This window comes from Homarus americanus, unplaced genomic scaffold (genome assembly GCF_018991925.1).
Source record: "Homarus americanus isolate GMGI-L3 unplaced genomic scaffold, GMGI_Hamer_2.0 scaffold42700, whole genome shotgun sequence".
Classification (NCBI taxonomy): domain Eukaryota; kingdom Metazoa; phylum Arthropoda; class Malacostraca; order Decapoda; family Nephropidae; genus Homarus; species Homarus americanus.
Window position 1 is genome coordinate 58145 of NW_024722432.1, and position 72089 is coordinate 130233.

Consider the following 72089-nt stretch of genomic DNA (forward strand, 5'->3'; position numbering starts at 1 on the left):
CTCTGTTAATCGGTTTGCGGATCGTGTTCCATGGTAATGGTTAGCCAGTGCAGTTGGTGTGTTGTCCGGTCTTCTTGGACTATTCCTTGACACTGGGTCATGCACCTCGTTAACTTAGGGTGTGGTTGTTGTGTTGGCGACAGCTTCTACACCTTAAACAAATTCACGCCAAGGAGGCCCTTTGGCCGGCCATCCTCGTTACACGAGGGGCAACCAACCATTATGTTGGGTTAGGGTGTGGTGTGGGTGTGTGATGAATGTAGGTTGAGTGTGGGTGTGGAGTATGGTGTGGGTGTTGGTATAGCGTGTTGGTATAGTTTGTGTTGGTGTGGTGTGTGTTGTGTTTTGGGCAGGAAGTGAGTGTGTTGAGCGTAAATATCAGAGTGTATTAGATCAGAGTAGAGTGTGTTAGATAATATGGCCATGTAGGAAGTGAGTGTGTGAGTGTGTTGAGTCAGATGGCCAAACAGGAAGATGAGTGAATGGATGAATGAATGAGTGTATTGGGTCAGGTAGCCAAGCAGGAAGCGAGCGAGTGAGTGTGTTGAGTCAGGTGGCCAAGCAGGAAGTGAATGAGTGAGTGAGTGAGTGTGTTGAGTCAGGTGGCCAAGCAGGAAGTGAATGAATAAATGAATGAGTGAGTGTGTTGGGTCAGGTAACCGAGCAGGAAACGAGTGAGGTGAGTGAGTGAATGAGTGAGTGTGTTGGGTCAGATGGCCACGCAGGAAGTGAGTGCCTCATGCCTCACCCCCCCCCCTCCTTCACTTCCGCCGCTCCACTGACCAGCTGTGAGGGTGAATCACTGTACCTCCTCTTCCCCCCCTCCCCCTCTCCTTATTATCCTTCCTTCCTCTCAGTGCGACGTTTAGTGAGTGTTTCTTCTTTCTTATTGCTCATCTCAGTTCACGTTAGCAAATTGAGATTGAGAAAGAATTAGTTAAGTGTAGTTGGCGTGGTAGTGGTCAAGTCCCGTAAACCAGTTGAAATTGAGATTGAAAATAACATTTGTTTTGGTTTATTTCTCGACTGGTAAGAATGACTCTACTCGAACTTTCAATTACTTTACTTTCTTGAGTCAAAAAGAAAAACGAGTCAAGGATTTTTTTTTGAGGGGGGGGGGAAGAGGAGGATTTATTTACTTATTAATTACACTATTGTGACGTTCGGTGGTTCTTATTGGTTGCTAAGGGAAGAATTATTACGTTCACTACGTATTTAAGCCATTACCGAGTACACAAACCTTTACTAAAATGGTCAAATAGTGCCGTATATTTTCTTAATGGCTGTATTTACACCAGTACCTGCCGAAGTTGTAGTAGATTAACTGTAGAAAAAGTGGTGGTGGTTCAGTATAAGCCTCAGGTGGACAGGTCATGGGCAGACACTTGGGGTATTTGGTGTAACAATACAACTCTGAGTCACCGTCTTGGGCAACTAGTTACTGAGCCACCAGTGACAGAAGTGACAGCATCAGTAAAGACAACAGTAACTCCGTAATAACAGTACCAATAGTAATAGCGGGACCATCTGCAGCACTAGCAGCAGGTGCTCTAACAGCAGTAAATGGTACTCCGTTCCTTTCAGTAAAGTTGTAAAACTAACGAGCAACAGCAGCAGCCTCGGGCCACCACCAAGAACACACCCAGCGTGGCGCCCTGGTCCATGCTGCCGCCTCGTATCATAACACCTACCAGACACAGTCTAGACCCAGGGCAGAGGAGGACCAAGCCCTGGCCCTTGCTGCTGAGTGATCCCCCTGAATACCATATTGTTTAGGGACGCGAGGGGCGCCTCCCTCCTGGCGCCACTGCCCTTCCAGTCCCCTCCTCCAAACAACCTCCCAGGAACACCTTCAGTAAATCACTCCCTAAGAATGATGAGAAGGGTGCTTACTACAGCTTGTGTATATATACAACATGACGAGGACTTTGTACCAACAAGAGGCAGCTACCACAGAGATCTGTTTAGTGGGGTCGAACTCTTGGCCTTTTAAGTAGCGTTTCCCATGAGTGTGTGTGGTGTGACCCAGGGGTGGAGGTGGGGGCGTGGCCACCAACAGATCCTCACTGTTGCCTTATCACCCGCCTGACTCCTGACTCACTCCTACGCCGCCTGTGGAAGGTGGGAGCGTACTGCTGGTGACTTCTGGGGATGGGGAGGCGGGGCTGTTCCTTGTATCCCGATGACTAATCAACTCCAAAGGTCGGTGGCCGGTAATAAAGAGCACATTAGTGACTTCTGATGTTTAAGAGCACTTGGCCTAATGCTGGTGACGTCTGCAGGTGTGAGGTCTGGCTGAAGTCAAGATGGGGACTTCAGAAGTAGTTGAAGTAAGATGGGGACGGTCAGTTAGACAAATATTTGGAATGTTTAAACTGGGGAAGTGGAGGATGGGGGGGCAGCTGGTGGAGGTGTGTTAGTGACATATGAAGGAGAGAGGAGGTTAGTGTGTGGCTAAAGTATGCTGGTTATCTTGTGGGGACAGACGGGAGGCAGTTGAGGATTTGACAACAGCTGGGGAGTTGTGTGTGTGTGTGTGCGTGTGGGTGTGTTTAGGGAGTCAGGAGGTGTAGACTGATATGATCAAATGTATGGCAGCTGTCACAGAGGGATGTATCGATCAGACTACACTAACGACAGGCAAGCATGACTCTGACACAATCTCTCTCTCAGCTGTGGTAGCACGTAGAGGACACTAAAAACACGTAATAACTCACACACGGCTAAAAACCATTTCACAACACTACAGACACACATTTTTATCATGCCTATTTAACATCACTTAACACCAAACACCATACCTATAAAATGCAACACTACCATAACTGTCATCCTCATTTTTATTAAAGAACAATTTAAAAAAGATATTAAAAGCGATTTGCAAAGATGATTTCAAGTTAACAGGAAATCTACCCCCAAAAAAGGTAAAAATAAAGTGTGAGAGGAGAGAAGGGTGACACCACAAGCACTCGCCTCGTCCATGCAAGGAACCAAATAAGCCATTGGGATTACCGTCAATGTATTCTTCTCCAATACACTTTTATCTGCCTTCTGTTATTCCCTACCTATCTGGGCCTCGTGAGCCCCCAGGAGGGATGAGATAGGCCGTGATCCTCCTTCTCCCCTCCCCTCCCCCCTCCTTCTATGCCTCAGGGGGAGTAGAAATCCTACCTTCCCTCTCCCCTGTGTGTATGTCCAGAGAGGGATAATGTTTAGGGTTCACCATAGAAACTGTTGAGCTATGCGAGAGAGAGAGAGAGAGAGAGAGAGAGAGAGAGAGAGAGAGAGAGAGAGACTACTTCTACAGCCTCCTCAATAGCCACATCTTCGACTACTACTACTATTTTTTTTACTACACGTAGCCTCCAGCCCTCTCCCAATAGCCACACCGTCGTCATTTTACTACTACTACTACTACTACTACTACTACTACTACTACTACTACTACACATAAGCAGCCTGAGGGGGTCTGGGAGATGTGGTGAATGTTCAGAAATTAAACAAGATTTATGAGACTGGTGAATAGGTCTCAATTTTCCTTGGTAACTGTGGGTAGTGTGTACGCTGTGACTCATCCGCACGTGAGGAGGGAGAGTGAGACAGAGGGGGGGAGGGGAGAAAGACTGGGGTAAGATGATGATGGAGGGAGAGAGATGGAGAGAGTGAATGGAGGGAGAAAGGGGGAATAGGATGGTAGAGATTGGGAGAGAGTAAAGAGGAGGGGGAAATTGTAGTGGGGGAGGGAAAGGAGAAAGGGAGAGGAGATGTTCTATGTTTGTAGGGAAGGGGGAAAGGAATTGTAAAGGGAGGGATGAAGACAGAGCATGGGAGAGTGGGGTGTGCTGTGGGGGAGGGATGGGGGAGAGGGGGCTACTATGAGGACAGGTGAGGGGAAGGGGAGGTTTGTATAAGGGGGTGAAGTTCGATGTGGGCAAAGATAGGTGAAGGGGTAGTGAAAATAATGTAACATAACGTCCTCCACTGGAGAACTAATAAATTCAGTTTGTCCAGCCAATACAGCCAAGTTGACGCAGATATTATACTCATAAACTCACACGGCCAAAAGGCGTCTGAGGAATTGAACATATTTGGTTACAGGATCCATAAATCCAATCTATCAGAGGAGCCAAGTGACGGGGTGGCCATCTCCATAAAAAGAGATGTCCACCACAGAATCATAGACGACTTCACCTCTGAAACTCTCGTTGTTTAAATCAACTTGACCACAGGGCCAAACATAATAGCCACAACCTACCTCCCACCGCGCAGGGACTTCCACACACTCCTATTATACCACCACCCAACCTACATCACTGGGGACATGAACGCCAGATATCCCCACGTTTTACAGTAGGAACTCAGCCACTACTCCAGATATAGCAATAACAAACGGCAGATGCTTCCACAACTATCTCTTTGAACAAGGCCCTGTAACCTCCAGCGACCACCTACCTATAATCATGACCATCTCAGCAACACCAATAACTATACCAGCTCCACCACGGAGGATCACCAAGCAGACCGACTGGGAACTATTCAACGAAAAAGCTACAGCCAAACTTGAGGCCAAGGACATGACAATCCTGCAGATCATAGACAATCAGCCGGTGAAAAAAATAGACGAAGAAATCAACACATGGTGTGAAGCCATAGGAACAGCCTACCAGGAGGCCACGCCTCTCAAACGCAACAGAACTCTCCCCCACCCACAACAGACTCCAGAACTCATAGCCCTCACAAACCTGTTCCAACTGCTACAACAGAAAGCCGAGACCCATGGTTGGGACATCGTAAGCTACAATACACACAGAAGGATACGGGAGGAAATAAAAACAAGATCTCTGGAACAAAGCAACCTTAAATGGGCCGAAATAGTTGAACAACTCTCACTACATTCAACGATCCAGGAGAGTTCTGGCGTCGAGTTAAGAGACTGAAAGGTTGCAGCTGTAACGAGTCATCATATATAGCTGACCACGCAATAATTAAAATATATGACGACCAAGACAAAGAACCCATATTCAGGGACATATGGAGGAACATCTTCCGAATCACAAATGAAGAGAACAGGGATTTGATGGTACCCACGAGTAACTCGTTTTTTATGAACTCCAGGGCCAGACACACCGCACTCAGCCTTCCCCTGAAATCATATGGGAGGATCTGAGAGTGGACAGCCCACTGTCCAAACCAATCACCTCGGAAGAACTCAACAGAGCCATCTCCAATACCAAAAATAAAGCCCCTGGCTATTCAGGCATCACCAAGGAGATCCTCAGCCACATAAACAACCCGGCCATGGAGTGACTGAGAACCACAATGAACGCTTGCCTGGCCTCGGGTTACTTCCCAACTAAATTCAAAGAGGCCCCTATTACCTTAACACCAAAACAAGGAAAGAACCCCGCCGTCCCACTAAACTACAGACCGATCTCACTCCTCGAAGTACCTGGAAATATCCTGGAAAAAACCATCAATAACCGTCTGAGAAATCACCTGGAAACAACCAACAGAGTCAACTGCAGACAATTCGGGTTCAGGAAAGGGAAGTCCACCACAACAGCGATAGCCCTGGCATGTGAAAACATAGCCAGAGCCGCGGCGAGTGGTAGACAATGTAATCTAACTCTCCGGGATGTAGCGAAGGCATTTGACAAAGTCTGGCATGATGGTCTAAAATATAAGATCATCCAACTCGGACTTCCCGCCAACATTGAAAAGTTGCTTTGCAACTTTCTTGACGGCAGAAATGCCAGACTGAGAGTAGGACAACACACAGGAGAGACCTTCCCACTCATGAGCGGAGTCCCTCAGGGCAGCGACCTCTCTCCCACCCAATATAATTATTATCTACATAAGTGACACCCCGCCTCCCTCTAGAATAGGTAACGAAGATATTATGTATGCAGATAACATCACTCAAATAACAACACATCAAGGAAAATCGCAAGCGTTACAGGCCGACAACACCAGGCGGGATTAGAAAGGGTAAATAATTACGAAAGACAATGGAAAATTCAAACCAGTCTCTCGAAATTCACAGTCATACCCCTATGCAGAAGGAAAACCCACCCATTAGTACCAATAATGACCAGATAGAATACAAACGCAGAGGCACCCTCCTGGGCCTGCATATATACACGACAGGTTACTCCCATCATGTCCACACCAGGAAGGAAAAGGCAAGAAGAGAGCTGAGAAACTATGCCGCTTTAAAGCGCTTCCTGAGAAAATAGAACTCCGCCTGGTGACATCATTTATCATACCGATATTAACTTAACCAGCAATACCTCTTCATACTGTGAGCACCACTCAAATATTAAAATTACAGGTGGTTCAAAATGAAGCCTTAAGATTCGTCACAGGTGAAAGATTCCCCTTCACCAGAACCACAGCCGAGATACACAGAGACCTGAGAATAAAACCCATCAACCAGCAGCTGCACACCCTGGCCAGCAGAATCTGGCAAAAGATAGAACGATCAGAGCAAGAACTCCTTCAAAGATTCCCACCAGATAACGACAACAACCATACATGGTTCCCAAAAAGTTACCAAATCTCAAAAGGTCCATTACCAACCCCGATCTACACGGCCAGGCAATAGACAACCTCCCTAGACCAGCATCCGCCAGTAGGGTCGGCGGAATATGAAATAAGGCCCTCAAAACACCCATATATGGGATAGTGTAGGCTGTCAAGTGTCATCCGAGCAAAGACTACGCTCCCTTCCTTTAAATCATCTCTTAAAAAATATCTATTGTCGAAGTATTAATATTTCTTGTAACACTTACTATATTTACAGTACCTGCTTTTATTGTACCATCAAAACCGTTTTATCGGAAATTATCATGCAAACAGATAATTAAATACCATTGCAATAAACATATTTGCCAACTAGACATAATCCTGACAGCTCTGTCCTCTTGTTCAACCTTATTACTGTACATCCCAGGTTGTACTTCTCCCCCATTATACTTATGTTTTCCAATTCCACTGTAATTTATGTATAAAAAAAACAAAAAAAAACATAATGAATAAATAAAATTAATAAATATTGAAGTGATAACCGTGGTAACATTATGAGATGTTCTTATTACCACCATGCTATTGTACTATTCCAGATGATACTAAATGTTACATAATACTTCCTAATGAGGTGCCTAAAAGAGAGCTCAGGTTCTCAACTGGCTCAGCCATGTTAATATTGTTATTATTATCCACTCTGTATCTGTGTTTTTCTGGCTAAATAAACTGTTTCAATTCAATTCAAATTCAATTGTGTCGACAGACAATAACTAACCCATGACACAACCCTAACACACCATTAGCTTAGCTAGGCGGTCAGCCCGCCCTCTCTTACCTCCTCCTAAATTTCTTCAATTTCCTAACTATAACTTCCTTCCCCCCACCCCTAAGCTTCTTTCACCCACCCTTTCTCTACAAAAAAATAGGGGGTAGGGGGGTAAAGAAGGGAGGGAGGGAGGGAGGGAGAGCCAGGACACAGCTTGAGGGATGAGTGTGATGGATGGTGTGAGGGAGAGGAGGGAGGGCGGGCGGGAGGGAGGGATGGTATATGTTTTGCCTGGCTCTTGTTTACGTCTGGCTTGGGGTATGTGGGTGGCTGGGTGGGCGGGTTATGTGTGCGAGTAGGTGAGTGGGTGGCTGGCTGGCATGGGTGGGATACATGGGCGGATAGGTGGCTGGGGTATGTGTGTGGTTGGGTGGGTATAAGGATGGATAAGGATTGTGTAAGGGTAGGAAATGTGTGAAGTGGTTGGTTATGTTAGTATATGGGTGTTTTGATAATGGCAGAATCGGTGGTAAGGAATGTCAGTATGTGGGAAGGCGGGGCATGGGGGTGGGTGAGGAATGTGGGTAGTGGGCGCGGCATAAGGGTGGCTGGGGTATATGCGAAGGCGGGGTGTGGGTGAGGAATGTGGGTTGTTGGCATAGGGGTGGGTGAGGAATGTTGGTAGTGGGCGGGTCTTGGATAAGAAACGTGGGTAGTTGGCGCGGGCATGGGCGAGGAATGTGGGTAGTGGTTTTAAGTGTTTGGGGTACGAGGGTGGATGGGTGGAGTACGGCGACGGTGGCGGCGTCTGGTGCTTGCCTGTGTGTTGTTCATTGTGGTGGGTGGCTGTTAAGTCTCTCTCTCTCTCTCTCTCATGACTCATACTCTCCGGTCACAAACAACAACAAGCTTCTCCAAGGTCCAGCCAGGTCTGAAACTCCTTTGTTGACAAAACTGGAGCAGAGTTATGGCTGACCCGCGTAGTTCAGTCAGGTGTTGCGACATGGAGGGAAGGAACTGCCACAGATAACCTCCACACAGTACAAGGAGGATCACAAGAGGGAGGAGGAGGAAACGCTTCAGAGCAACACAGTCCATACAAGAAAGGTAGTATAGTATAGTAGTGCTTGTGGATTCATATCCCTTGAGTCTTGTAAATCATTGGAAGAGTGTATCCGTGACGTCACCGTTGCGTAAGCCAATGAGACACGACCTCAAGGCCACGGCAGCACAACAAAGGCTTGTATTGGCCGGCACTTTTTGTAAACATCAACAAGAGTAACTCAGTAGGGAGAGATGATAGATGGAGGAGTAGAGGCGCGAATTGATGATTTATTGACATGAAGATTGTAAGTCGGTTTTGACTTTTCCTTATTTATTGTTGTTGTAGTGTTGTTGTTGCTGTTGTATTATTGATGTTGTATAGTTATTGTGTTATTGTATTTTTTATGCCTCTCCATACTCTCCCCTTTCTCCTCATTCCCCCCCCCCTCATATTTCCCTTGTTATTTTCCTTCCCTTTTCTTTTTCTCCTTCACTTTCTCCTTCTTTCCTATTTTCTCTTCTCCTTCCTCTCTTCCTCCTCCTGCCCCTGTCCTCCTCTTACTTCATTCCTTCTCTTCCACCTTTCCCCCCTTTTCCACTTTTCCCCCTCTTCCACTTTTCCCCCTCTTCCACCTTTCCTCCCTCTTCCACCTTTCCCCCTCTTCCACCTTTCCCCTTTCCCCTCTTCCACCTTTCCCCCTCTTCCACCTTCCCCTCTTCCCTTCCCCTCTTCCCCCTTCCCCTCTTCCACCTTTCCCCTCTTCCACCTTTCCCCCTCTTCCACCTTTCCTCCCTCTTCCACCTCCCCTCTTCTCCCCCTCTTCCACCTCCCCTCTTCCACCTTTCCCCCTCTTCCTCCTCCCTCTTCCACCTCCCCCTCTTCCACCTCCCCTATTCCCCTCCCCCCTCTTCCACCTCCCCCTCTCCACCTTCCCCTCTTCCACCTTTCCCCTCTTCCACCTTTCCTCCTCGTACACCTTCCCTCCTCCTCATCCTCGTACTCCTTCTTCTCCTCCCTCCCCCCAGACACAGGGGCGGAAGTCAGCCTCACTGTTTGTTTGACGCCGCTCGTGAAGGGAGGTGCTCGGGGGGTGAGGGTGAGGTGATAAGGGGAGGGGTAAGTTAAGGGAGATAGGGAGGGATGCTAGGGAGGAGGGGTTAAGATGGAGAGTGGTGAAATAAGATGATTTAGGAGAAGAGATAGGGGAGGAAGATAAGATGTTATATGGGAATGGGGAATTGTAGGGGAAAATGAGAGGGGGTGATGAACTTGTGCGGTGAGAGACTTCATATCTCCTCCTCCCCTCCCCTGCCCCCCTCCACCCCCTGCCCCTCTATCCCTCCCCCCTCTTTCTCGTTGAAGCCATGGCTCTCCCCTTACCCTCATTATTCATCTCCTTCTTCTGTCCCTTATCTCCTGATCTCCTCCCCTCTTTTCATTCTTCCCTCAGTTCCTCCTTCCCTTCCCATCTCCCACCCCCCCCCTTCTGCAACGCTCACCTCTCACAATTTTCGATGTCTCCCAGCCATCGTCATACCTCTCATTCTCCTTCCTCCCTTTCCTCTCACTTCTACCTCTCTTTGTACTCCTTACCCACGTCACCCTCCTCCCTAACTCTTTCTCTTCTCTTTACTTCACACTTTTGACGCATCTCTCTCTCTCTCTCTCTCTCTCTCTCGCTCCCTTCTTTTTACCTATTAAATCTCCTTCCCCTCTCTTCCTTCTTTCCTCACACGTCTCCCCCACTACAACACCCCTGCCCCCATCACCCCTACCCCCCACATCACCCCTACCTCCCCACACCACCCCCTACCCTTCTGATGCACTGGTTAGCTAAGTGTAGTTATCCTTCTATGACTTGAAGTGAAGGGCATTGACTGGAGTGGGGGTTTTGTGTGTGTGTGTGTGTGTGTGTGTGTGAGCAGTTGTCAAGCTCACCTGACTTTGTTTGTTTGTGTTGACGTGCGGCGATTATTTTGACGCGTGGTGTGGAGGCAAGGAACACACTATTCTAATTGAGTAGTGGGATTAGCAGCACACAGGGATTTGTCTGTGGATTTATTTACGCATCTCAAAAAGCACAACAATTAATGGTCTTCTCCATGTAGGTGGATGGTGAGGTAAGGAGAGTTGATGGATGTGTCAGGTGGCCTTGTCTATTTCTGTCAATATATCACGTGTCTTCCTAACCTACTTGACCTGGTTGAGTCATATGATAAGACGAGAGAAAATAATAAGAACACCTTTAGTTTATACCTGTATATACCTGTAATTATCCAGTCAATACATCACCTGGTTGGCGGGAATATACCTGTCTCACCTGCAGAACCTGAGAGTTACCACAGTTTGTTCATACACTCCGGGGTAGGTCTGTGTATAAAGCTTCTTGCCACAGTGAGTTTTTCCTGGATTGTAAAACCTCCAACAACTTATAACGTCTTCCAAATATCTTTAATGGTTGACAACTGGACGCCTCAGGGAAAAGGTGTTAGTCATATCTTAATAATAATAATAATAATAATAATAATAATAACAATTAAAAATAAAAAAAATTAAACATATCTAATTATTTTTTTTGTGATCCGTTTATACGTACATGTGGTCGAGGAAGTTTAATGATCATAGTTATTTTTTTACAACATAATTATTGTGTTTGGTTTTACTTCATCACATTTAAGTGAAATCTTCGGAAATAGAGAAATTAATGTTGTGAATTGTTTTCTGTTTGTGAGGGAAAATATTATCAAGGTAGTGTAAAGATGTTACGGTGTATGGATGAGTGAGTGAGCGATTGTATTAATTCTGACTAAAGTGTGTTTAAATGTTTGTGAGAGCAGTAGTGTATACTTAGATACTATATATATATATATATATATATATATATATATATATATATATATATATATATATATATATTTAATAATAATAATAATTAACGGTTTATTGAAAGAGCATAGCAACCGGAAGGCTGAAAATATACATTTACATAATTGGGGAATGGGTTTCGATTTACAATTAATATACAAATGTATGTATGTGTGTGTGTGTGTGTGTGTGTGTGTGTGTGTGTGTGTGTGTGGGTGGGTGTGTGTGTGTTCCTCTAGGTACAGGTGTGTGAGTGTGGTCAGGTGTACAGTATAGGTATTGACAATTAATTGCCGGGAGTGTAGTGACGTCATTGGCTTTAAATGATGTCACTTTATTTATTGAGAAATGTGTGAACCCAACGACACCAATACAGAATTAATTCACGTTGATTTCTATACACACCTACACACCATACATATTCATACACACTGCAGTCGAAGAAATAACCTTCATTGAACATAAGTATGAAAAACGGATATTCAGCGAGAACATACGAACATACACATTACAGGACTACAAAATTATACAAGTGTGCAAACTCCAGTATCAACACACACACACACACACACACACACACGAAAATAGTTGCATATCATATAATACAAGTAAAAATTTAAGTAAAAAATAGTTATAGTGTTTATAAAGTTGGTCGGTCACTGAATGTTAAGTACAGGTGTGAGTTTATTAAAGTACAGGTACCGCATACTTAAGGTGTTCCAGTACTCCACGAGACTGTTGTGTGGTCTCTGTCAATCCCTTGTTGGAGCTGATTGGTTGAAAGTTGATTTATTGTGTAGGTGAAGCAGTGTTGGCATCACCGAGCCTCTTGATGAAGGTACAGTAGAGTCCCCTTCACTGGTGCGTTTACAGGGGTTCGTCATATAAACAATCCACGAATCATTACATTGAGATATTTGTTTTAATATTGTTTTACTGTGTTTACTATTGCGAGTTTTCTTCTGTCAAATGTAAACAAACACAGGGATGCCACACTACACAAAACCTGACGGGCCCCTGTAAACACACTAGTGAAGGGGACTGTACCTGATAAAATACGGTACTTCAAGATTTATATATTGACACAGCTTTGGGTTATAGTATGAAACATAGAATATACACTGTGGATAGCGGGTGTGGATAGTGTATAGTGTGGATGGTGTAGATAGCGGGTGTGGATAGCGGGTGTGGATGGTGTAGATAGCGGGTGTGGATAGTGTAGAGTGTGAATGGTGTAGATAGCGGGTGTGGACAAAGTGTATAGCGGGTGTGGATAATGTGGATAGTGTAGATAACGGGTGTGGATTGTATGTATAGCGGGTGTAGGGGGTGTAGATAGCGGGTGTAAATTGTGTATAGTGTGGATAGTGTGTATAGCTGACGTGGATAGTGTGTACAGTGGATAGTGTATATATGAAGGAGATGTGTTTTAAGGTGAATATTTTAAAAGGTCTTGAAATGTAACGTGTACTAGTGTGTCTGGTAGTAAGCATGTCCACATTTACGCCTGACGTATAATCAAGGTTTAGTGACGTCAGTAGGTTTAGGTTATAACACGACTGACTGACTGACTGACCCGGATGTAATTAATTAGTGCTCAGGTAATTAACATTTGAAACGAAACAGGTGAGGTGAAACATTCTAAGGTCGATTTAGTTAGTATTGTTAATATTTGCGTGTATACCAGGTGGCTTTTAATTATAGTACTGATAAAACAGGTGTTCACAGTCTGTACAGGTGGCTAGGTTTAGATTAATATGAGACGTAACACCTGTGTGACCATGGGTATGTGCAGTAGACACACACACACACACACACCCACACACTCCATTCTCAACCTTCACTCCCCCTCTACCCTCCCTTATTCCTTCTCCCCTCAATTTTATCCTCGCCCTTTTTCTTTCATTATCCCCTTTTCCCTAAATCATCATTCTCTGCCTCTTCCTTTTTTTTAAATATCCTTCTTTCTTCCGCACATTTTCTTCTCTTCTCTCCTTCATTCTTCCTCACATTCTCCACTCTCCTTTCCTTCATTCTTCCTCACAATTTCCTCGCTTCTCTCCTTCATTCTTCCTCACTGTTATTCATGTTTCCTCTGCGACCTTCTATCATTCGCAACGGAATTTTAACCTTTTCCCATGACCTTTGACCTATGTTCCCCCCCTCAAAAAATAAGTAGTAAAGAACCTTGGTCAGTATCCAACCCACCCAACAAGTTTCATCAAAATATAGTGACCAGTTTTTAACGTTAGGGAAAAAGGTCAGGATCTTTAAACATGGGGATGATGTGACCTTGACCTCTGGGGCGATGACCCTGATGATCTCTGGATTCGTACGCGTACAAAAATCATACACACACAATACAACACACACACAATACAACACACACACACAATACAACACACACACACACAATACAACACACACACACAATACAACACACACACACAATACAACACACGCACACAATACACACACACACAATACAACACACACACACAATACACACACACACAATACACACACACACACAATACAACACACACACACAATACAACACACACACAATACAACACACACACACAATACAACACACACACACAATACAACACACACACAATACAACACATACACACACAATACAACACACGCACACAATACAACACACACACAATACAACACACGCACACAATACAACACACACACACACACACACACACAATACACACACGCACACAATACACACACACACAATACAACACACACACACAATACAACACACACACACAATACAACACACACACACAATACAACACACACACACAATACAACACACACACACAATACAACACAGAGAAAGCAATTGAGACTGGCAGGAAGTAATTAAAAAGAGACGAAGAACCTCCCCTTCAGGTACTACAGTAAGAGAACTGAAGAAGGCAAGGAGTCAATACTATTCAAGTCTTGTTCTTCGGTTCAAGAGAGGTCAGGCAGGTCAGTGTCTTCTGGATGAGAGAGAGAGAGAGAGAGAGAGAGAGAGAGAGAGAGAGAGAGAGAGAGAGAGAGAGAGAGAGACCACACCACACCCCTAGCCTCTGTGGTGTCCTATAGATAACACTCCCACGAGATTAGTTTTTACGACTATTTTCAATCGTAGGGGAAAGAAGCCTAAAAGTTTCCTCGCTGCCGATCACACAAATGGACGAATGTGGATTTTTTTTATTTTTTATTTCCTGTATTTTCCGTTTATTTCCTTGTTTATTTTTATTCGTAGGGGAAACAGGACCAAATTAATTAGATAATCACAGAATATAATGTTTTTATTTTTTTCATTTTTTTTTTCACTGTCTCTTGTCTATCTGTCTGTTTCTATATGTTCGTTTTATAGACAGCATATATCAGTCACTTAGTAGTTTGCATCATAGGAAAAAAAGAACACACACACACACACACACACACACACACACACACACACACACACACACCAATCAGAATATGACCAAATATTAACTCCGGGTCACCACCAGTCTACCACTTACTCTGGCACCTGCTGGAGCCTCTCGCGCCAGCTGGGCCTAATGACGTCAACAATTGGTAAGTAAACAAACATTCACGTCACAGAATGGTGAGCTGTGTATAAACTCTTAAAAGATAAAAGTGAATAATCTTTAATGTTCTGTGTTCTGACTAAGTAAATCGTCTCTCTCTCTCTCTCTCTCTCTCTCTCTCTCTCTCTCTCTCTCTCTCTCTCTCTCTCTCTCTCTCTCCTCCACACAATAAGAACAAGACTTACCATACTTTATTTAATGGTCTTAATTGTGTTAAGGTACCGTTGATGTAAGTAAAGGGGGTAGGGGTGGAGTGGAGGTGGAGGGGAGGGGCATTTTCATCCCCTTCCTCCCCTTCCCTTCGTCTGTCACCCATAAGTGGGACGAGGAAGTTCTGTATATGATGGCTGTTTTTTGTGATGGTGGTGGTTGTGATAATACTGGTTGTTGTAGTGATGGTGGTGGTTGTGATAATACTGGTTGTTGTAGTGATGGTGGTGGTTGTGATAATACTGGTTGTTGTAGTGATGGTGGTGGTTGTGATAATACTGGTAGATAATACTGGTTGTTGGTGATGGTGGTGGTGTGATAATACTTTGTTGTAGTGATGGTGGTGGTTGTGATACTGGTTGTTGTAGTGATGGTGGTGGTTGTGATAACTGGTTGTTGTAGTGATGGTGGTGGTTGATAATACTGGTTGTTGTAGTGATGGTGGTGGTTGTGATAATACTGGTTGTTGTAGTGATGGTGGTGGTTGTGATAATACTGGTTGTTGTAGTGATGGTGGTGGTTGTGATAATACTGGTTGTTGTAGTGATGGTGGTGGTTGTGATAATACTGGTTGTTGTAGTGATGGTGGTGGTTGTGATAATACTGGTTGTTGTAGTGATGGTGGTGGTTGTGATAATACTGGTTGTTGTAGTGATGGTGGTGGTTGTGATAATACTGGTTGTTGTAGTGATGGTGGTGGTTGTGATAATACTGGTTGTTGTAGTGATGGTGGTGGTTGTGATAATACTGGTTGTTGTAGTGATGGTGGTGGTTGTGATAATACTGGTTGTTGTAGTGATGGTGGTGGTTGTGATAATACTGGTTGTTGTAGTGATGGTGGTGGTTGTGATAATACTGGTTGTTGTAGTGATGGTGGTGGTTGTGATAATACTGGTTGTTGTAGTGATGGTGGTGGTTGTGATAATACTGGTTGTTGTAGTGATGGTGGTGGTTGTGATAATACTGGTTGTTGTAGTGATTGTTTGATAATATGTTGGTGTGTGTGATAATACTGGTTGTTGTAGTGATGGTGGTGGTTGTGATAATACTGGTTGTTGTAGTGATGGTGGTGGTTGTGATAATACTGGTTGTTGTAGTGATGGTGGTGGTTGTGATAATACTGGTTGTTGTAGTGATGGTGGTGGTTGTGATAATACTGGTTGTTGTAGTGATGGTGGTGGTTGTGATAATACTGGTTGTTGTAGTGATGGTGGTGGTTGTGATAATACTGGTTGTTGTAGTGATGGTTGTAGTAAATTTTGACATATTAGGATACTTATAAATTTACAACTAATACTCTTACTACCACTACAACTACTACTTTTTTTTTTCGTGGCCTCCAGCCTCCCCCAATAACACACCTTCGCCGCCATTTTATTACCTTAAAATTAAATATCCTAATACATAAGTAGCTATCCTAGCTGTGTTGAGTTAGTTGAGCCGCAGATCTATGCGGCATTCAGTGACTGTTGCCGCATAGTCAATATCTGCGACCTTTGTCGGTTTTGGGGGCGCCATTACCGTCGCCGTTGCCTCAAATATATAAATATACCTCTCATAGCGCCACTCATCTCATCACCCTAAACTACCTCCCATCACCTTCAACTACCTCCCATCACCTTCAACTACCTCCCATCTCTACCGTAACTACATCCCCCTTCACCCTCACCCCTCCTCACACACACACACACTGTCAACAGTTTATACCGTCTGTTAAAAAACAAAACAAAAAACTTGTACATGTTTTTCCATCAACAAACATTAAACAACTCCTGAAAAACACAGAGGTTGTAAGTAAGCTTTTATGACATCTAATGAAAAAAAAAACACTTAAGAAAACCCCATAAAAATACTTAAAGATGACACAAGAAAAAAAAAAAAAGCACGAAAAAAACCGCCACATAAAAATCCTTTAAGCAACACCCCCCAAAAAAACCTCCCCAAATCCCCTGCATCCCTCTCCCCATCCCCTGCCTTCCCTCCTGCATCTCCTCCCCCTCCTGCAACTCCTCCCACCCCATCCCTCCCTCCCCCCCTGCATCCCCTCCCTCCCCCCTGCATCCCCTCCCCCTCTGTGTAGGTATACATTACACAGCCACAAAATCTAAAAATACACCCTAGAGTTGGTGAGTGTATGACCTCTCTCTCTCTCTCTCTCTCTCTCTCTCTCTCTCTCTCTCTCTCTCTCTCCTCTCCCTCTCCCCTCTCTCCTTCCCTCCTTCTCTCTCCTCTCCCTTCTGGCGATGTTTACCTCGTGGCCCCTCCTAGGGTCCTCACTCTTGTGTGCCGCTCCCTCAGTGCACACACCCCTCTCTCTCTCTCTCTCTCTCTCTCTCTCTCTCTCTCTCTCTCTCTCTCTCTCTCTCTCCGAAAAGATGAGGTGTAGATAACGAAGGGATGTGGGAGGAAGAAAGGTGGAGAGATAAAAATGGGAGAAAGGGTTGAAGTATTGAGAGGAATGAGATGGGGAGAAAACGAAGGAACACCTTACTTTGGTTGCCATAGTAGCAGTAGGAGGAAGACCTAGACAAGAGTACAGGGACGCTGCTCTTAGGATATTCATTAGAGTCGGCGGCACCAGGGACGGGAGTAGTTGGCTTAGGTCGAAGGAGTAGAAGGACATACGGGGAAGGAGAGGAAGAATAAGGAAAGAGAATACAGAAGGTGAAGAGAAGGACGTATCAGGAATGGGAGGAGGGAAGACAAGGAAAATGGAAGGGATAGAAGAAACGAAGAGGGATAGGGAAAGAGTAGAGGAGGAGGAAAGGGAGGGAGAAGTGGTAGACGAATAGGAGGGAAGGAGAGACGATGAGGCCAAACAGAGAGATTTATATTGTACTGATTGTTTGTAAATTTATTAAGGGATTTGAGTTTACATAATTAACCTGAAGAAAGTATTTACAGGTTCTTCCAGTGAGGTGAAGGTGGGGATAAAAAGTGTGTGATGGTGTCGCCAGGTGTGGAGACGTTCACAGAGAGAGAGAGAGTTTATCATGTGTTATGATCCGGAAATACACACACACACCGATACACAAAATACATATATTTTCTCAACTCATAATTATACACGGATTTAAACACACACACACACACACACACACACACACACACACACACACACACACACACACACACACACACACACACACCTCCTCCCCTTCGTGTATACACTGCTACGTCATCACTACCTGTGTTCACCTGTCCACCAGAGATTCAATTAACTGCCATGGTCACCTGTGTATTGCTAGGCTGGTGGAGGTTATGTAACACTGCTGTAGGTATGGGGCCACCTCCAACCCCTCTGGCCCTCCAGCACCCCTCCCCGGCAACACTCAGCACCTCCCCAGCAACCTCAGCCCCCCCTCCCCAGCTCCCCCCCAAACCTCAGCACCCCTTCCCAGCAACCCTCCAGCACCCCTCCCCCAGCAACCTTCCAGCACCCCTCCCCAGCAACCTTCAGCACCCTCCCAGCAACCTCCAGCACCCCCTCCCCAGCCTCAGCACCCCTCCCCAGCAACCTCCAGCACCCCTCCCCAGCCACCCTCCAGCACCCCAGCACCCCTCAACACCTCCCTCCAACACACACCCTCCCCAACACCCCTCCCAACACACCCCTCCCAACACACCCCCCCTCCCCAACACACCCCCTCCCCAACACACCCCGCTCCTCAACACACCCCCCCTCCTCAACACCTCCCTCCCAACACCCCTCTCCCCACACCCCCTCCCCCAACACACCCCCACCTCCCCCCCCACCCCCCCCTCCCCAACACCCCCTCCCTCCCCAACACCCCCTCCCCAACACACCCCCTCCCCACACCCCTCCCCACCCCCCTCCCCACCACCCCTCCCCAACACCCCCCCCTCCCCGAACACCCCCCCTCCCCCCAACCACCCCCCTCCAACCACCTCCCCTCCCCCCAACACCCCTCCCCAACCCCCCCCATCCAACTATCCTAAATGATTTGGGATGAGAAATCGACGATAGGAAGAAAATCTATAATTGAAAATAAATCTTTAGTCCCAGTTTATTAGAGGGACACAATATTAAAACACACACACACACACACACACACACACACACACACACACACATATGCCCCCCCCAAAAAAACTATCTGTACTTGGGGTGATCGATGAATTTCAAAATGAACACTGTGACCTCTGTTGTCTCGGTAGGGTTGTCAAAATCCTTCGTCTGTTGTGTCGTATTGTCTCGCATAAAATCGTAAAGATACTTTTTTGGACGGGACGAGTGTATCATAATTGACGGAGAAACTAAAATTGACAGAACTACGTGTTAACATTATCAAAGAGAGATTGACGGATGGAAAGATGACAGAAAGCAAAGAGGGAGGGTTTGAGGAAAGGATAGATGAAAATGGAAAAATTATGGGATGGGTGGAATAGAGAGGTTGTGGATGTGGAATAGTTAACACATATATAGTGTTTTCATCTTTTTTTTTATATTGGTTATTTCTTTTTTGGCTCTTTCTTCTAGGTCTTTTATTTATTTATTATTTTCCTTCGTATTTTTGTCATATTTATATCTTCTCCTTTTCTTTAAATCCTTCTTAGTCTTCTCTTTCTCCTCCTCCTTTTTCCCCTTACTTTTTCTCCTTTTTCTTCTCTTCTCGTTTATTATCTCTCTTCTCTCCTTTATCATCTCTCTTCTTCTCGTTTGTCTTCTCTTCTTTTCTAATCTTCCCATCTTCTCCTCTGCTCTCCTCACTTTCTCCTACTTCCGTGTTGTGTGGTCGGGACAGAGGGTGGTGGTGACCCTCCACTATGGCTGGTGGTGAAGAAGGGAATCAAATTTGTGTAGTGTTGTAGGCTCACACCACCTGCTGCCTCCCTCTCCTCCTCTCTCTTCTCCTCTCCTCTCCTCTTTTCCTCCTCCTTTTACGCCTCTATTCCTTACCTCCATTTTCCATCTCGTTCCTCTACGCTCCACTTCTTCTTTCCAACTACACTTACTCTGCCGCATCCTCCTCAATGTTCCACTATCACTACTACTTTCTCCACCACCTCTTTCTCCACGTTCCACCTCCTCCTCCTCCATGTTCCACCTCCTCCTCCTCCTCCATGTTCCACCTCCTCCTCCACGTTCCACCACAATCTCCTCCTCAAGCTAATAGCAAATGTAATTGGTAAGCTTGTGTGGTATAGCTGAAGGTCACTGGCCCAGAGGGTGAGAGGCAGAGAACCATATTATATTATATGGGGGAGACTGGTGAGGGGAGAGTGAGGGGAGGGTGAGGGGAGGGGGAGGTGAGGGAGAGTGAGGTCAGTCGAGGTGAGGGAGAGTGGGGGGAGATTGAAGGTGAAGGTGGGGGATGTGGGAGAGTAAAGATATGGGACGAGATGGGGTAAGTGAGGAGAAGAGAGAGAGAGAGGGCAATGAGGGGAAAGTTTTTAGGGTGATCAGGTAAGTCATCTTCCTTCCCTCTGCCTTTATTACTACTATATTGTCTCTTTCCCTTTCTTCTCCTTTCCATCTTCCTTTTCTCCCCTTCTCTTGCCCTTCAATTCAATTCAATTTAATTCACTGTTTCAATTCAATTCTTTTCCCCTCTTTCTCTATTATCCCTCATTTTCCTGCTCCTTTTCCTTTCTCCTCCTTTATAGTCCTTTCTCTACCTCCTTTTCCTCTCCGTCCTCTATTTCTCCCCCTTCTTGTTCCTCCTCCTTGTCCTTCTTCCTCTCCATCCTCCTCCTCCTACTCATTAACATTCCTCTACTGTCATTTGGGTCACTAGGGACGGAGGGAGGGGACGGGAATCAGCCAATCTTCCTCTTCCAGCCAATCAACTAATCACCAGTAAATCTTTCCCCTTTAAAAAAAAATCTTAACTAGGAAATATTTCTGTCAACCAATCGTTTATTTGGAGTCGAATTGAATGGATTCCGAACCTCCTATGTTCGGGTTTGGGGGGGGGGGTAATTAGTTGGGATGGTATGGAGGGTTGGGGAAGAGAGAAGTATTATGGAGAGTTGGGGAGGAGAATGGAAGCTATGTATGGTTTGTTGTTGGTGTAGTCATAGTCGTATTGGCCTGAGGGAATTTATGGTGTAGGTGATGGTGATGATGGTGGTTGTGATGCTGGAGGTCATGGATGTAAAAGAATTATCCCTACAACAACAATACGACCACCACCATAAACAACAAGAGTAAATCATAGGAGTGAGAGAAATCAAGATAAAGTGATTCAGGATGTAGGTTAGGTTAAGTGAGAGAAGGAGAGTCAAGAGATGGTAGTAACTAGGATCTGAGGGAGGCTGAAGAAGTAGTCGGCGAGATGAAGTAGTGGAGGGTATGTTGACGTGGCAGGACACTCACTCACTCACACGGATCTGTTGGCCTCTGCTTAGGGATAAAGTTTACAGTATGATTATCTCTTTGTGTTGTGAGGAAAGTTAACCATCCACATAAGAACATCAGGATAATGTTCACTCGTGTTTTTGTTCTTCATTCTAAGTTTTCCAAAGCGTATTAGTGTGATCCTGAGAATTTGTTAATTAAACTTAGGGGGTCACCTGTAAATTCGTCTTTCCCAGCTTATTTCACCTGAAGATTAACCTAACCCCCTCAGGGAATGTTAGGGTGGTTAATCTTCAGGTGAAATAAGCTGCGGTGACGAGTCTTCAGGTAGTCCGACTTGATGTTGTTATAAGAGTTCTCAGGTGATTGAATTATATTAGAATAAACATCATTGAACAACTTCTTATTCTTTTGTTCATAGTAAAAATAATTTCATGGTTATTTCCTCCTCCTCCTCCTGTAGGTGGCCATGAGGAAGGGGTGAGGGCGGAAGGGGGGCCTTAACCCATAGCCTATCAGGGAAATATTTAAGGGAATCCCGCCCTCTTTTCGTGTCCAGCCAACTCTGTCCAGAAGGTGTCCTAATAATGTTATCAGAGACCTCCGCCCACTTCCACTTCTTCCCTAATGAAGTTCTCGGGTTTCGACAGTCTGGTGGGTTACGCCTCTCTCAGTACTCAAAAGTGGACACACACACACACACGTATAGTTTATCTTCTTAACTAACACCAATTGTTTGTTTCCTTCAGTTCTAAGTGCTGAGAAATATTACATTAAAAAATTAGGAAATAAATTTGTCTATATTAAGTTTGCGAAGTTAATTTTGAAAGATAGGGAATGTAAAATTTCTCGATGATGTAGTTTTTAAGTTTATCCACTAAGATATCAGTTAATGCTTTAAGATTACCATCTCTCCACCATCCTCTCCTCCCTCACCCCCGTCACCTCCCCACCCCCGTCACCTCCCACCTCCTCCCCACCCCCCCCACCCCCGTCATCCCCACCTCCTCCCCCACCCCGTCACCTCCCACCCCGTCACCTCCACCCCCATCACCTCCCCCACCCCGTCACCTCCCACCCCCTCCCTCCCCCCCTCCCCTCCCCACCCCTTATCCCTCACCCCCACCCCCACCCCCTTATCCCTCACCTTACCTCCCCACCCCTTATCTCCCCACCCCTCACCCCCCTCCCCTCCTTGCTGGTGGAGGGAATATTAAATACTCAAGTTCACCAGAACAAATTCTCAAAGCCCTAAATCTCTCCCCTCTCCTTCCCCTCTCCTCCCACCCTCTCCCCTTTCTTTACCACTCCAGGCCTAATCCCTCCTCACCCCCTCCCTCCCTCTCTCTTGCCTACAAACTCCTTTAATAAAAAAAAAATCAAAACTAAAACTTAAAGAAAAAAGTTCCAATTTCATCAGCAGTAAGTTCCCTCTCACTCTATCCCTCCCCTCATCTATATAATAAACTTCCATCCATCAAGGTCAAAAGTTCCCTTCCTCCTCGGCGCCCTTCTCGTCTCCAGTAACCAAGTTTAATTGCCAAACTGATCAAAGTTGAACTACGTCTTCTTCAGTAATAAGGTGGTTTAGGCTATGGAGTCTTAAGATTAACTTGAGTCGTAATAAGGTTTAGGCTATGGAGTCTTATTAAGCTTAAGGTTTGGGCTATGGAGTCTTATTAAGCTTAACTTGTGCCGTAATATAGTTTAAGCTATGGAGTCTTATTAAGCTTAAGGTTTAGGCTATGGAGTCTTATTAAGCTTAAGGTTTAGGCTATGGAGTCTTATTAAGCTTAAGGTTTAGGCTATGGAGTCTTATTAAGCTTAATTCGTGCCGTAATAAAGTTTGGGCTATGGATTCTTATTAAGCTTAACTTGTCAGAGCCAATATTAAGCTTAAAAATCTTTATTAGTGAAATTTTATCTTTTTTTTTCTGGTACTTCTTTCATCATCTCTTACTTCTTCCACCCACCACCCACTCACCCACCCACCACCCACTCACCCACCCACCCACCCACTCACCCACCCACCCCACCCTACCCACCGTAGAGTCACATAAGGCCTCCCTCCTAGCACCACCTGTCTCTACCTGTCAACAATTAATCAGCGTAGATATTAGATTAACCATGGCCCTTCTTGAGTCCCGGCCCGAAGTAGATGAGGTAGATTAAGCTTATCAGCCTCGAGGATGATGCGCTCAAGGGTGGAGGAGGAAGTAGATGGGTGGGTGGGTGGGTGGGGTTTGAAGATTTGGGCAGCGTCTTGTGGTATGCAGGTGCGTGTTTGTTATTGGTATTATCTTTGCTATGGTGTGGGTGATGGTGGTGATGGTGGTGATGGTGGTATTGTTGGCGGTGATGATAGTTATTTCTCAGGTGTGTTGATATACAATTAAGTGGGGGTTAAAGGAAATAAATCTTAGGTATTAACTTACACAGTGTAGTGGGGAAAGTTTTAATGAACTAATCTCTGAGAATAGGATGATAAGTCTTGATACCTTTTGACTGTAGTGAAGATGAGTGAATGATGTAACGTAGTGGTGAGATAAGTAGTAGTTTGGTATAAAAGATTTGTATACTTATGGATATACTTTAAACACACTCTGGGCTCACACACACTCTGGGCTCAAACACACTCTGGGCTCACACACACTCTGGGCTCACACACACTCTGGGCTCACACACACTCTGGGCTCAAACACACTCTGGGCTCACACACACTCTGGGCTCACACACACACTCTGGGCTCACACACACTCTGGGCTCACACACACTCTAGGCTCAAACACACTCTGGGCTCACACACACTCAAAGGTTTAAAAGAACATTATCACACCCACTTGTAATCCCTGATACAACCCCCCATAATGAATCTTGGTTGAATGAGTAGATGGAGTAGAGGCAGCGACACGTAGAGGGAGTAAATTAATGAGGTAGTGAGTTGGAGTAGGTGGAACAACACTCAGCCGACTCCACGACGTATGTAGCTTAGATTAGTTGTCGTCTCCCTCTGTGTGTGTGTGTGTGTGTGTGTGTGTGTGTGTGTGTGTGTGTGTGTGTACAAGTTTCTTTACGTCACTGTCTACCCAGCAGTAATTGAGAGTCTGGATGTTAATCGATTTACGGATCGTGTTCTAGTCTAGGGTAATGGTTAGCCAGTGCAGTTGGGGAATTGTCCGGTCACCTAGACATTGGGTCATACAGCTCGTTAACTCAGTGTGTGGTTGTTGTGTTGGCGACAGCTTCTGCACCTTAAACCAATCCTCGCGTAGGTGACTCTCGGGCCGGCCAGCCTCGGTTATGAGGGGCAACTATTATTATACGGATGAAGATGATGTTACAGTGTGTCTAGGGACCTATAGGTCAGTACTTAGTCCTTACAACCCGGTGATTTAAGTCATCGATGCTAAAGGGGTTAAGTCATCGTTCTAAAGGGGTTGTCATCATGCTAAAGGGGTTAAGTCATCGTGCTAAAGGGGTTGTCATCATGCTAAAGGGGTTAAGGCATCGTGCTAAAGGGGTCAAGTCATCATGCTAAAGGGGTTAAGTCATCGTGCTAAAGGGGTCAAGTCATCATGCTAAAGGGGTCAAGTCATCATGCTAAAGGGGTTAAGCCATCATGGTAAAAGGGTTAAGTCATCATGTTAATTATTTAGATACAATTTAATTCATCTCCATTAAGACACCAACTTTTTATACTCCGTTATTAAAACACCTGAGGAGTTACCTACCTACTGTGTGTTGTACCTGAGTATCTTATCTTATACCCGTAACAAACTGTACTTTATATATGTGTCAACAACAACAACAACTACCTAATAATATGTCACTCAGGGAGATGTGCGAATATAGTTCATAATGGGTAATATTATAGGGTTGTTATTCCTTTATTTGTATTTCAACTATGGGTAATTTTTGTAACTAGAACCCCCCCCCCCTTCCACTCCCCACCCCCGCCCTCAAAAGCAGGAAGAAAAGCAGCCGTAAATGGATATAAATTCAGTCTTGCGTGTGACGAAGGCTGAAACGCTGGGATAAGTCTTGAACATCTGGTCGCAGGCGAGGTAGAGGCTGAGGTGTGTTGGTGTAATCCCGGTAATCCCTGAAGCTGGCGGATTACTCAGACGCCACCACCACCAAATCCTCCCTCGAGTCTGTCTCTGGTGATAGGGTCCCAGTCTAAATATATTTAAATATATATTTCAGAGTTAGTGTAGGTGGGGGTTTGAAACTGTGGATGAGAGAGAGAGAGAGAGAGAGAGAGAGAGAGAGAGAGAGGCACAGATAAATTAACATATTGGTCGGAAAGAAAATATAGCGAGAGCATGTTGTACCAGCCACTCGGATCTTCATTCCTTGATGAGAACCATGAACAGGGAATTGACTAAAGTCAGGAACTGGGTAATAACGTGACCCTAAACCTCGACTGAACCCACTCCGAGAGCATGTTGTACCAGCCACTCGGATCTTCATTCCTTGATGAGAACCATGAACAGGGAATTGACTAAAGTCAGGAACTGGGTAATAACGTGACCCTAAACCTCGACTGAACCCACTCCACAATCTTTCACAGAAGAAAAAATCAGACCCCCAGATCTGGACCTCCTGTACCTTGGTAATGCAGTCCTCAAACGTGAACAAAATATTAATTTCCTTGGAGTTATTTTTGATGAGAAACTGAACTGGAGAAACCACATACAGCACAACCCAAAATCAATAAACAGTGCTGTATCCTCTATCACACTCATAAGTCACTCACGCTTGCAGTAATAACAGAAGTCTATTATGATCTTGTTTACAAACACTTGATTTACTGTCAATGCCAGAAGAGACTTGCGTGGACAATGACCTACTTGAAAAATTGATCACATAAACGAAATGCTAGTCTGAAAATGTTAAAATTTGAGTATATTAACACTTACTGCTGTGCTATATTTGTTTATAAATCAGTTAATCACTTCATTGAGAATAATAATTTCTAGTTCCGGAATAACCAGAGGTAGAACTGAAAGACACCCAGACCTACTAAGACCAACCCCCCATGCGCTCCTCTCAGACCCAGACCTCCATAAAATATCTGATGAAGGTAATATCTTATTCTCCACCTATCCCAGCAAACACACGAAAAGTAAACATGGGTTGAAAATGTTGCAAACTTTTTTATATTAACAAACTAATCAATATTGCACTGATGATTGCCCCTGTCTGTTACATACATACATACATACATACAATAAGCAGCAACCCACTGTATATTTTCACTCGTCTGATAATAAAAAAAATCGATTTTCTTTTTCTCTGTACAGCCATTTTTTTTTTTTTTGGGGGAGTCATCTCCATTGGGCTCCACAGCTTAATTCAATGGTTTTATTTTTTTCTCCATTAACCATTACAGCAGAGGAGGACGCCAAGGAGGGGGGGGGATCCCTACATCCCCCTGCAAGAGTACTATTGTTTATTTTATTGCCTCTATTTCCTTACTCCTTCCTTCCTCATCTTCTCTCCACACTCTTAACTTCGTTCTCTCCTTCCTTATCTTTTCACCACTTCCCAGCTCCTTTCCTCTTTCCGTTTCCTTCCTCCCTCCTTCCCTCCTCCTCTTTCCATTTCCTCTTCCTCCCTCTCCGTCCTCAGAATACACCCATATCCTTCACAATAACTACGTGTTATTCTGGGAGGGGGAGGGAGAAGAGAGGAGTGACATGGACAGATTAAGTAATTAGCTAAAGGAGGCCACCGCTAAATTAGATGATTAAGTGGTTTAGATTCCCATAACAGGGAGCAAAGGAGGCGTAGTTGACAAGTGACGATTAGACAATGTTGAGGGAGGGGCGTGGGGAGGAGAGAGAGAGAGAGAGAGAGAGAGAGAGAGAGAGAGAGAGAGAGAGAGATTTAAATATTTACGAGTTTTTAAGGAACTGAAAGGAATAAAGGCCTGGAGGTCATAACACGAAGTATTTTGGGAGACGTTAACAAGAAAGACAAACTCGACTAATCTCAACAACATACAAACCAAATACCTAACATCTCTTTATCCTATATCAAGCAGACGAATTAAAAGAGTAAAAACCTCTAAAATGAGACTCAACTCCTCTTCCTAATAGGTTCAGGGAAGTACAGAAGGATTTTACAGTCCCTTATAGAAACAACAGAACGTCACAATGCAGAGAGACTTCTTTTACTTATTTTTTTTTATTTTTTTTTTACTGCTTTGGGGTTAGTCATTCATATGCAGTGCTTTTAGAAATATTACACAAAATATGTATACGAGTTGGATGGGAGTAGCTATTGTTTGACTCGGACTTTGTGAGAGGGTGTACTGTATGTATTCTCTATGCTGAATGAAGTGAGGATGGGTGAGTGGGTGGGGTGGGGGTGATGAGGGGTTATAGATGAGATGATTGGAGTGGGTGTAGGGGGATGTGAGATGATGGGGTGGGTGAGATGATGGGTGGGTGAGATGATGGGGTGGGTGAGATGATGGGGTGGATGTATGGGGGATGTGGAGATGATGAGGTGGGTGAGATGATGGGGTGGATGTATGGGGGATGAGATGATGGGGGGTGGGTGTAGGGGTGGGTGAGATATGCAAGGTGTATGGGTGGTGAGATGATGGGGTGGATGTATGGGGGATGTGAGATGATGGGGTGGGTGTAGGGGGTGGGTGAGATGATGGGGTTGGTGTATGGGTGGGTGAGATGATGGGGTGGGTGTAGGGGTGGGTGAGATGATGGGGTTGGTGTAGGGGTGGGTGAGATGATGGGGTGGATGTAGGGGTGGGTGAGATGATGGGGTGGATGTGGGGATGAGTGAGGTGATGGGAAGAATGGAAATGATGGGCTGGTGATGGGTAATGTATTTTTACTTTGGGTTATAAGAAGTATCATATTTTTTTTCTTCTGATTCCCGTTAGTAATTGAGTTGTAGAGATGAATAACAAGTCCAATGAATTATAATAGTGAGGTGAGGTGTAATTAGGTTAGGTTAGGTTAGGTTAAGTGTAATTTTAGGGGACAATAACGAAGTGAACTATCGTGAGAAACAAACAAACAAACAGAGATTAAGAAAAAAGTTACTTAAAAACAAAAATTAGAAAAAGTTAAGAATAAAATTAAATTAAAAAATAGCAGTTAAGTAAACAACTAAAATATTTTGTTTTAATATAAGAACCAAAGAAAAACAAGTAAACAATTAATATATCACTAGTAACGTGTCTATATAAGCCGTGAGTGTTGACATGGACCCACAACACGTGGTCCCTCAGGAGTGAACAAAATAAAAGGTCACTAATAGCCGGTGGTCGATACTCGTATAAATCCGTGAACTATTTATATTGGTGGAAACAGACGTCTTAATACTTAGACAATAGACATCTTTTAAGTCATGGCGTAAAGGCATGGAGCGTTGTGTTCCTTTGATCGTGGTAGTGACCCATATGACCTCTTGCTTCTGTATACCTTTACCTAACCTAACCTAACCTAACCTAGCAGAGGGTCTAAAGTGGGAGAGTGATCCCTGCTAAGCCACGGATGCGACAAAACATGTTTGTAACACGTTTCTCCCACCTGTAATCCTCCTCCTCCTACCTATCTCACGAGGGTTTGTTGTGGTGATGGTGGTGGTGGAAAGGTGGTGATGCTGACAGAAGGGGTTGTGGTGATGGTGAGGAGGAGGAGGAGGGAGCTACGGTGATGAAAAGGTGTCAGTGGGAGGTAGTGTCAGTGGTAGGTAATATCAGGAGCAGGTAGTATCAGGAGGAGGTATCAGTAACATCAATGGAGGTTAAATCATCAGCTTCACATCCACACATACTTGACCATCTTGACTAAATAATTCGAATATTTTTTGTTGTTGTTTCAATTCTCTTATGAACACTTCTCACCGAGTGCTACTGATGATCAACACGCTTTATATATATATTGACTGTCATTTGTTTCTCTATATTGACTGTCATTTGTTTCTCTATATTGACTGTCATTTGTTTCTCTATATTGACTGTCATTTGTTTCTATTTATTGACTGTCATTTGTTTCTCTATATTGACTGTCATTTGTTTCTCTATATTGACTGTCATTTGTTTCTCTATATTGACTGTCATTTGTTTCTATTTATTGACTGTCATTTGTTTCTCTATATTGACTGTCATTTGTTTCTCTATATTGACTGTCATTTGTTTCTCTATATTGACTGTCATTTGTTTCTATATATATTGACTGTCATTTGTTTCTCTATATTGACTGTCATTTGTTTCTATATATTGACTGTCATTTGTTTCTCTATATTGACTGTCATTTGTTTCTCTATATTGACTGTCATTTGTTTCTCTATATTGACTGTCATTTGTTTCTATATACTGTCATTTGTTTCTATATTGACTGTCATTTGTTTCTCTATATTGACTGTCATTTGTTTCTCATATATTGACTGTCATTTGTTTCTATTTGTTTCTATATTGACTGTCATTTGTTTCTATATTGACTGTCATTTGTTTCTATATATTGACTGTCATTTGTTTCTATATATTGACTGTCATTTGTTTCTCTATATTGACTGTCATTTGTTTCTCTATATTGACTGTCTGTCATTTGTTTCTATATATTGACTGTCATTTGTTTCTATATATTGACTGTCATTTGTTTCTATATATTGACTGTCATTTGTTTCTCTATATTGACTGTCATTTGTTTCTCTATATTGACTGTCATTTGTTTCTATATTGACTGTCATTTGTTTCTCTATATTGACTGTCATTTGTTTCTATATATTGACTGTCATTTGTTTCTATATATTGACTGTCATTTGTTTCTATATATTGACTGTCATTTGTTTCTCTATATTGACTGTCATTTGTTTCTCTATATTGACTGTCATTTGTTTCTATATTGACTGTCATTTGTTTCTCTATATTGACTGTCATTTGTTTTTATATTGACTGTCATTTGTTTCTATATATTGACTGTCATTTGTTTCTATATATTGATGTCATTTGTTTCTCTATATTGACTGTCATTTGTTTCTCTATATTGACTGTCATTTGTTTCTCTATATGACTGTCATTTGTTTCTATTTATTGACTGTCATTTGTTTCTCTATATTGACTGTCATTTGTTTCTCTATATTGACTGTCATTTGTTTCTCTATATTGACTGTCATTTGTTTCTATTTATTGACTGTCATTTGTTTCTCTATATTGACTGTCATTTGTTTCTCTATATTGACTGTCATTTGTTTCTCTATATTGACTGTCATTTGTTTCTATATATATTGACTGTCATTTGTTTCTCTATATTGACTGTCATTTGTTTCTATATATTGACTGTCATTTGTTTCTCTATATTGACTGTCATTTGTTTCTCTATATTGACTGTCATTTGTTTATATATATTGACTGTCATTTGTTTCTATATATTGACTGTCATTTGTTTCTATATATTGACTGTCATTTGTTTCTATATATTGACTGTCGTTTGTTTCTCTATATTGACTGTCATTTGTTTCTATATATTGACTGTCATTTGTTTTTCTATATTATCTATAACCTCAAAATAATCAACTGTCTCGTCTTACCTGTCAACATCACTCACCCATTCCACTGTTTTTTCTTCAGAATATTCCATGCACTAATGAGATGATATATGCAGATTAAGGTAAATACGTTTATATTTTTGTTGTTGATTTTGTTCTATTACTCCATAAGACACCAGTAAGTTACCTGCGTCGCGCCTGAACCAAACAGGACAACTTGAGCTAATTTAATGTTTACCTAAGGCAAGACTCGTTTACCTGGTGGCTGGGTTATTAATGTACTATGACCAGACGAGCTGTTGTATAGGAGTTTAATGACGTAGTACAAGGTCATTAAGGTTGAGAACAGTATCAAAATAGGACCAATAATAACTTTCGATGACTATATAAGGATATTTTTTTGTCTTTTTTAAATTTGTCATATTTTCCCCGTTTGTCAGGAGCCAGTTAAGGTATATAATGAAATACAGTCTGTTCACAATATGTCAGATTATATTGTGGTATAACGTATGTGATTGACATCTCGAGGGTGAGAATTTAATAAAACGTTTCAAATGTCTGGAAAAAATGAAACGAAGTGGCAACATTTGGAAGAGGAGAATGTTGCTATTATTCTTTTATCTGCGAAAACTTCTTTATTGTTTTTCATGTACGTGTGTGTGTGGACCTGGGTTCGATTCCTGGGCAGGATGAAACTATGGGCAAGTTTCTTTACGCCATTTGCCTCTGTCCACCCAGCAGTATTTGGGAACCTGGATGTTATTCGTTTTGCGAATCGTGTTCCGCGGTAATGGTTAGCCAGTGCAGTTGGCGAGTTGTCCGGGCATTTTTTTTTTAATTATTCCTTGACACTGGGTCATGTAATTCGTTAACTCAGGGTGTGGTTGTTGTGTTGGCGACAGCTTCTACACCTTAAACAAATTGACACCTAGGTGACCCTAGGGCCGGCCATCCCCGTACATGAGGGGCAACCATTATTATTATTATTATTATTATTAGTGTATATATATGTGTGTGTACAGTCGGGGTCAAACGTCTTGAACACTAGACAGTATTTGGCATGTAAGTACCCGAAGATCTTGGGTATTAAGGAGAGTTTTATCCCATTTTGTGGTTCAGTCATAATACGTGATGACAAGTAGTGTTATTAGTGTATCCCGACTGTACATATATGAGAGTATTGCATATAACTAAACAACACGTTAATGCAAATCATCACAGACATTCAACTGCGAAAATAATGTATTGGGAAAAAAACAAAAAGAACAGTACTTGCTCTCGCCAGGGCTCGAACCTGGGACCTTCTGCGTGTAAAGCAGACGTGATAACCACTACACTACGAGAGCTGTGTTATTGTTTGGTAGTTGGATAGTTTCTCTAGTTCTTGTTTATCTTAAGTTTATGTCTCGTTTGTTCACTTAACATAGTCTTCAGAGGCAAGTACTTCTCCCGGTCATCTCCCAACTCCCTACACTGTATCATCATAAATTTTCGTGTGATGAACTTTTCTCGTAAATCAAGATATAAGAATGCACTTAACTAATTGAATAAGTTAAATCACAAACACCACAGGCAATAAAATCATCTAAATTATGCCTAACATTTTTATTCAATAGATAAATCGATAGATAGATCAACATTTATTCAGTAAAATAGTCATACAAGATTGAGGAACGAACCAATAAGAAAATCTACGAATATAAACGTGCAAATCTGCGGCCAAATATAACAGGTACAATAATACAACGTTTATTTGTACTTTTAACTTGTTTGTCTTACTGGATTTGATATAATTATTCTACTGTTTTATAACTACGAAGGTCATTTTATTATTATTATTTTAGTGTTACTTTTTTTATTGGCTATATCGCGGACCAGGATGAGATTGGTGTGGTGGTGATCCTGGAAAACGAGGTCTGGTAACACACCCACACACCCACACACACACACACACACACACACACACTCTGTCTCGTTACGTTCATGATGTCTGTAAACCTCTTGGCACTCATTTGTGATGCCGCTGCTTGACCAATTTCTACAGCATCGTCACAGTTCACTGATGCATCTATGCCAGTCGACAGACACACCCGGCAATTTGGGTCATATCCACAAAATGGTGGGTGTGTGTGTGTGCAGCCAGTGGACAAAGATGGCATGACCCCTGTTGTCCTTTGTTCTGGTGTTTGGACGTAGGTCTTTATGCTACTCCGAGGTAGCAGTGTGAACTACTCCAGTGCGTCACGGATAGGAACACAGTGAGGTAGTGCGTACTGGGACCACCACCGTGTCATTCCTCCAGCTAGATCTTGTACAGCAGCAATTACTCCTGCAGCCTGTAGGTGTTGTGGCTGGTCATATGTAACTGGGCATATTTTCAGACCATGTTTTTCACATAGTGTTTGTGCTGTGTAAATAGTGCCTGGATTGGTGGGGTTGAGATTGATGAAAGGGAAGACTTCTATTCCAGTTCTTTCATACTGGTCACTCCTCGTGGTCACTTTCATGAAACACACTCCATGAAACACACGGAGCCAGTTCCAGAACACAACAGTCCACAAGGACTCCAGAGCAGTGGCTGCAGCTCAAGTTCTGTGGTTTTGGGTCATCAGTTTAGAGGCGCCCTATTACTACACCCTGCAGACTGGGGGCAGCAGGTTTACTATGTATTTATAGGAATGTCTCTGAAGGTGCCAACTGTTTCAGCAGATGGTATTTTGACTGAACGTATTATGGGTGAGCAAGTCACAGTTACACAAGCTGTGCCTCCCATACACCTCCTGTGCCTCTTCCTCCTGTATCACACTGGCAGATGACTTTCTTGTTGTAGCCGTTATCGTGCTCTAACGTGTATAGTTCTTACGACAAACAGCATGGAGTCTCATTGGTGATATTCTTGCCAGCATCTGATGAAGCCCGTAATTTCGCTTGATGTTAGCCAACACAACTGTCCTGCGGACCTTCTTTCCAATTGTTGCGGCATCAGTCGAACTAAGCTTCTCATCGCAGATTATACAAAGCTGAAATGGGAATAAACTATTCCAGGCTTTGCCGTTATGGGCTTCTTGCATACCAATGCAATATATATATATATATATATATATATATATATATATATATATATATATATATATATATATATATATATATATATATATATATATATGTATATAAAAAAACAAGTTTGCCCTCGATAAGTTATCAAGTATCACGTTTGCTTGCGAATACGAGTAAATGAAAACAAAGTGTAGCCATCTTGTTTTTTTTATCCTGTAATCAATGGCTTTATGGGATTGTTCGTGTCTGAAAACCTATGATTGGACACTTTGTTCATATTTCTACCATATCTAGTTGCATATATATGATACACTAAAGAATGACGGCCATCTTTGACGCCATCTTGAATACCTGAGTTAGCACAGGGAGGATGTTGGGGTAATTTTGATAAGTTTTTCATCACACTTTTATGGGTCTTTCCTGGAATTGTTAGCTTGTTATCAATGTGTTCCAGGTTTGAGGTCTATTTGGGGTATAACTCTGGACGTTCATTATCACATTTACCAACTACATACTGTAGGTGTAATTATAAAAGTCATTCTTTCACAACCTCACTGACCACAAACAACAAAACGGAGCTCCCGTAGTGTAGTGGTTATCACGTCTGCTTTACACGCAGAAGGTCCCAGGTTCGAGCCCTGGCGAGAGCAAGTAATTTTATTTTCTTCTGTCCTGGTGATGTTTAGAAAGAAGAGGAAAGTAAAACAATTTGCTCTCGCCAGGGCTCGAACCTGGGACCTTCTGCGTGTAAAGCAGACGTGATAACCACTACACTACGGGAGCTTATTAGTATATTAATATTAATGCCATTGTGGATAAGGACATCAACCATATAAGCCTTGAACATTATCCTTAAAATTAACCCACAATCAAATTTTTTCCCGTCAAATAGTTCGCTCTAAGTAAAAATTAACCAGAAGACAAGAATATTATTGTTATAGTACGCATGTATGTGAGGATGACGTTAGTGATCGTTTGTCTTACGTAATTAAGCCTCACGGCAGGTATATCGTGAACAGTGTAGTGAGGATCTTGTTGTTGACATAGTTCCTACACTGTCACGAGGACCGACGAGGAAATAGTAATACTTTTAAGGGATTTATTTGGGCTGTGGCTGAAGCGACTTACGGTGTGCCCTTGTGTGTTAAGTATTGTACCTGTATGAACTTGTATGTCGATTTATCTTTCTATCTATCTGTCTGTCTGTCTGTCTGTCTGTCCAGTCTAATCTCTGTCTTTGTCTTCTCTATCCTGTATGATCTATCTATCTCTCTGTCTGTCACTTTCAAGGGGATATATTCTTACACCTCGTGGAAGTGACGGATTATACAGCGCAGGTGTGATGGACTGGGTGTTAGGAAATAAACGCCACAGTTACTTGTACATTGAAGAAATCACACCTTATCTGTTTAAATAAAGACAAAAAATAAAGATCAACAGATACAAGGAAGGAGTTTTTGTTACGAGGTGTGATGAATGAGAGATAAGAGCGAGGTGTGTGTGTGTGTGGAAGGGGGAGGGTCGTTTCAACAGTGTATTGGTGTCAAGCAGCTGGGAAGTGAATAGTGTTTGGGGCTGAGAGAGGCGTGGGAAAGTAGGTGGTGGCTGGCGTCTCACTCAAGCACTGATCAATTAAGGAATAAGGGAAGAGAAGACGGTGATTGGCGTCCATGAAAGAGAGGGGAAGGATGGTGGAAGGGAGGGGATGGTAGGAAAGGAAGTGAAGGGAGGAGGGGTGGGAGGGAGGGGAGGAGCTTGGAGGGAAGGGAGAAGAGGAGGGTGGAAGGGAGGAAGATCTAAGGTGAAAGGGAAGGGAGGAAGGTGTAAAGGGACGTAAGGAAGATGTAAAGGAGAAGAGAATGGAGGGGAGGAGAGGAAGGCTGGAATTGACTGACATATACAGTGAGAGTCGTTCACGGAGGGTTATCCTCGGTTGAATCAATTTACTGTTTGTCAATGTGTGTATACCTGTACTGTCCATATACCTGTACTGTCTATATACCTGTACCGTTTATATACCTGTACCGTCTATATACCTGTACCGTCTATATACATACTGAACCATTGTGAACTTGTAGGGCGAGTTTACAGAATTTGTCCTACTTTGGTTTAGACCGGAGTGTTCGACTCATGTGGAAGCTGAATGTATGGGTGACAAGATGACGCAGATGAAAAAAGTTAGTGGACAAGACGCCATGTTTACCTTTTATAATTCTCAGTAGATTCCGAGACCTACAGTGGTATAATCCTTCATAATTTGGCGATGTTACATTATATACTGTTTATAAAGGCTGTGGGGGCTGGGGCAGTCTTACAAGCCATTGGGTTCCCTCTAGAGCAGTGGTTCTTAACCTTTTTTGAGTCACGGACCCCTTTGAGAATCTGGTGAAAGCTATGGACCCCCTCCCTAGGAAAATGCACATAAGCACATAAACACAACTTTGCATGCAATGCATATAATTTATTTTATTGAAAATCCATTGCCTCATACAGTGTATGACATACACAAAGTATGGATAAAGTAAACAATCTTAACAAAGAATTATGTTTCACACTTTTTTATGCAAAAATTAATGGCCACTCCATACAAAAATGAAATACAATCATCTTGTGCAAATTAAACAAAACAAAACTTTAATTCTGCTCAAAAGTTCATTTCAATGAGAAGGTTGTTGTTGTTTGGCTTGAATAAGAAGATGAAACTGTGGAGTGGTCTTTGACAAGGTAACACGCATGTCATCTTTGATATCCAATCGATTTCGACTTTTCGTTTTGATAGAAACAAGTGCTGAAAACCCTGACTCACAAAGGTATTGAGTAGCAAACGGAATCAGAGCACCCATAGCTCGCTTTACCAGACAAGGGTAGGCTTGTGTCAACGCACACCAGAATTCTCCAAGGCTCTTCGAGTTGAATTCATTTCGTAACATTTCCTTTGTCTTCAGGTTAATGAGGACATCTTTGGCAAGGTCTTCGTCACTGATACAGTCTATGTCGACAAGGAAAGGATTACGAATCCATGTTTCAACTTTAAGGTCACCTGAGCAGAAGTAACCTTTGAAAGAGTTCTGCAGAGCATCCAGATGTCTGCAGTATTCTGCCTGCAGAGAAATTAACAGGGCCTTGTCACTCTCGATTCCATCCTGCAGAAGCACTTCCTCTAACATTGGAAAGTTTGCATAGTTGTCTGCCTCCAACCTCCTCTTCCACAGTGGCAGCTTGGCCAGAAAAGCTTGCAGTCTTTCAGCAGCATCCATAGTGGTGACTCCGGGGCCTTGAATCGCAAGATTCACCTCATTCATATGGCCAAAAATATCCACCAAGTAGGCCAAGCCATGAATGAACTCCTCACTGTCAAACTGTTCTGAAAGTGGGCTCTCTTTTTCTCTCAAAAAAGTGAAACTTCTGCTCGAAGTTCAATCAAACGCTTCAAGATTTGTCCTCTGGAAAGCCAGCGAACTTCTGTGTGGTAGAGAAGAACTTCATATTCTGCTCCCATTTCTTGACAAAACCTCTTGAAAACGCGATGGTTCACAGCCCTGGCTCTGATGAAGTTGACGACTTTCACGCCAGTAGACAAGACTTCTTTCAGAATTGCGGGCAGAGTCTTTGACGCCAATGCATGCCGATGTAGAAAACAATGGGTCACGATGACCTGAGGAGCTTCTTTCTTCACCAAAGCAGCAAAACCAGATGTGTTGCCAAGCATCGCAGGTGCTCCGTCTGTGCACAGAGTACCAAGATTTTTCTTCCAGTCAAAGTTTTGCTTGGCAAAGAAACTATTCACCATTTCTAAGATGTCGATGGCCTTTGTAGTTTCCAAACGGGGCTCACAAAATAGGAATTCTTCTTTGATGGCATCAGCATGCATATAACAGGCGAAAACCAGGAGCTGGCTGCACTGAGAGACGTCAGTAGTTTCATCCAGTTGCATGCTGAATGGATATGGCGTCGCTTCCAATTCTTCCATTACTTGCTTTAGAATATTAGAAGAAATGTCAACAATTCTAGAGTGGATGACGTCATTTGACAAAGGCAATGCTGCAATTTTCTTCCTCTGCTCCAAGCCACAAACCAGCTTGACCATTTCCAGGGCACATGGCTTTACCAAGATCTCTCCAATCGTATGTGGTTTCTTTTGCTTGGCAATGCGATAAGCAACCCTGTAAGATGCTTCAAAACAAGGCTTTTGTGTTGGGGAAAATCCAAGTTTTGGTAAAGTTCCAGCTTTCTCAAATCGAGCCTTCTTTGCACGAAATAGATCAACACTGCCTGATGCATTTTCAGGATGGACAGACGTGAGGTGCTCCTTCAGCTTTGTTGGCTTCATGCTTCCATTGGCAAGAACCTTGTCACGCAGGAAACACTGCGGCTTTTGTGTCCCCTTACGTTCAGCGATGAAAGTAAAACCAAAGGATAAGTAAGCTTCGTTGTACTTCCTTTTCTTTGACATTTCCAAATTGAGCTAGGCCTGCAAAACAAAACAATTTTATGAAATTTATATGGAAAGCAGTAACTAATGAACACAAATTAATAAGCACGACAGATCGACCGACAGAAAGACAGATCGACAGATAGACAGGCAGACAGACAGACCGACCGACTGACGGACAAACCTTCACAGACAGACAGAGAGACAGACAGATAACCCTATTTTCAGTAGCATTATTACGGATTTCTCAAGGTTCCCCTCAAAAAATATATGAAGGATACTGACTGATGACTTCGTGTTTTCCTCCCCTACTGACGCACCCAGACCCTAACTTTATCCATTCTCTCTCTATTTACGCATCCCTACTCTAACTACGTGCACCCACTCCCTACTTTGACCAATAAATAATAACAGACTTGTTGTAAATAATGGATAAAACAAATAAATACAGCGCACCAACCGTTCTTGGTTTTTCACAACACTCGCACGCGCCTTTCTCCATATGCACCCACATATTCACACACTGTACACCCATCAATCTTCAGCCACACTTTGAAATTGTGGTCAGAAGGCGGTCGGAGGTCTCCAACCTCGGCTGGTACAACTGTAGTAATAATAACTGTGGCCCTCTTTCGCTATCTTCACCAAAAACACAACCATAGGTAATTGAATATATTTAACAAAAAGTATGTATTTGAAGATACTATGGCCCTCAGTTAAGCCTTACCAGTATATGAGAAGATTCCCAAGCCGTGATAAACCGTGGAAAATGAGATAGGTGTATGTTACCTGACCGTGTACAGTAGCATCCCATGCCACCCTACAGATTTACTGGTTTTCTTCAGTAACCAAAAATACATACATAACATCTGGTATATATTGACAAAAATAGAACAACTTAATATAAAAATATAGTGAATATAAATGTTAAATTTTTATCTGACCTTTACGGACCCCCTGAAGCCCACCCATGAACCCCTTGGGGGTCCATGGACCCCAGGTTAAGAACCCCTGCTTTAGAGTGTGTGTGTGCGTGTGCTACAAACACTTCAGAATTCTGGTGTAATCTTTCACAGGCGACTAACAATGTATTCTTAGTAAGGAAGCTGATCGCCTATCACTTAGGTACCTCGCGTTGTTGTGGGTCTACTGTCGTTTATTTCGGGTTATTGAGAGGGAGAGGGAGGGAAAGGGAGGAGGGAGGGGGAAGGAGAGGGAGGGAGAGGGAGGAGGGAGGGGGGAAGGAGAGGGAGGGAGAGAGGATTTTGCTGTGATGATCGGAATGTCTTGTTGAAGCTCCTCCGCGTGTGCTGGTTGACCACTCAGCCCAGCCGGCCCCCACCATCAACTAGACGCGACACAACAAGTTAAAAATACCTGACAATCTGCTTTACTTTCATGACATGGACGACATAGACGAGTTAAAACAGAAAGACTCTTATATACTGTATAACCCAAAGGAAGTTAGTTGGGTAGGAAATAAAATCTATACCACACAGAAAGGTTAAAATACGTCTTATGGCTTCACCTTTTTTAATAATAAATACAGGTTGGTACAGGGTGTTCCTCCGGGATATATAGAAACAAACTACAAAAGTTAGATTAAAAAAGAGCGTTTAGTGTAGTTAGAGAATGATAGTATAGCTTCGGAAACAAAGTAACGCTCCGGGAAATAAAAGAGCATCGGTGGCCATGGGGAAACACACAAAAAACTTACGTGACTAAAAGGCTTAAATCCGACGGAAGATAAAAGTGGAAAAGAGACAAAAGTGCGAGAAAAAAATCCATAAACCAGTTTGTCTTATAAAAGCAAATTCATTGAGCAACAGGTTGAAGGGGGGGGGGGGAATAGGAAGGTTACATAAAAAAAAAGGGGGGGGTAAGGGAGGAACCATCGGGGTGGGAGAAGAAGGAGGAACAAACAGACTTAATGAAGGGTAGAGGATGAGGAGAGAAGGTGAGGGGAAGATAGAAGGTGAGGGGTATAGAAGGTGGGGGTATAGAAGGTGAGGGCATAGAAGGTGAGGAAGGTATAGAAGAGAATGAGAAGGTGGGGGTAAGGTGAGATAGGTGGGGAGGAGAGAGGTATAGAGAAGGTGAGGGGTATAGAAGGTGAGGGGTATAGAAGGTGAGGTGAAGGTGAGGAGTATAGAAGGTGAGGGTGAAGGTGAGGAATTGAAGGTGAGGGGTATAGAAGGTGAGGGGAAGGTGAGGGGGTATAGAGGTGAGGGGTAGAAGGTGAGGGGTATAGAGATTGGGGGTGAAGGTGAGGAGTATAGAAGGTGAGAGTTATAGAAGGTGAGGGAATAGGGAAGGTGAGGGTATAGAAGGTGAGGGGTATAGAAGGTGGGGGGTAATGATAGAAGGTGGGGGTATAGAAGGTGAGGTATAGAAGGTGAGGGGTATAGAAGGTGAGGGTATAGAAGGTGGGGGTATAGAGGTGAGGGGTATAGAAGGTGAGGGGTATAGAAGGTGAGGGGTATAGATGGTGAGGAGTATAGAAGGTGAGGGGGTATAGAAGGTGAGGGGGGTATCGAAGGTGAGGGGTATAGAAGGTGAGGGGTATAGAAGGTGAGGGGTATAGAAGGTGAGGGGGGTATCGAAGGTGAGGGGTATAGAAGGTGAGGGGTATAGAAGGTGAGGAGTATTAATATATACTTGGTTCCAGACTTCACCTGCAGGTTTCACTCCCACAATACTTGAAGACTGAGCCTCTCTCTTAGGTCCCTACAACAACAATTAGTTCATATAATCTTCACCAGACAAATGACCTTCCACATTTCTCCTAATACTGTATGTTGTAAATACCAGAATTATCCCTAGTCAGTCCTTACCGTCTCTCTCTCTCTCTCTCTCTCTCTCTCTCTCTCTCTCTCTCTCTCTGTTGTTTTAATAAGGTCAACCTTCTTGTGTAAATATTTTTTTTTGTATTATTGTAGCTAAAATCCTAAAATTACCTGTCTAGTCTCACACAGTTGGGAGCACCAGTACTTCAGCATAACTCAGTCTCTAATGGGAAACATATAAACTGACACCAGCTTAGCTTCATTTCCATATAGACAAAGAGACTCCCAACGAGGTGAGTGTAACCAACTGAGTTTCGCCATTCACCTGTGTTGATAGCGTGTTATGAGGGCCACACCTAACCACGCCTATACTGGTACACTATTTCCAAGGTTCTTGATTCATGAGTGTAGTGGGGGTAAAGTGACGCTGCTCCTCCTAAATAGAAGAACATTTTTTTTTTTTTTTTTGACATGTCACAGCTGAGTGTCATAGGCATTAATCACTTTTTTTGTACCTATAGACACATCTGGTCATTATACTGTATAGGTACCAATACAAACGATGTCTTTCCTCATCATAAAACAACAAAAGAACAGCTGTTTCTTGTTGACATGCCATGGCGGATTGTCACACACATACACACGGCTCGCACAGGTGTACCTAGAACAAGCTCGTGTTCCTATAATCACATTATAAACACAAGAGTCGTCACCCCTCAGCCAGAATAGAGAACCAGACAAATGTTTCTTGTCGGTTTCAATAAGATTTATAGCCTTATTTCCTGTGTATTATAAGTTACAACCTTTATTATTCAGAATCTTCCTCTTAGACACAGACAGACAGGCAAGCAGGCAAGTATAGACAGACAGACAGACAGACAGACAGACAGACAGACAGGCAAGCAGGCAGGTATAGACAGACAGACAGACAGACAGACAGGCAAGCAGGCAGGTATAGACAGACAGACAGACAGACAGGCAGGCAAGCAAGCAGGCAGACAGACAGACAGGCAAGCAGGCAGGCAGACAGACACAGAGACAGACAGGCAAGTGGTGTGTGTGGCAAGTAGACAGACAGGCAGACAGACAAACAGACAGGACAGACAGGGACAGGGCAAGCAGGCAGGTATATAGACAGACAGACAGACAGGCAGACAGACAGGCAAGCAGGCAGGTATAGACAGACAGACAGGCAGACAGGCAAGCAGGCAGGTATAGACAGACAGACAGGCATTCAGACAGACAGACAGGCAGGTACGCAGGCAGGCAGATATTCCGTAAAACTACCATGCACGTTCACATTGGCTCAGCATATATGTACATCAGCAGTGCAGGTATACAAACACGATACAGTATTAATCAATAAGTCTTCACAAACTGTCTGTTGTCAGTGGCAGAGCTGTTACCTACCTCATTTCATCTCCCAAATAACTTCCAAACTACACAATATCTGTCAAAAAATACCTTCGTTTTCTGTACAATTTTACGTTAAATCATTTATTTCTCCCTTCACTTGTTTCTCCCATCTTATTTCCTCCCGTTCCTTCCTGACTAGAGAAGTAACCTTTACGCAATACAAGAGAACATTCCTTGTATCTCCCATCTGCTATATACGTTCTCTATTGTAGCCATGAGACATAGATAAAAATAGAGATGATTCAATCGATATAAATACGAACTTCTATTTTATTCCCCTGGAGAAACTCGCTTCCTCAAGGTGAAAACAATACCTACATAATCATACAACACACTGGCAAAATACCGCTATGAGTCTTGATAATCCTTGTTCACTGGTCAGCACGTGCCTGGACTCCCTGGGTAGCGATAGGCTGTATAAAGGTCTGTCCACGTAGGCCTACACACCCACCCGGAATTGAGCAACAAGGCCAATAAACCAGCCATAAAAGGTACCTGAGTCAGCACATGGCATCGTCCCAAGACCCTGCCTGTGGTGGTGGTAGGCCTATGATGGTTACTATTTGTTTATGCTGGTGGGTGATGGTAGTGGTAGTAGGCCTATGATGGTTACTATTTGTTTATGCTGGCTGGTGGTGGTAGTGGTAGTAGGCTTATGATGGTTACTATTTGTTTATGCTGGCTGGTGGTGGTAGTGGTAGTTAGGCTTATGATGGTTACTATTTGTTTATGCTGGCTGGTGGTGGTAGTGGTAGTAGGCTTATGATGGTTACTATTTGTTTATGCTGGCTGGTGATGGTAATAGGCCTATTATGACTACTTATTGTTTATGCTGGATTGCGGTGGTAGTAGGCCTATGGTGATTACTACTTGCTTGGCGCTGGTGGGTGATGGTAGTGGTAGTAGGCCCGCGTGATGGTTACCATTTGTTTATGCTGGCTGGTGGTGGTAGTGGTAGTAGGCCTGGCGATGGTTACTATTTGTTTGTTGGCTGGTGGTAGTGGTAGTAGGCTTATGATGGTTACTATTTGTTTAAGTTGGCTGTGGTGGTAGTGTAGAGGCCGCTATGATGGTTGGCCATTTGTTTATGATGGTGGTGGTAGGCCCATGATGTTTACTATTTGTTTATGCTGGCTGCATGGTATTAGGCCTATTATGACTACTTACGGTTTATGCTGATTGTGGTAGTAGGCCCGTGGTGACATTACTTGTTTATGCTAGATGATGCAGGTAGTAGGTCTATGATATTAACATGGAGAGAGGTTATATAACAAGTAACAGTAATAATGAGGTAAGGATAGCAAGGGAGGCGAAGACAAACCCCAAAGGATTCTACCAAATGTATCAAACTAAAACACGAGAAAAGATTGGACCAATACGGTCAGACACCGGCGAGCTCACTGATAACGACGGAGAAATGAGCAATAATTTGAATAAATATTTTTCAACAGTTTTCACCACCGAAAATTTAAACATGATACCCGGGGCACCGACTTTATTCAGAGATAGTGAAGAAAACAAATTAAGCGAGACAGTAGTGACTAGTAACGATGTTAGTAAGCAAATAGACAAACTGAAGCCTATAAGTCACCTGGTCCCGATGAGATATTTGCCAGAGTATTAAAGGAATGTAAGGAAGAGCTTAGTATGCCCTTAACAAAGTTGTTTAACATGTCATTAAAAACAGGTGTAGTACCAGAATCCTGGAGGATAGCGAATGTAATACCGATTTTCAAGAAGGGGGATAGATCAATATCCTCTAACTACCGTCCAATCAGTCTAACATCAATAGTAGGCAAATTACTGGAAGCAATTATTTCAAACTCTATTCGAAATCACCTGGAGAAGCACCGATTGATCAATGATTCCCAACATGGCTGCGGACGTTCATGTTTAACTAATCTATTAACATTCTTTTCATCAGTTTTCGAATCGGTGGACGAGGGGCATAATTATGATGTGGTATATCTCGACTTTAGCAAAGCCTTCGACAGAGTCCCCCACGAAAGACTAATTAGAAAGGCAGAAACACATGGCATCAAAGGTGACATCCTTAAATGGATTAGGGCGTGGTTACAGGACAGGAAACAGAGAGTGAGCATTAATGGCACGAAGTCCCATTGGAGCAACGTCACAAGTGGAGTTCCCCAAGGCTCAGTACTTGGACCATTATTATTTGTTATATACATAAACGACATAGATATCGGCATAGACAGCAACATAAGCAAATTTGCTGATGACACTAAAATAGGACGTGTTATTAAATCTGACGAGGACTCCACAAAACTACAGGAAGATCTAAACAAATTTTTCGAATGGTCTGATAAATGGCAGATGAAATTCAACGTGGACAAATGTAAAGTACTCAGTATAGGAGATGTAAACAGGGAAACCAGATACCAGATGAACAACGATGCCATAGAGAAATCCGACTGCGAGAGAGATTTAGGAGTAATGATAAGTAGGGAACCTGGGCCAAGTAAATAACGGAGCTTGCTCGTAACAAGGCTAATAAAGTACTTGGGTCTATACAAAAGGAGCAAGAAGTTACAAGACTAGCGAGGCCATCTCAAAATCAGAATTTTGCTTTTAGAGATTCATGTCTGGATTACGCAGTTCAGTTCTGGTCATCAGATACAGAATGTGGATATAGAATCCTTGAAAGAATTCAGAGGAGAATAACAAGACTAATCCCGGGTATTAGGAACCTTGAGTATAGAGACACAGGTTAAAGCATCTTAATTTGCACTCCCTCGAGAGACGTAGAGCGAGGGGCGACCTGATAGAGGTGTGTAAGTGGAAGGCAGGGCTAAACAAAGGGGACATTACAAAGGTACTCAAACTATCCAACCAGGAGCGAACTCGTAACAATGGTTTTAAGTTAGACAAATTTAGATTTAGGCGCGAAATAGGTAAACACTGGTTTGGAAACAGAGTAGTGGATGAATGGAACAAGTTACCTAATATCATCATTAACTCGAATACACTAAATAGCTTCAAACATAGGTTGGATGCTTATATGAGCAATAGGGGTTGGGTGTAAACGGGACTGCCCAGTATGGGCCAATAGACCCGCTGCAGTTTCCTCCATTCTTATGTTCTTATGTTCTTAACACTCGAGCTTTCTACGGATCGCTGATGACTTTTACAATGGTTGGAATGGGACTGTTCTTGTAGCGATCAATGCGAGATCTTATGGGCTCGGCGTAGCACAGCAATTCGCGGGCGAGGGATCTCAGGTGGAAGAAGATGGCCGTGCCGTGGTATGGTGTAGTAGCTTTATGCCCAACTGAATGATGAGAGTTGAGAGGGTCTGTGTAGTGATTGCCTCTTGATATAGGATGTAAGGCCATCGTTGAGTAGCAGAGGAAGAGGTGGACGGAGGAAAGGCGTGTGGAGGGGGAGGGAAGGTTGTCATATATGGGAGAAGAGAGGGAGGGAGGGAGGGCTGATGTACAGTAAGTGAGAAAGGCGCTGGAGGGGGGTGGCTGTTTTGTGTGTGTGCTGAGGAGCAAAATGGATGTGTGTGTGTAAGGGGCTTGTGTGTGTGTGTGTGTGTGTGTGTGTGTGTGTGTGTGTGTGTGTGTGTGTGTGTGGAGAGAGAGAGAGAGAGAGAGAGAGAAAGAGAGAGAGAGAGAGAGAGAGAGAGAGCTTTCCTGCCACAACTTAGCCCCCTCGCTCAAATTCACTGTGGAATTAGAGCATGACTGTAAATTGCCATTCCCAGACTGTCTGATACACAGAATAGGTAACACCTTTAAGTTCAGTATTTATAGAAAACCTACTAATGTGTGTTCATACAATCATTATTATTCTGGCCATCATAATAGAGTCAAACAGTCAGTATTTTCAACAATGTTTTTACGTGCTTTGAGAATTTGCAGCCCGGAATTCATTGATGAGGAATATAAATATATCTATAATATTGGCCCAAACCTTAAATACCCTAGATCTTTCATAGACAAATGCCTGAACATTACTAAGAAATCTTTTTATAGAACTGATCCCAAGCCCACCCATGACCATAAGAATCTCTTAGTATTACCATTTCACAAAAAATTCTCTCAAATTCCTTTACAACTAAAAACCTGGAACGTCAATGTGGCATTTAAAAACTCATGCACTGTTAAACAAATGTTTATCAAGAACTCCCCCAACAACACAATTGGTTGCATTTATAAAGTTCCTTGCAAGGAATGTAATATGTTTTACTTAGGCCAGACAGGTAAAGATCTTGTAACTAGACTAAAACAACATAAATATAGTGTTAGGACAGGCCAGGAATCCAATGCTCTGTTTGTTCATCTGAGGGATAACAAGCATTGCATTGACTGGGATAATGCCTCCTCAATATTACCTTGTAATTCAATTGACAGTAGGAACATTATAGAATCTAGTCTCATTAAACATACCGAAGCAGTCAACATGAATTTGAGTAATGGCATGTACAAACTGGACAATTTTGTAATTAAGAAGATTTGTAACCAGGTGAGAAGGTTGGGTCACCTTACCCTCTGACCTGACTACCGACCGTTGCGGTGCTTTTTAAAGATTAGTAGGGTCATTACCTAATACCTGACCATTGTGGACCTGATCTCACCCTCCTCTGTATATATACAGTTATACACCTTGTTTTGTACTTCTCCTAAATCTGTACTTACCTCTGAAGATGTGAATTACACGAAAGCGCCTGGAAACTTCGTGTTTTCTTCTTTCCTTGTGGTTATCAGCATATACCTAGATCACGCGCACTTACAGTGATTTACTTGCATATATATATATATATATATATATATATATATATATATATATATATATATATATATATATATATATATATATATATATATATATATAATGAAAAGTATAAAACTTACACAATACATGGAAAATTGAGACAAATATCTGCCAATTTCATAGATTATTATGAAAGTAGAGAATAAAATAGTTTATAAAGCTGACTAAAATACTAACAAAAAGGGAGAAATACTTAAGTGGAAGGGATGGAATGGGTGGAGAGGCAGGAAGGGAAGAGGTAGGGTAGGGAGAAGGTACTAGCGTGGGCGTAATGTGTTACAGGTGTTCAGAGGGGTGGGGGGGGGGGGTCTAAACATATGCGCTCCACCGAGGTCACCTCTGGCTGCCTCCACATATTCGTACACACATACACACACATGCATCAAAGGCATTTAATTACCTTTTCCTCTTTAATATGCAATTTGTAGTCAGGATGGCCGAGCGGTCCAAGGCGCTGCGTTCAGGTCGCAGTCCGGTCTTCCGGGCGTGGGTTCGAATCCCACTTCTGACAATATGTTTTTTATCACCTGTGTATTTAACGCTTTTATCTATGAGAAGAGAGTCGAATAAATAATTGTTTATTGTATAACTAAATTATGAGGAAGGTGTAATACAACAGCCAGTTGCCTCGTGGATCTAAGTGGGTTGTGAGGTACGGCACAAGATGTCTCTCCTCACACAATTCACACATTCACACACACATCACACACTGTACATCGCACGACACATTGCACCTGTTCCTCCACACCTGTCCTCCACACGTGTGCACCTCCGCCCCCAACCCCTCGTGACGTCAGTACAGATCTCAGTTCCCCCCTCCTCCCCTCCACCCGTTATGATGTCACAGCTAAGTTCCGCCCCCCACACCCCCCAGCCCGTTATGCAGGTGGATGTGGCGCCGCCTCCATACCTTTACAGGATATATTTATGATGCCTTCGATTACTCTCTGACCACCTGTCCTGACGTCAGCCATTATCTCTTTGCCTGAAACTGTCCTGGACGGCTACATTCTGACCCACCTGTCCTGACGTCATTATCTCTTTGCCCACCTGTCCTGACGTCATTATCTCTTTGGCCCGCACCCGTCCCGGATTACATTCTTGTCCTGACGTTCTTCATCTCTTTGGCCACTGTCTGACGTCATTATCTCTTTAGCTCACCTGTCTGACGTCATTATCTCTTGCCCACCTGTCCTGACGTCATTATCTCTTTGGCCACCCGTCCTGGGATCGTTATTATCTGACCCACCTGTCTGACGTATTATCTTTTGGCGCAATCTGTCCTGACGTCATTATCTTGACCACATGTCATTATCTCACCCCACCTGTCCTGGACGTCATTATCTCTATCCCACCTGTCCTGATCGTCATTATCTCTTATCCCACTGTCTTGACGTCATTATTCCACCTGTCCTGAAGGAAAAACGACCCTGTTACTTTGGTGTCATATGATTCAAGAGATAGGGATTATATTGTATTATATTTAGGTTCTTCGATTTCCAAGGTTATTACATGTGTTTTGTGTCAGAGGTTCAAGGCTGACATCGCACAAGGGGGGAGGTTGCTGGCATGATGGGTGGAACTGGCATGATCAGGGGTGAAACGGCAGGACTGGGGGGTGAGCTGGGCTTGACACTGGGGTGGAGCGGGCTTGACACTGGGGGTGAGCTGGCCTGGCACTGGGGGTGGAGCTGGGCCTGACACTGGGGGGTGGAGCTGGCTCACACTGGGGGTGGGAGCTGGCTCTGACTTGGGGGTGGGGAGCTGGCCTGGCTTTGGGGGATGAAGGTTGGCCTGGCCCTGGGGGTACGTGGCAAATCTGAAAACTAATATATTCTTGTGAAGCGTGTGCTTATGTGCGTAAAAATTAACGTTTACAAATGAGTTTATCGACCTATATGTGATTAATGTGAACTCTGAACCTAATAAATTCACAAGATCAGGTGTGTGTTCAGGTGTGTGTTCAGGTGTGTGTTCAGGTGTGTTTATCCTGAACACACACCTGAACTTTTGTCCATGTTTAATATTGGCATTTTTCTGGCTAATAATCGCACACACATCGACACACACACACACACCGACACACACACACACACACACAACACACACACAACACACACACACCGACACACACACACACACACGCCGACACACACACACACGCTGACACACACACACACACACACACACACACACACACACACACACACACACTGTTTCATATGTTGACATCTACGATATGTAATAAAAATGTTAGAGAGAGAGATAGAGAGAGAGAGGAAAGTTGGAGTCATTTACCACATAAACTGTAAATAATTATTGTGATTTCCTCTGATCCCCGAATTTGTATTATGATTATTATTGATTATATGATATCACATAGTTGACCTTGACTCATGGACCGCTCTTATCATAATTACTTGCAGGTGTAGTGACCACATTAGGACAGGTGCTTAGAAGAGTTGCACTACCACCTGTGTACCACCCGTTCACCACACGTATATAACTGCACGTGTATAGGAATGGCGTGTGGAGTCGATCTCAGAACATCTGTCGTTTGGGCAATGGCTGAGGGGAATTTTTTTTCTTCAATATTTCATCCATTTCTTGTTTATTTTTAATTTATAGACTCAAATTGTTTATTTATTTACTGATTCATTTACTTATTCATTTGTTTATGAAGTTAAAAGACGTAGAGACATTACAGACAGACCAACTGAGAAATTATCGCTACAGACGTACAAGTAAATATACATATGGCTATACAGAAAGTTATACAATATATACACAATGCTTACTCATGCACGCATATACTTATATACATACACATACTTATACATATACAGATGTGTATACATTGACAAACACACACACACACACACACACACACACACACACACACACACACACTACACACACACCACACACACACACACACACACACTACACACACACACACACACACACACACACACGACACACACGACACACACACACACACACACACACACACACACACACCACACACACTACACACACTACACATAACACCCACACACAGGGTACACACACTACACAATAGGTATAATAGCCTTGGGTAATATCAATAGTGTAGGAAACAACACTAACAGTAACTCATACAAGGGCAATATCCAAGCACCAGGTTCAGGTAATGGTGGGGGGGTGAGGGGGATAGGGGTTATATATGAGACATTAAACCTAAGGTAATAATGATACGCTAGCGAGTAGTATCGGCAGGATATAACGAACGATATCAACTACTCTTAAGTTAACGAGGTAAAGCCGAAAGTAGTTGGAATTAATTATTTTAATTAGATATTATGTACAGTGAAATGAATTATTGTTTGTTATATTGGAAGCATTATACAAAAACAAACAAGGGAATTTGCTTTTTTTTCACTAGCACACACACACACACACACACACACACACACACACACACACACACACACACACACGGTTTATTTTACTGTTTTTCGGAATAGTCGATCGATTGAGTCTTAAAATACAACTGACATCTTTCTCACAAATAGGAATAACTTTTTGTTTTTATTGCTTTAAGTTAATGGAAGTGCAGCCATAATACTGTAAGGTTAGGTTAAGGTTTTAATACTTCCAAGGTCGTGTATGGTCTAATTACGTTCTTCGTCGTTCAAATATAATGTGTACTCTGATTAAATCTGTTTGCACCCTTCATGAAATAGAAGGTAATAATTGTACAAGTATACTTCATCATTCTTTATGTATGATTAGAATGATATGTGGGCGTTCACACCATAAGGCTATACTTGACATTCTTACGATGTTGAGGAAGATGGCAGCAGTGATGTTGTGGTGTGTCAGTGAAAGTTGTGAAACATTACACGAGAGACTAAGAAAAAGGGAAAGTGGCGTTCTTTATATTACAGTTTGTCTCTCATAAACGGTAAAATGTATTCATGGTATTTAATGCTTTATAGTTGCCCAGGTGGCGTCAATTACAGCATTACCTGTACGTGATTTATTTTGGACAGGTGTGTGTGGTGTGTGGGATAGTGCTCTTAACTTCAAATATTATAGCGAATTAAGGAGTATTTGTTCTGGTACTTTACTATTTTGGTTTTAGATGCAACGACAGACAAAGGAAGTTATTTCATTACCTTCTTGAAAAAAAAAATCACCCACAGTTATTTGAAAAACTTGAAGCTTATTGCAAACACGGAAGTATGCAATATTCACTTCACTGATGGTTAATGCAACGCGGGTGCTAATTACGGTTTCGATAATGTCAAGAACATTTTAACAATTAGCGCGGGGTCGTAATAAATGCTTGGTGTATAAATATTCGGGTGAGAGTCGGTCTGCAATTTTTCAAGCGCCACTGTCGACTTTGAATTTTACCAGACCATTTTTTTATTAAAAGAGATTAAAAGCAAATATCCAATACAAGTAATTCATTTGACAGAAGAACTCTCTAATGACGCGTCTATTCAGGTAGGTGAATGTCTTATTGATACCTGAATGGGGGAGGTTTTCATGTTAATAAGAGTGGCTCGAATCCTGAGGTGGTGAATAAGGTGGATCTGTTACCAATACCTGATGTACCCTTACAACCACATGCTAATACACTAATTATAATATTGTGTCCTTTAATTTGTAAAAAAAAAAAAGAACAATCAGACAAACTTCAAAATGTGTTGTTGGTGTTAATTTAAGGTATGAAGTAGTTTGTGTTAGAATGGACACACTTGGTCACACTGGACCACACGAAAAGGCGAATATGCAAAACACTTGAGCTCATTTCCTTAATTTTAAAAGTCAAACCTCTATTTGCATGAGTATCTTTCACTGGCGTTGTTTACATATGTGTCCGAGTGATATTATTTGTTTATGTTCGTGTTTTTTTTTTGTAAGTGGATAATCTATTAGTGATGTATTTTGTTGGGTGATCGATCACTTACGTAAAATTTAATATTGATGCTGGGGGTTCCTAAGGGCGAGATTCTGTATCCCCCTCTGTTTCCCTCTCAAACATGATTCTCTCTCTCTCTCTCTCTCACATTTTCCGAGATTTTTCAGTCGGTACGAAACATACACGAACGGTTATAGTACACTCAAACTGGGTCAAAGGAGGTGTGTCTCCCGGCGGCTTCAAGGTATTACTGTACCTCAACTTGTGTGTCTGCTTGAATATGCATGAAGTCTTGTGTAAGTAGCATAGTGGTAAATAAATAGTGGAGAAATCGATGATGAAGAAGGGATGGAGAAGAAGGGATGAAGAAGGCGAAGGAGAGATGACGTTGGAGAGATGCCAGAAGAAAAACTCAGTTACCAAAAGTACAGGCCAGGGCGAGGAAGGGGAAATGGACAACCCGATTCATGGCTATAGTGAAGTGAGCAATATTTGGCGGGTGCGGTGGCCGAATGGATACAGCTCTCACTTCCTGTCCTGGGAGTGGCTGGTTCAATACCGAGGTATTTTCCACCCAGATGTAAACGGATATTAAAATCGAAATGATATACTACAGAACGAAAGGAAGAAAATAGTGAATGTAAACAAGGATTACAAAAATAATTTACCTCACGAATTAAAGAAAAAAAGTATGAACGAATTTTGTACGATTTTTTTTAAGATTTAAAAATGACACGTTTTAAAATTCTTCAGAAAGACAGAAAAATACATTCAAAATTTTGTTAAAGAACATAAACGCCTTATAAGGTTCACAAGCGGGTGTCGGCAGTTCTAAGAAGAGCTTTGACGAGACTTGAGAGACCCTGGACGTCTTATAAATTTATAATCAATAAGTTGGTCTCCTGTGTGTGTGTGTGTGTGTTGGGGAGAGGGAAGGGAGAGGAGTGAGGGGAAGAAGGGGAGTGGAGTGGGAGCTTAAGAATGTGACTGTGACGAAGAAACATCACGAGGTTCTTAAGTGACGCGAAATCCCTCCCATGTTACATACACACACGACCCTCACCTGTGCCACCTATCACATGAGGTTACGATGACGTTTCGCTCTCTCTCTCTCTCTCTCTCTCTCTCTCTCTCTCTCTCTCTCTCTCTCAGCTCAGAAAACGACTCTACCTCGGCTTATTCATATATTTCAGCTTATAAAACTTAAACATTATAACGCTTCGTATGTCGTTATCAACACACAAGTCAACGCACCTGTGAATTGACGTACTGTAAGTGTTTACCTATATTAAACATCACCTTGTCGACCCGGTGAATAGCATCAAGTGTTGAGAGTACAGGAGACTTAGACTAAATAAATTTCCACCTAAAAAGAATATCTGGTAATTATTAAAAAAAGAAAAGAATACTGCGTCTAGTACAGAACAAAGGACAATAGTGACAGATGCCTTAAATACCATGACAACTAAGTATAAAAGTTTTGACGTTAAATGACAACAGCAAAAGCTCTCATTCTAACTGATAATATTTGTGTAATGTTTGGCGGGCGTTATAACAGACCCCGCTTCTACGGACACAACAGCAGGGGAATGATAGTGCTCTAGGCTGTTTCTTTGTTAGGGGAGAGAGAGAGAGACGGCGGCTTGATTGAAGGCTCTGGCTCATAAAGAATGAGGCTGACCTTTTGCGGAAGATAACGTGTGAGGGAGAACACGGGAACACCTCGTGCGGTTACCAGTCTCATTTTTTATTCACAGAAATGTTGTGTGTTTATGTACAGTATAGTGTATAAGGTGTTTTAGAAGATTCTTTACCTCTTGTGAATAAATTATATCCTCTATGCTCTCCAGTCGGTAAGAAACTGTGCGGATTCCAACATTTTGTCATATCGACTTTGTGGCTTAGAATTGTCCCAGTAATGCACCTTCAAGTATATTGGATATTGATCGTAGCATGAATGTCAACAAAAGGTATCTTGTGTAATTTCTGATATTGAGAGATAAACACCAACTCTGATATGTCTCGCTGACCTTCACAATGTTAAACTTCCCGAGTCTATGAGTGTTAGTTTTTTTACCCATCGAGGTGATTACTAAGGTTGGAAGCTGAGGCTGAATGATGAGAGAGAGTGACCGCTGCTGGTACAAGAAACAGCGTAACAGAGACACTACCGCGTCAATTATTTCACCGTGTCGAAAGGCTAGCCGCCACTCATTAAAGGGTATGGGAAAAATGCAACAGACATTCCATTTTTTTTTATCTTGCCAACAACATCAATTATTAACGGTGACATTTGAAATTGGAAATTGTATGTTGAGAGATTATAATGGTGATGAAGACCAAGTGTTAGTGAGGGGAAAAAGATACACTGAAACATAATGAAAGACGTATTTTATTGTGTGTGTGTGTGTGTGTGTGTGTGTTTGTGTGTGTGTGTGTGTGTGTGTGTGTGTTTAAATAGGTAGAGACAGTATAAGGATTCGTAGAGGTAAAGTGGGCCAAAGAGGAAGAAAAGATAAGCGATACGGAGAGGAAAAGGAGGTGGAGAGAGAGAGAGAGTTTCTTTAGTGACGTGAACTGCGTAACTACATCATGTTCGATTATCCCCAGTACAGTTAAAACAGAGCTTAGACCGTACTTGGAAAAAACAAACATACCATCGTTAGGTCAGAAAAAGTAGTCTGTGGAGAGATGGCTACATTGTACCTGGTAGAAATACTTGAGTTTAACATCCAATTGAGATAATTACTGTTGACCAATACCTTAGGGTAGGGTAGGTTAGGCTAGGGTAGGGTAGGGTAGGGTAGGGTAAGCTTGGCGAGGCGAGGGTAGGGTAGGTTAGGTTTGGGTAGGGTAGGTTAGGTTTGGGTAGGGTAGGTTAGGTTTGGGTAGGGTAGGTTAACTTTGAAATTCATATCCATAAAAGATGAATCGAGTAGTCATAATAGGTTTTAGAAGAAGTTATGATGCTGTATAAAATATTAATTAATTCTTGTAATTCCTCGCTATTTACTGACACGTTAAGTAATATTCGAGCTACAGGATCTTATTAGGTGTTGATGATGTAAATAACAACAGCTTCTCTCCCACTCCAAGAACCACAAAAAATATTAAAAAGACAAAATTTATGAGAAAAAAAAAATTAATTCTATATTTTTAAAGGAATAAAAAAAGTTCAACATAAAAGAGAAACTTTAAAAAATGCGTCGTTTGTGGACTTTTTCCTAAGATTTTCAGAATAATGGAATAAAATTTAGGCAGTAGTAAGGCTGGAGGTCAGTGACAAGGGGGAAGTGACAAAACAAAAATATACAGGCGGGTGTTGTTGTGGCGGCTCACCGTACCTACTGCCATACTGATGCTGATAACAAACGTCAACAAACACCAAGATCAAAAGGGTGTATATAACATCTAGCACACATACGGTACATGGAAATACACACAAACAAAAGCAGGCATATACAACAACAACAACAACAACACACACACACACACACACACACACACACACACTATCAACATTCTTCTACCGACATAAAAATTAAGAGAGAGAGATGCTATGACTAAATAGAAGTAGGTGAGAAGAATGATTGAAGAAGAGGAGGAAAAGAATGAGAGAGAGGGAAGGGAGAATACAGGGAAGGGTGATGGGAGGAAGGGAGGGAGGTAAAGGATGAATGGGAGGAAGGGTGTTATGTGAAGAAGGGAGGGAGGGAGAAGGAGTTGCCCTGTTAGGGAGAATGAATGAATGGATCATGTTACCAGCGTGACGACCTCCTCAGTCTGTTGTACAACCCCCCCCAAGGCTGAGAGAGAGAGAGACCACCAAAACACTGCTGCTATATAACCGTCAGGATAAACCACCTTCAGGAAAAACGGCATCGCCTGCCTGTGGGTGGCTGATCTTCGCAAAGGACTATTAAATGTACATATCTATTGTTTATTTACTATTTTATCTTCAAGTAAATGCTACTGCCATATAGTTAGAGTGATAATGATAAATTGTACGTAAAATTTTGCTACTGTAAAATTAGCCTTGTATATATTAATTTTCTATATGCGAGAGGAGTTTGAATTGATTACAGTTCTGTTTGTTTCTGTATTCTTTGTCTTGTGTAATCGTGTATAGGGTAAGACACCATAAATGAGGAGTTGTCATTTTTGTATTAATGTCGAGGGGTATGTTGACGAGAGAGAGAGAGAGAGAGAGAGAGAGAGAGAGAGAGAGAGAGAGAGACGTACCCAACAGTGATCGTCTGGGGTGTGTATGACAACCGGGCCAGGAATAGCGCCATCAACCAGACGGAAGCGACACGCAACACCCCAGACGAGTAACTAACACCACCACCACCACTACCACCAACACCACTACCACCAACACTACTACTACCACCACCAACACCACCACTACTACAACCACCAACACCACTACTACCACCACCAACATCAACACCACCACTGCCACCACCACCAACACTACTACTACCACCACCACCACCATTACTACTAACACCACCACCACCACTACCACCAACACCACTACCACCAACACTACTACTACCACCACCAACACCACCACTACTACAACCACCAACACCACTACTACCACCACCAACATCAACACCACCACTGCCACCACAAACACCACCATTGTCAACATCACCGCTGCCACCACCAACAACATCACCAACGCCACCATTATCAACATCACCACTGCCACCAACACCACCCCTGTCAACAACACCACCACCACTGTCAACAATGTCATTATCTTTACTACTACTAGCACTACTACTACTTTTTTTTTTTTATAAACGTGGCCTCCAGCCTCCCCCAATAGCCACACCTTCGCCACCATTTATTTACCTTAATATTAACTATCCTAATACATAAGCAACTATCCTATCTGTGTTAAATTAGTTGAGCCGCAGATCGATGCGGCATTCGGTGACTGTAGCCTCATAGTCGATATCTGCAGCAGTTGACGGAGTAGGGGCAGAAGCTCTCGTTCCCCTGAGGCAGAGCAAAGCCGACCGAAGGAGAGAGAAGGACAGTCGACATCTCATCCAGGCTGTGACATAACTTCTGGGCTGCTGCTTCTGTTCGGAGATCAGCTCCGCGAGTCTGGCGTAGAAACATCTTGCGCCTGGGCCCATCCCACCAGAGGTTGTGAACACTAGCGGAGTGAAGCTGCCTTGATCGACACTTTGAATTCTCTCCCCATATGCCCTTCTCTTGTCGTTCTCGTTCCTCCTATGTGCAGCATCGAGAGCTAGGTTACGGTGACAAACAGCCATGGGATCAAAAATCCTGATGTCGAAGAAGGCTCGCTGTCCCCGCGTCCAGAATCCTCGAGCACTGACGTCCACACAGGCTTCGTTAGATGTGTTTGAAGTCCTGTGTTGGAGGATCTCGCCATCCAGTGGAAGGAGGGTCGGTTCTACCATGACGTCCCGGCAGGTTTCCTTCAACATATTTGCTGTGAGATCCCTTACCTCGTCATGCCTCATGCATATGAAGCCCCCTTCTTGCAAACCATGGCGTGATCGCCATCATAGGAATAGCCACACACGCATTGGGAGGGCAAACCATCTACTGGCCAACCGTACCTTAGAGCAATGGCATCTGTAAATTCTTGTTTGTTAAGGCTGAAACCATTTGCCCTTATCGGTAACGTAGTTAACCAGTTCGAGGCGCCCACCTCCTGCGCTATAGCTACTTTTTTTGTCAGATTTTCTGGAACCTGCAGCAATAATTGCTGCAACATGTCATTTTGGCAGTGCTGCCGATCTGTGGTAATGGATCTACGGATCTTATTAACTTCGCTGGTGTCCACTTCCCCTGTTGCATTCTGGGCTATTATGTGGTCAGTGAGGGCTGCCGTGAGCTTAAGTGAATTTTGATGTTCAGAGTCAGCAATCTCCTCTGGATTAGTTAGTCCCATCCCTCCCAGTCTTGGTGGAAGTGCAAGAAGTGTTCTTTCTACTGGGGTTAAGTCGTGGTGTTTCACTTATTGGAATACTACTACTACTACTACTATTTTTTTTTAACGTGGCCTTCAGCCTCCCTCAATAGCCATACCTTCGCCGCCATTTTATTACCTTAAAATTAAATATCCTAATACATAGTAGCTATCCTAGCTGTGTTGAGTTAGTTGAGCCGCAGATCTATGCGGCATTCAGTGACTGTAGCCTCATAGTCAATATCTGCAACTGTTGTTGGCTTTGGGGCCGAAGATCTCTTTCTTATGAGGTAAAGCAATGCAGACTTAAGCAGAGAGTAGGACAGTCGACATCTCAACCAGGCTGTAACGTAACTTCTGGGCCACTGCTTTCGTTCAGATAACACCTCTGCGAGTCTGGCATAGAAACATCTTGCACTTGGTCCCAGCCCACCAGAGGTTGTGAACATCAGAGGGGTGAAGCTGCCCTGATCAACATTCAGAATTCTCTCCCCATATGCCCTGTTCTTGTCATTCTCGTTCCTCCTAAGTGCAGCATCGAGAGCTAGGTTACGGTAAAATGCGGCCATGGGATCGAAAATCCTTATGCCAAACAAGGCTCGCTGTTCCCACGTCCAGAATCCTCGAGCACTGACGTCCACACGTCTACTACTACTACTACGTCCACCGCCACATCTACAACAACAATTATGACCCTCAATCCTCCCCCCTTCCTTCAACACCCCATCATCCTCCCCCTCCATCCCTCTCTACTCACACCCTCATTCATCCCCCAACCTTACCCTCCCTTTACCATCTAACCCCCTGACCTTCCTCTCCTCTCCCTCCATCCATCCCGGGTCTTGTGAATGGCGCCAGCTGCTTAACTCCGACAGCTGGTATGCCGGGAATTAGCGTTCACCTGTACACTCTAGCTTCCCTGGCCAAGATACCATCATGCCTGACCGGGACTCATGAGAGAGCACTATTTCGGAGGAGGAGGGAGGAGGCGCTGGTACCTTCGAGAGGGGGCAATGAAACCTTCGGAGGGGAAGGAGGGTCACTGGTAACTTCGGAGGAGGGTGGGAGAAGGCGTTGGTACCTTCTTTTGGCATTAAACAAGTTGTGGAGGATTTTTTGTATTGCTACTTTGTGATTAATGAAGGAAAGTGTAAAGAAGAACGTTTTGGTAGTCGATGCAAATATGATCCTGGAGGTCGTGTGGCCATTGAACTTGATGCTCGCTCGCGCCTTCTTCTCAAGCCTTCGTTATTGGTCGGTTGTGGGGTGGGGCAGGTCCGGATCAGGGCGGGGGCAGGGCGGGGGTGGGGCAGGGGCGGGGTGGTGCAGAACAGGGGTGGGGAGCAGGGCAAGGGCAGGAGTGGGAGCAGGGGCAGGGCAGGTGGGGCGAAGGGCAGGAGGGCACCAGGTTGTCTGTCTCCAAAGTGTAGATCCGTACCTGTGTTTTTATCTTTTTTTTCTTCAAGATCTGATTGCTTGCCTGTCTGTCTCTCTCTGCCTGCCTGCCTGCTTGTTTGCCCTGTCTGCTTGCCTGTCTGTTTGCCCTGCCTGTTTTTGTCTGCTTGCCTGTCTGTTTGCCCTGTCTGCTTGCCTGCCTGTTTGCCCTGTCTGCTTGCCTGTCTGTCTGCTTGATCTATCTTTCTCTACCTGTTGATGTATTTCTCATATTTTTCGTATATCTTTCTCAACTACTCGGTGTTTTGGTGTAGAAAAATGTATGATTTTTTTTTTTAAATGTGTGTGTGTGTGTGTGTGTGTGTGTGTGTGTGTGTGTGTGTGTGTGTGTGTGTGTGTGTGTGTGTGTGTGTGTGTGTGTGTGTGTGTGTGTGTGTGTGTGTGTGTGTGTGTGTGTGTGTGTGTGTGTGTGTGTGTGTGTGTGTGTGTGTGTGTGTGTGTGTGTGTGTGTGTGTGTGTGTGTGTGTGTGTGTGTGTTGTTTTTTGTTGTTGTGTGTGTGTGTGTGTGTGTGTGTGTGTGTGTGTGTGTGTGTGTGTGTGTGTGTGTGTGTGTGTGTGTGTGTGTGTGTGTGTGTGTGTGTGTGTGTGTGTGTGTGTGTGTGTGTGTGTGTGTGTGTGTGTGTGTGTGTGTGTGTGTGTGTGTGTGTGTGTGTGTGTGTGTGTGTGTGTGTGTGTGTGTGTGTGTGTGTGTGTGTGTGTGTGTGTGTGTGTGTGTGTGTGTGTGTGTGTGTGTGTGTGTGTGTGTGTGTGTGTGTGTGTGTGTGTGTGTGTGTGTGTGTGTGTGTGTGTGTGTGTGTGTGTGTGTGTGTGTGTGTGTGTGTGTGTGTGTGTGTGTGTGTGTGTGTGTGTGTGTGTGTGTGTGTGTGTGTGTGTGTGTGTGTGTGTGTGTGTGTGTGTGTGTGTGTGTGTGTGTGTGTGTGTGTGTGTGTGTGTGTGTGTGTGTGTGTGTGTGTGTGTGTGTGTGTGTGTGTGTGTGTGTGTGTGTGTGTGTGTGTGTGTGTGTGTGTGTGTGTGTGTGTGTGTGTGTGTGTGTGTGTGTGTGTGTGTGTGTGTGTGTGTGTGTGTGTGTGTGTGTGTGTGTGTGTGTGTGTGTGTGTGTGTGTGTGTGTGTGTGTGTGTTTCCGTGCCAAAGCTAGACTGACGGCCTTGGACGAGTAAGCTGTACCGAGGGAATTAAGCGAGTTGCGCCATTCACTCTCTCCTGTCTCTACTTTTCCCCTCTCTCTCCCCCTTCTCTCTCTAATTTCTCTGCTTTCCCCTCTTCTCTGCTTTCTCTCTCTCTCTATTTATTTTCAATTTCACGTTTCATTCCCTTAACTTGCATCCTCAGAACTCTTTTTTCCTCTATATTTATCCTTTATTCTTTCTATCCCCAAATTTGAATATTCTTAACAGACCATAAATGAATTACGTTCTCAGAGACCAGGGGAGGGGGATAGAGGCAGTATGTGATACACTTGAGGGTGAGATAGGGGAGGGGGGGGTGAGGAGGAAGACGGCAGGGGTTGGGGAGGAGTAGGAGGGGAGGGGAGGGGAAGGGAAAAGAAGGGGGATGGGGAGGGGTAGGTGTCAAGTGTCAAGGGAACGTTCACAGGTCAGAGCAGAAAGTTGTAGTACTTACTTACACTTGCAAACAAAATAACTTAAGTGAAAATGAATCCCATTACAGGCAGAGTGGATACAGCACACTGTAGCCTTTCTTTTCGGTACACAAGTATGCAGAGTGGCCGGTACTGTATCGCTTCCACCCACTTACCAGATGACTGTATATTTAACCCCACTCTCCTGTAAATATGTGTATATGATATAAAAGTAAAATAAAAAAATGATAAACGCGGTAACATTCTATTATGTATTTACTAACACCATGTAGTAATCCAGGTGATACTAATTGTTATGTAGTAAATATACAGTATATATCAGGTACCACTAAGAGGACTCAGGCTTTCATTTGGCTCAACCGTGTTAATGTTATTGTCCACTCTGTATCTGTATTTTTCTGTGTGTGTGTGTGTGTGTGTGTGTGTGTGTGTGTGTCTGTTTGTGTGTACAATATATATTTCCTTACGTCTTTACACACACACACACACAGACACACACACACACACACACACACCCATTCACAAAATTTAAGCTGAGAGAAACAATGAATGAAACTCAGAGTAAACAAACGTATTAAATGTATATACCGGTTTTATGTACGGCAACAAACGCTTGGGCAGCGAGTTTAGGCTCCCTCCCTCTGTGACTCTCACCACGAGGGAAACAGTATCTAATGTAAGAGAGAGAGAGAGAGAGAGAGAGAGAGAGAGAGAGAGAGAGAGAGAGAGAGAGATATCGTCGCTCTTGTTTCATATTAACCTCTCGTGGCATTAATTTAAGGAACTTTCATATCACTCAATTTTACCACATTTTTTTTTACCTCTTAATTGAATTTCAGAAAAAAAACCCGCAGGAAATTAGTACCGGAAACAAAGAAACAATTTCACACAAATCCATAATAAATCATAAAAAAAAAGTGGAAATCCAAAATGTATATAAATATTATGATTGCAATAAGGGCGGGCGAGAAACCTTTACACAATACTAACACGATATAGAGTCTTGACACGACACAACCACCAACATTGTTTGTTTTTTTGCGGTAATCCAATGAACAATGGTAATATAGCATCTTATTTTAATTCCACTTTTTATCAACACTTGTGCTGTGGAAGTGTGAATAGGAAATACTGTGATGAAATTGATGTTATTCCTAAGGCTAACTGTGAACTTATTGTTGGTAAAATGATGATGAGACTTAACAATGGCATAATTTAGATAATTATGCAACATTAACCTGTAATAATATTTCGAAATAAAAAATAACTCATCTGGGGTTATTAATTGAAATTGACTCGAGCTGTTATCGGTGGTGTGAAATGTCAGGGGAGTATTGAAAAAGAAAACACAGCAATATTATTTCAGCCACCGTTATTAGAGTGACCAGACTTCCATTTCTCAAAAGTTCTTACGGTAAAATATTTCTCGTGACTGATAGCTAGTGCAAAGACTCGCCTATAACTGGCTGACGTAAACTAACAATTAATTGGTGGACGTAAACTAACAATTAATTGGTGAACGTAAACTAACAATTAATTGGTGAACGTGAACTAACAATTATTTGGTGGACGTGAACTAGCAATTAATTGGTGGACGTGAACTAACAATTAATTGGTGGACGTGAACTAGCAATTAATTGGTGGACGTGAACTAACAATTAATTGGTGGACGTGAACTAGCAATTAATTGGTGGACGTGAACTAACAATTAATTGGTCGACGTGAACTAACAATTAATTGGTCGACGTGAACTAACAATTAATTGGTCGACGTGACTAACAATTAATTGGTCGACGTGAACTAACAATTAATTGGTCGACGTGAACTAACAATTAATTGGTCGACGTAAACAAAGAACTAACTGATTAATGTCCAATATCCACATCATCCTCCAAATCCTCAACCTTACCCACTCACCCTCATCCTTACACCTTCATCCTAACCCTGACCCCACACCCTCATCGTCCTGACCCTGGCCCTTATCCTGACCGCCTAACCCTCTTTCTGACCCTCTAACTCTCTTCCTGACTCCCTAACCCTCCTGACCCCTCACCCTACTGACCTTTCATCCTCCTGACCCTCACCCTCTGACCCCTCTCCTCCTGACCCCTCACCCTCCTGACCCCTCACCCTCCTGACCCCTCACCCTCCTGACCATTCACCCTCTGACCATTCACCCTCCTGACCCCTCACCCTCCTGACCCCTCACCTCCTGACCCCTCACCCTCCTGACCCCTTCACCCTCCCCTGACCCCTCTCACCCTCTGACCCTTCACCTCTGACCCTTCACCCCTCCTGACCCCTCACCCCTCTGACCCCTACCCCTACCCCACTGACCTTTCGTCCTCCTGACCCCTCCACCCCTCCCCCTGACCCCTCACCCCTCCTGACCCCTCACCTCCCCTGACCCCTCCCCTCCTGACCCCTCCTCCTGGGCCCAGGCTGCACCTCCTGACCCCATTGCACCCTCCTGGCCATTCACCCTCCTGACCCCTCCACCCCTCCCCCTCACCTCCCCAGCCCCTCACCCTCCTGACCCCTCACCCTCCCTGACCCCTCACCCTCCTGACCATTCACCCTCCTGACCATTCACCCTCTGACCCTCACCCCTCCTGACCCTTCACCCTCTGACCCTTCACCTCCTGACCCCTCACCCTCCTGACCCCTCACCCTACTGACCTTTTCTCCTCCTGACCCCTCACCCCTCCTGACCCCTCACCTCCTGGCCCCTCACCCTCCTGACCCCTCACCCTCCTGACCATTCACCCTCCCTGACCATTCACCCCTCCTGACCATTCACCCTCCTGACCCCTCCTCTCCTGACCCCTCACCCTCCTGTCCTGTGGATCAGCAGCCACCAGCATCTGGCATGCGGTGGTGACCTCACTGAGTGGGTACTTATCATCCTTAACTGCTCCAAACTTGTGTTCCCTGATTGGCTGATTGTCCCTCCATACCCCCCATAATCACCCTCCCTACCCCCCTTTCTCTCTACCCCCCCATTACCCCCTCTTCTCCCTCCCCTCCTCCCCCTTTCCTTACAAGCTCGCCCCTCTCTTTCCATTCTCCTCCTCATCCCTTCCATTTTACCCTCTGTTTTCCCTCTCCTCTTCTCCTCCTCCCTTCATCTCCCCCTCTCTCCTTCATCTCCCCTCTCTCCTCCCTCTCCTCCCTCTCCCCTCTCTCCTCCCTCTCCCCTCTCTCCTCCCTCTCCCCCTCTCTCCTCCCTCTCCCCTCTCCTCCCTCTCCCCTCTCTCCTCCCTCTCCCCTCTCTCCTCCCTCCCTCCCCTTCCTCCCTCTCTCTCTCCCCCCCCTCCCTCCCCTCCTCTCCCCTCTCCCCCTCTCTCCTCTCTCCCTCTCTCTCAACGTCACGGATACATTTAAGAATGGTGGTAATGAGACAGAAAATATGCTATGGATACAACTATGTGTCTCACTCATTCAATTCTCCCTGAAGTCAATTACGGTACACGTGGGGGTGATTACCTGGGAATTAATGAGAAAGTTTAGCAGCACAGGTAAGCTAATTGCGTACTAATTTTTTTTACTATGACTTACTTTAATGAGGCATTTTTACAGTATTTTGTCTATCTGTGTTTACAAGTGAGCTATTGCCATCTATAAAGTAAAAGAAACAGTTTAGGTTAGGGTCGGTTAGGTTAAGTTTTTTCCTATATAAAATCCTTAGTTTTGTCTTTTCACACTCCGGTAAAACCGTTATGTCGTTCTTTCATTTTTATTTTATTTAATTTATTTATTTTTTTGCTATTTAGTTACCTCACTGCAAGTCAGCCTCTCCTGACCTGATTAATGGATGTTATTTTCTGAGCGTGAGGGAGTTTTTTCCTTCAGGTGTGGGGGAACTCATTTACGAGCAGTAATTTGCTAGATAACGACACACACACACACACACACACACACACACACACACACACTGACCAAAGGTGTACAGTGAGGCAGGAGACTATAAAGCGCGGTAGGAGGGAGTGAGGCGCATACATGGGCCACCTGGACAAGTTGAGCCACCCAAAGCAGAGGATGTTGACCTGCTGCTGCTGTTGTTGTTGTTGTGGTGAATAAACCTAAAATCCGGAGATGTCTTTATATAAAAGAATTTCTTAACGGAGAGCGAACGACACGAGGAGATATATATATTTTTTTTGTTTTTGATGTGTGTCGGGAGGTCGGTGGTCGTAGGAGGGTGTTTGTAAACAGGAAGAATCTGTTTAGGGCGAGAGATATATATATATATACATATGTTTGCGTGTATATCTGTGTGTGTTTTTTATATGAGGAAAAAACAAACAGAAGTAAATTGCGCAGTGGTAAATAAAATAAACCAAATCTTCTGAGAATAACGTGGACTGAAAAGGAATTCCAGCTACATTTACATTCACTGACTAACAAAACACAAACAGTTCACAAACGCAACTAAATGTCAAAAGATGTTTACAAGGAGGGCGAGGGAGAGGGGGGGGGTTATCTTACCGTATCTAATAACTGTAAAAGGTAAATGGGGAATAATAAAATAGACTACAATTTCTACTGATCATAAAATATATTGTTTGTTTTAGAAAGTGTCCAATTGGTCTTGAGATCACAGTAAGATTAGACGTTGAAGTTCCTGAAGGAATCTGAAGATAAAGTCCAGTGTAAATAATTGGTAAAAAATATAAAAAGAGAATCGGACAAAGAATTCGGGTGAAAAATATTAAACAATTCAAAGGCAGCCGTGTAGTGCTCTTATTTGGGTGGGAGATATATAATAGGGACTGACAAGTGCAGGTGTGATGGACTCCCAGAGTACGTCTTATAAAGTACTCAACGTCCTCCGCCCCAGTCTCTCCTTACCGCTGCCACCGATACGCTTCGAGTCCCCTGATACGCTTCGAGTCCGCTGGGTACGTTAATGTGGACCCTGGGAGTTCGTTCACCTCCAGTACAATAACCATTTCTAAAGTACTATGAAGGAGACACACAGCCATTGGATAGCCAACACCTATAAATCCCTCAAACACTACAGTACAATGTTGGCCGCAAAGTCTACAACCTCTGTTAACGCTTGTGTTTGGGGGTGAGAGAGACTCACACTATTTCCTGATGCCACACCAGAGCGGAAAATAGACGGAACGTAATGCTCTTGCTATTTGGATCATTAGGAACTGTGGAACGTGTTGATAATATGTAAATATATTTTTTACCTCCTGAAAGTGTGTCATGTTAGACTACCTGAACCGACACTGTATACAAATATGTCTCTCGTTTTATAGTTCGTTGTTCAATTAAACCCCCAAAACGCGATGGATTTTCTTGTAAATATATGTAACTTTTTTTGTTGTGTGCTTTTTCATCACAACTTCTTAGAAATTAATGGATATAGGGCGAAGCTGACTATTATTTAAGGCTTGTCATTTACTGTGTTTTTTTTTTATTAGGATTGTATGGGTCTTTTATTTTCGTTTTTCTTCTCTGTTTTTTTTTCTTCTTATATTACGTGTTTCCCTGTTTCCTTCTCTCTCACTCACCAGCTTAAAATTGTTCTCTCCCTGCACCTACCATACCTCCACCTCCTCCATCTGCCACACCTCCACCTATCACACCTCCACTTACTTCACCATACTCCACTTGCCACACCTCTACCTACCCCCCCATATACTCCACGTCTTACACCTCACACCTCCTCCACCAACCACACCTCCACCTCCCTCAAATCCTCGGGGCCATAAAGCCTCTCGTTGGCCACTGAGACGATAAAGCGTACGACGACGAGCAGCAGTAGCGACAACAGTAACAGCGGTACAAACGGCAACAGTAAGACGAAAAAAACAAGAACAATAACAACAGTAGCAGAAAAGGAACAAGAACAGCTGCAACAACAGAAGAAGTTACAACAGCAGGAACAGCAGCAGCAGGAGACAAGAGCAGTGTACTGTAGGTGGAGCTATCGTCTGGGCAATACACACGGGTAGACACATTTGTTCCATGCCCTACACCCATTACTAAGACAATAACCCTGGCACATCCCTCCCAGCGACGAGGACGACTACGACCCGACTCCTCCCGTATCTCTAACTTGCTCTGACTTCTCCTTGTCTACCTCTCGCTTGCCCCCCTCAACCCTCCCTCCTTCTCCTTAATTCGAAGCTATAATTTTTTAGATTAGCCTTTTTCCTATCCTCCAAACACGCCATAAACCAGCTTATTACACTATTTAACGATCGTTGAGAGCTTGAAGTGTGCATCAAGGAGGCTGGCGAAGGAAGAAAAACGGGAGGGTATAGGGGAACTGCCGTACCTTTGATAAGAAGTAAACTCTTAATGGTATGACATTACGTAGGTAGTTAATAGTGTAAACCAGACAGTGATCTCAGTACTCAAGGGATCATTGTAAGGGCGAGGGGGGAGTGGTGAGGTGGTGAGGAGAGGGATGGGGTGGTGAGAAGAGGGTTGAGGTGGGGTAAGGAGGGGTGAGGTGAGGTAAAGAGGGGTGAGGGGATGATGGGGGCCGGGGGTGTTGTTCTTGGGGGTAGTTATGGTGTTTATATTGGGGATAGTTGTTGTTTTGATGTTGTTCGTCGGCGGATGGGTTAGAGGCTATTGGTTCGATGATGATCTTGAGGTGGTTTTGGCGTTTGGTGGGTGGTGATAGTGATGTTGGCAGCTTTGGTCGTTCTTGTTGCTGTAGATGGTTGTAGTTGTTATAATAAGTTCTAGAGTGTTCAAATTTCCCTGATGGTTGATCGACGCTGTTTACGAGTTAATCCATTGATACTGTGATCTGTTGTTAGGTTAAGTTAGGTTAGGTGAGGTTAGGTTAGGGTAGGTTAGGTTAGGTTAGTGATCTGAAGGTGTAGATTAGTATCTCCAGAGTAAACAAAAAATACAACTACTTTTTCCACTGTTAATGACTGTAACAAATGTATGAGTTTATTTAATTTTTACTTATTTGTTTCCCTTGGTAGTGTTAATACGTGTGGAAAATCGGTGATATTTTAGGTGATGAAGAGACGCCATTGTAGTTCTCAGAAATATTTATCTCTAAGCCCTGGTGAGTTTCTTGCACGTTACTGATGGCGAGTTAAGGTATAAAACAGCAAAATGTGACCCTCGTTAACTCCAAGTGTACCATGATAATCTCAGTGGCCTTCATACCAGAGATGATCGAGTTTTATTGGTCGCCATAAAAGACTAATTTGAGGTGATCTTTAGGCGTTACTGAAGGGGACTACAGTAATTGGCTGAAAGGGACTAATTGGCTGAGGGTACTAATTGGCTGAAAGGGACTAATTGGCTGAAGGGGTACTAATTGGCTGAAGGGTACTAATTGGCTGAAGGGGACTAATTGGCTGAAGGGGACTAATTGGCTGAAGGGGACTAATTGGCTGAAGGGGACTAATTGGCTGAAGGGGACTAATTGGCTAAGGGGTACTAATTGGCTGAAGGGGACTAATTGGCTGAAGGGGACTAATTGGCTGAAGGGGACTAATTGGCTGAAGGGAACTAATTGGCTGAAGGGAACTAATTGGGTGTAAATTATATTGATCTTCGTTAAAGAGCTTGTTAATACCCGTGTTGATTCTTTAGGTTTATAAGACGAGTTAGGAATTCTATCGGCAGGTGTTAATGTACCGAGGACTTCTTGTGAGGTTAATGGCTCGGTTAAGATTCAGTAATGATGGTACAATGGTGAAAGACAACGAGACACTTCTCTGATAATTTTGATATTTTTTTCTTGCATATCATCGAGGCGTTTGATTGGACTGCTGTGTGTGTGTGTGTGTGTGTGTGTGTGTGTGTGTGTGTGTGTGTGTGTGTGTGTGTGTGTGTGTGTGTGTGTGTGTGGACTCCATAAGCTTGACGGTCCATTAGGTATACAGTATGGATACGGTAGACTGACTGCAGCCACACGATCGCCTTCATTCCACCGACCTGTAAACTTAGGTACCTCTTTACAGTTGGGTGGACTAGGGGTGACCTGCCATTACATCTCATTGTCTTAACGTATCCCTCTAATCTTGCTGAAATGGCCTGTTTGATAGCGTGTTTATTGTGTGTTGATAGCTTGTTAATGTCTTGATAGCTTGTTAATGTCTTGTTACCTTGTTAATGTGTGTTGATAGATTGTTAATGTGTGTTGATAGCTTGTTAATGTCTTGATAGCTTGTTAATGTCTTGTTACCTTGTTAATGTGTGTTGATCGATTGTTAATGTGTGTTGATAGCTTGTTAATGTCTTGATAGCTTGTTAATGTCTTGTTACCTTGTTAATGTGTGTTGATAGCTTGTCACTGTGTGTTGATAGCTTGTTAATATCTTGATAGCTTGTTAATGTCTTGTTACCTTGTTAATGTGTGTTGATAGATTGTTAATGTGTGTTGATAGCTTGTTAATGTCTTGTTACCTTGTTAATGTGTGTTGATCGATTGTTAATGTGTGTTGATAGCTTGTTAATGTCTTGATAGCTTGTTTGTTGTTACCTTGTTAATGTGTGTTGATAGCTTGTTAATGTCTTGATAGCTTGTTAATGTCTTGTTACCTTGTTAATGTGTGTTGATAGCTTGTTAATGTCTTGTTACCTTGTTAATGTGTGTTAATAGCTTGTCACTGTGTGTTGATAGCTTGTTAATATCTTGATAGCTTGTTAACTCTAAGCTATGGGTCTGTCCTTTATATATCGACGAGTCTGACCCATAATTATCGCCTGTAGGTCAGACTATCCACATGTTAGCACCCCCCACCTCTCTCTCTCTCTCTCTCTCTCTCTGTTGAAATAGGCCCCAGTTTTAATAGGTCCCAGCTTTAATAGGCCCCAGCTCTAATAGGCCCCAGCTCTAATAGGCCCCAGCTCTAATAGGCCCCAACTCTAATAGGCCCCAAATTGATGAGAATCCATTTGCATTCGTTTACACTAGAATTACGGTCCATTAGCACTGGGATCTATTAGGAATGGGGTCTGGCAGCACTGAGGTCTATCAGGACTCGGGTTTATTAGGGCACTGGGTCTATTGGCACTAGGGTCTATTGGCACTAGGGTCTATTGGCACTGGGGTCTATTGGCACTGGGATTAGGATTCGGGGGACCCATTTGAACTCCGGGGTTCCATTAGGATTAGGGGGCCCCATTAGGATCTGGGTGTCTCATTGGGATTCGGAGAACCCATTAGAATTCCGGGGTCCCATTAGGATTCGGGGAAGCCATTAGGATTAGGGACTCCCCTTGACCATTCACACTGTGGTTCTGACATCTGGATATCGCCACATTAATTCCCCTAACGTCCCCATTATAACAATAGAGACGCTGGTTAACCCTTTCTGCTATTATAACGGTATACTGTATGTGAGCTAAGTGTGTCTTGAAAACCCATGGTGTGGTGTTTTGTTTTCTCTCTCTCTCTCTCTCTCTCTCTCTCTCTGTATGTATGTATGTATGTATGTATGTATGTATGTATGTATGTATGTATGTGTACCTATAGACATTCATAAGTAGTTAAATGCGTGTGTGTGTGTGTGTGTGTGTGTGTGTGTAAACCGTCGACCACACTTAAGAGTTAACAAGCGTGGTGGTAGTTGGTAGGCGGAGCAGGACCCATCAGCGGGGCCACCAACCACTATTAAGAGGGAGGGTAACGAGCGAGTGTTGTGGCTCGCCCCTGTACTGCCACCATTAACACATAATCTCGCGCGAGTTACTGCCCACGATGCTTCTATGGCAGTCTTAACCTCTCTCTCTCTCTCTCTCTCTCTCTCTCTCTCTCTCTTTCTTTCCCTTTTCACCTTTTTATTAACGTCTTCCTTCTTCTACTTACTCCTTCCTCCCTACTCCTCCCCCTCCTCCTTTACTCCTACTTCCTCCCCTCCTCCTGTACTCCTTTCCCTCCTCCTCCAACCTCCCCCCTCCTCCTCCTCCAACCTTCCCCTCCATCTACTTCCTCCCCTCCTTCCTATCTCTTCCTTCTCCTACTTATTCCTTCTTTCTCTTCTTCCTACCTCACCCCCTCCTCCTCCTCCTACCTCCCTCTGCACGCTCACGCCTCAGCCACCATACGACACCTTGCCGGGAACAGAACCTTTTACCTGTTTCTACCTGGTGCCTGCAACGTCACCTCGATGATCATATTGCAAGCAACTTTATACACTCTTGTCTCGGGGCATTCGGGATGGTATTATTTATTTTATTTTTTATTTTATTTTTTTTTGAGGTCACATATAAGGGCTTGTTTAGTGATGGCTGGACTTTGGCTTGAAACTGTCTCCTTGGGTGGGTGGGTGGGTTGGTGATGAGGGGGTAATGGGAGGGGGGGTGGTAAATAGGAACTAAGGGGGAAATGGGTGGGGAGGAGGGGATGTTGGGTGAGGAGGGAGGGGTAATGGGTGGGGAGGACAGATGTCAGTAGTACCCTGTTAGTGGTGGTGGGGGCGAGTTAGGACAATTCTTCAGTGAGTCAGTGACTCTCTCTCTCTCTCTCTCTCTCTCTTTCCTTCTGTGCATTCATTACATAGATTACAGAAAAATATGTGTCGTAGAAAGTACAATAATGGTAAATGAAGAGAAGAGGAAAAAGTAAAAGAAAGAAAGAAAGAAAGAGACAGACAGACAGACAGACAGAGGTGTAAATCCGTATAGCACGTGCAGCCTCCCGTAACACCTCACAGCTGGAGGTCTCTCTGCTCGCCTGCTGTGACCCCGTCTGGAGTAAGGCAATCCACAAGCAACTCGGACGCCCCACTAAGCTGTCGTCAATCTTACCCGCAACGACCTGTGTCACTTAGCTTGCCTGCAGGAGGGAAGGAGGGAGGATGGTTGGA

The 72089-nt window shown here is 43.5% G+C and overlaps 1 protein-coding gene and 4 non-coding genes across 5 annotated transcripts; 2 read left to right on the forward strand and 3 right to left on the reverse strand.

The window, feature by feature from the left end:
- Window positions 1-32139: 32139 nt before the first annotated feature.
- Window positions 32140-32212, reverse strand: Trnav-uac. The gene has a single exon. It is a non-coding gene; the product is annotated as a tRNA-Val (tRNA).
- Window positions 32213-34500: 2288 nt separating this feature from the next.
- Trnav-uac lies at window positions 34501-34573 on the forward strand. Its single transcript has one exon. It is a non-coding gene; the product is annotated as a tRNA-Val (tRNA).
- A 60-nt stretch (window positions 34574-34633) lies between these two features.
- Window positions 34634-34706, reverse strand: Trnav-uac. The gene has a single exon. It is a non-coding gene; the product is annotated as a tRNA-Val (tRNA).
- A 2605-nt stretch (window positions 34707-37311) lies between these two features.
- Window positions 37312-38376, reverse strand: LOC121862770 (protein ZBED8-like). The gene has a single exon (XM_042361084.1). The coding sequence runs from the start codon at window positions 38374-38376 to the stop codon at window positions 37312-37314; it is 1065 nt and encodes a 354-aa protein (XP_042217018.1).
- Window positions 38377-47781: 9405 nt separating this feature from the next.
- Trnal-cag lies at window positions 47782-47865 on the forward strand. The gene has a single exon. It is a non-coding gene; the product is annotated as a tRNA-Leu (tRNA).
- Window positions 47866-72089: the final 24224 nt, after the last annotated feature.

Bases quoted from the DNA above. Each gene is read 5' to 3' on its own strand.
- LOC121862770 (XM_042361084.1), bottom strand. From the start codon at position 38,376: ATGTCAAAGAAAAGGAAGTACAACGAAGCTTACTTATCCTTTGGTTTT.